Raw genomic sequence first — 72,089 nt, 5'->3', positions numbered from 1 at the left:
ATCCTGGGGACGGTTAAGAATGGCGCATTTTTGAATGTGCTTGATGCAAATCTAGCTGTGAAGTGTACAACTGGGGCACAACTGCTGCCACTGAAGGGGTGGGTGTGTGTGTGTGGCACAATTATTGGAAAAAAGGGAGACTCCGCTTGGAGTCACCTTGCGGTGTTTTACATGATTTTAGAAGGGCGTGCCATGCCTATATCTGTGTCTCCTCCTCTTTTTCCTTGTCCAGCTCTTTTGTTTTCGTATGAGTATATGTCCTTGTCACTTTCCCATGTGTTTGTGTTGTGTTGTGAGTTGTTTGTCACCTTTTGGACACCTTTGAGGGTGTTTTCTAGGTGTTTTTATGTGTTTGTGAATGCCTGCCATTGTTTCCTATGCGGTTCGAGTTCGGTTCGTCGAACGTTCGACGAACTGAACTCGAACGGCACCTCCGTTCGACGAACCGAACTCGAGCCGAACCACGACTGGTTCGCTCATCTCTAGTTGCAAGTGTTGGAGTTCAAATCCCTAATAAACAATAAAAAAAAACCGGGGGGCCCCTGCCAGATAAGGAAAATGTCGTCGATGTACCGAGTCCATAAAAGGACTCGGCCCATCGACGACTCCAAATCAGACAGGGGGAGGTCCCTCTCCCACAGCCCCAGGAACAAATTTGCATAGGCTTGCGCAAAAGAAGCGCCCATCGCTGTACCCTGGAGCTAGAGGTAGAAGGACCCCTTAAAAACAAAAAAATTATGTGGCAGGGAGAACTCCAACAATCGCAACACCAAATCAATAAATTTAGATGATAAATTACTCATACTTAGGTAAAATTTCACTGCTTCGATTCCATCAACATGTCGGATGCTGGTATATAGGGACTCCACATCACACGATACCAAAAGTGAGTCATCACCCACATATAGTCCGTCAATCCGCTTTAGAAACTCCCCAGTATCCTGAATAAATGATGGAAGACTTCTAAGAAGCGGCTGAAGTTGACTATCGAGCCATCTATTGATGTTCTCCAGGAAATTGCCATTGCCCGAGATAATAGGGCGACCAGGTGGGGAGGATGCGTTTTTGTGCAATTTGGGAAGTAAATAAAGCATTGCAATCCTAGGTTCTGATACAGTCAAAGCTGATGCCAACTCAGGGGAAATAACACAGTCATCTTTGGCCATTTGTATAATCCTTTTAAGTTCTTCTGTATATTTGATAAGAGGATTGCACGTCAATTTACGGTAACATACTGTATCCCGCAGCTGACGAAATGCCTCTTTCTCATATTTGGATATAGGCCAGATGACTATGTTACCCACCCTTGTCGGCAGGCTTTATTGTAACGTCTGGCATCCGCTGCAGCTCTTTTAGACGTCCGCGTTCAATCTTAGATAAATTATCCCTTCTCACATGACCATGCAGACTCTCAAATGCCTTAGACACTACCTGCACAAAAAGATCAATATTTGCGCATGACGATAATGGTAGGGACTTTTTAGAAGGGGGTTTAATACAAGATGGTACCTTACCTCCCTCCCCGGCTTTATGTTCCGATTCAAGTTCGGATAATATGGCTAATGCCGTTTGTTCTTTCTCTGCAGGACACAAAATTCGAGATGTATCATCATAGAAGTATCTTTTGAATAACAGGGATCTAGCAAAGATGTGTAGATCTTTGATTGCCGTACACATATGGAACCCTGCAACTGGGGAAAACGATAAACCCTTAGTCAATAGAGACAAATCAGCCTCACTAAGTGTATGCGTACTTAGATTAATTACCTTATTATCGGTAGTAGTATTGAATCCTTTTGACTTCTTAAACCACTGAGGTTGATAGCGGGAAGACCACCACCTCCATACGTTGTTCCAGATCTGGTACTTGAGTCAGAGGTTTCAGATATCTCACTAAGGGAGGACGCATTTGACTGAGCTGATGGGCGTCTCGTTTCCTCCTGCGTATTATACGGTTTACGCCAAAAATAAATTTTATTCTCGGAAAGATCTTTCTGATCACGTTTAAACTTCCGCAGATGAACATCTCGAATTTGTTTAACAAGGGAGTCAACCTTCTTAGCAGCCTCAGAGTCATATTTGTCAGCCTTATCAGGGGGACAAATAGACCGAAAGGAAGTCTGTTTCTGATCAATGGTAGAATCCATTCTCGCAATACTTGCGGTGTTCAGGTCTATCAAAAGCTGCATTAAATTAGCGGAGCACGCATTGCAAACGTCTTCCCATTTAGTAATGAAATCCTGGTCTTCAACCACAAACGTTGGCATCACCCTAACCCTGAGACCACGTGGAATAACTTTTTTATCAATATATTTCATAAGGAGTAACCTACTCCACCAAAGGCGTGTACGTTTAGAAATGAGTGTAACAATTTCTGAAAACATGAGATCCAAATCCGGTCCACTATTGATTTCAATGTCCGCTTGAGCCTCCCCAAACACCTGATCGGCTTGATTAAGCCATGAAGTTTCCATGGCTTAGTAGTCCATTTTAAGTACACCACAATCTGTGCAAAACACAGTAAAGAGAGACAGAATAAATAACGGCATAAACATCAGCATATTAAAAAGAGAAATAATACATATATATATATATATATATATATATACCATGTAATATGCAAAGAGGACTACAATATATGAACCAAATCGCTAAAAATGTATGTATCACACAGAAGAAAGGTAGGCGATCATATGGTTCAAAAAATGCTTTTTATTAATTAGTGCAGAGAGGTGAAAAAGGGTAAGGCAAAACGGATTACATCACCACAGTCATGGGGTAAGGAGCATATTTAGATGTACATACAGTAGCTGGCACAACAGTGCATTATAGATGTTAAAAATTACACATGCATTACTATATGAATTATTTAAAGCTGTGTAAAAAAATAACCACAGACACGGATATTTAATGGCACATATGATAACACTATAAACCTACCCATAGACTGCACATCATAGATATTCCATTCCCCTTTGGGCAAGAGGATTTTACATACAGAGTACTAAGACATGTGCCTATGTCGGTAAAGATCAGCATAATCGCAAAAAGAAGCACATTAATATAAACATAGATACGTAACAGTGGAGACTAGACCGTCACAAGAATTCCCACTGAAAGGATATATCAAATCCAATAAGTGCTCCAGCTAATTAATGCGATCAAAAAAACCAACAGAGGCACCTGTCCCCGCATATCCACCCAAAGGGATAAGGCACAATCAAAGTGCAACACATAGGATACCGATGTACCATAAATAAACCGCTTCCACAGAGAACTGTTTGGAAATAGTACAAATACAAAAAGGCCACTGTTGGACAAGATAGGCCAGCAACAATGGACATTACCTAGACAAATATCGCTGCGGTGGTAATGCGCCCGATGCGCATTTCGGAGTGTACCTTCGTCAGGGGACGTGACCGGAAGGGAAGGGGGGTGCCGTTAAAAGGCCTCAATCCCCAGCTGATTGGGCAGACATAACAACGCATCCGAAGCCGGCTGGGCGGAAGTCCCGCCTCACAGACGCGTCATGGCCACAGAGGACGCCGGGTCCTTTGATTGCATTAATTAGCCGGAGCACTTATTGGGTTTGATATATCCTTTCAGTGGGAATTCTTGTGACGGTCTAGTCTCCACTGTTACGTATCTATGTTTACATTAATGTGCTTCCTTTTGCGATTATGCTGATCTTTACCGACATAGGCACATGTCTTAGTACTCTGTATGTAAAATCCTCTTGCCCAAAGGGGAATGGATTATCTATGATGTGCAGTCTATGGGTAGGTTTATAGTGTTATCATATGTGCCATTAAATATCCGTGTCTGTGGTTATTTTTTTACACAGCTTTAAATAATTCATATAGTAATGCATGTGTAATTTTTAACATCTATAATGCACTGTTGTGCCAGCTACTGTATGTACATCTAAATATGCTCCTTAGCCCACGACTGTGGTGATGTAATCCGTTTTGCCTTACCCTTTTTCACCTCTCTGCACTAACTAATAAAAAGCATTTTTTGAACCATATGATCGCCTACCTTTCTTCTGTGTGATAGGATCCAGTTAAGGCAGGAGTGGGGAACCTTTTTACTGCCGGGGGCCATTTGGAATTTTCTACCAACCTTTGGGGGCCGCACCAAATTATCAACTTGAAAACTACCCGGCTATATTTGGTCAAACAATTAATTAACTCAACCCCTAATGTGGTGGCTGGAGCTGCTTCTATTTGGTGCGGCTGTGATGTTCGGTGACATTGATCATGGTGTTTCTCACAACTGCTTTTCCAGGTTTGTCTCGGTCTAGAGAGCCTGGGGGCAAACACATCACAGGAGACACTGGGGCATATACCTCACAGGAGACACTGGGGGTACACATCACAGGAGGGGCTGGGGCATATACATCCCAGGAGAGGCTGGGGCATATACAGTCATGGTCAAAAGTTTTGAGAATGACACCAAAATTATATTTTCACATGATCTATTGCCCTCTGGTTTTTAATTGTGTTTGTCTGATGTTTACATCACATACATAAATATAATTGCAATCATATTATGAGTTCCAAAAGGTTATATTGACAGTTAGAATGAGTTAATGCAGCAAGTCAATATTTGCAGTGTTGACCCTTCTTCTTCAGGACCTCTGCAATTCTCCCTGGCATGCTCTCAATCAACTTCTGGACGAAATCCTGACTGATAGCTGTCCACTCTTGCATAAGCAATGCTTGCATTTTGCTAGAATTTGTTGGTTTTTGTTTGTCCACCCGTCTCTTGATGATTGCCCACAAGTTCTCAATGGGATTAAGATCTGGGGAGTTTCCAGGCCATGGACCCAAAATCTCTATGTTTTGTTCCATGAGCCATTTAGTGATCACCTTTGCTTTATTGCAAGGTGCTCCATCATGCTGGAAAAGGCATTGTTGTGCGCCAAACTGCTCTTGGACAGTTGGGAGAAGTTGCTCTTGGAGGACATTCTGGTACCATTCTTTATTCATGGCTGTGTTTTTAGGCAAGACTGTGAGTGAGCTGATTCCCTTGGCTGAGAAGCAACCCCACACATGAATCGTTTCAGGATGCTTAACAGTTGGCATGAGACAAGACTGGTGGTAGCGCTCACCTCTTCTCCTAATAAGCTGTTTTCCAGATGTCCCAAACAATCGAAAAGGGGATTCATGTGAAAAAATTACTTTACCCCAGTCCTCAGCAGTCCACTCCCTGTACCTTTTGCAGAATATCAGTCGGTCCCTGATGTTTTTTCTGGAGAGAAGTGGCTTCTTTGCTGCCCTCCTTGAAACCAGGCCTTGCTCAAGCAGTCTCCGCCTCACAGTGCATGCAGAAGCACTCACACCAGCCTGCTGCCATTGCTGAGCTAGCTCGGCACTGCTGGTAGTCCGATCCCGCAGCTGAAACAGTTTTAAGATACGGTCCTGGCGTTTGCTGGTCCTTCTTTGACACCCTGGAGCCTTTTTGGCAACAATGGAAGCTCTCTCCTTGAAGTTCTTGATGATGCGATAGATTGTTGACTGACGTGCAATCTTTGTAGCTGCGATACTCTTCCCTGTTAGGCCATTTTTGTGCAGAGCAATGATGGCTGCACGTGTTTCTTTAGAGATAACCATGGTTAACTGAAGAGAAACAATGATACCAAGCACCAGCCTCCTTTTAAAGTGTCCAGTGGTGTAATTCTTACTTAATCATGACTGATTGATCGCCAGCCCTGTCCTCATCAACACCCACACCTGTGTTAATGGAACAATCACTAAAACAATGTTAGCTGCTCCTTTTAAGGCAGGAATGCAATGCTGTTGAAATGTGTTTTGGGGGTTAAAGTTCATTTTCTTAGCCAATATTGACTTTGCAAGTAATTGCTGTTAAGCTGATCACTCTTTATGACATTCTGGGGTATATGCAAATTGCCATTAGAAAAACTTAAGCAGCAGACTTTGTAAAAATTAATATTTGTAGCATTCTCAAAACATTTGGCCATGACTGTACAGTACAGACCAAAAGTTTGGACACACCTTCTCATTCAAAGATTTTTCTTTATTTTCAGGACTCTGAAAATTCTAGATTCACATTGAAGGCATCAAAACTATGAATTAAAACATGTGGAATAAAATACTTAAAAAAGTGTGAAACAACTGAAAATATGTCTTATATTCTAGGTTCTTCAAAATAGCCACCTTTTGCTTTCATTACTACTCTGCACACTTTTGTCATTCTCTTGATGAGCTTCAAGAGGTAGTCACCGGAAATGGTTTTCCAACAGTCTTGAATGAGTTCCCAGAGATGCTTAGCACTTGTTGGCCCTTTTGCCTTCACTCTGCGGTCCAGCTCACCCCCAAACCATCTCGATTGGGTTCAGGTCTGGTGACTGTGGAGACCAAGTCATCTGGCGTAACACCCCATCACTCTCCTTCTTAGTCAAATAGGCCTTATACAGCTTGGAGGTGTGTTTGGGGTCATTGTCCTGTTGAAAAATAAATGATGGTCCAACTGAACGCAAACCAGATGGAATAGCACGCCGCTGCAAGATGCTGTGGTAGGCTTGCTGGTTCTGTATGCTTTCAATTTTGAATAAATCCCCAACAGTGTCACCAGCAAAGCATACCCACACCACCACACCTCCTCCTTCATGCTTCACGGTGGGAACCAGCCATGTAGAGTCCATCCGTTTGCCTTTTCTACAAAGACACGGTGGTTGGATACAAAGATCTCAAATTTGGACTCATCAGACCAAAGCACAAATTTCCACTGGTCTAATGTCCTTTCCTTGTGTTCTTTAGCCCAAACAAGTCTCTTCTGCTTGTTGCCTGTCCTTAGCAGTGGTTTCCTAGCAGCTATTTTTCCATGAAGGCCTGCTGCACAAAGTCTCTTCTTAACAGTTGTTCTAGAGATGAGAAGGTGTGTCCAAACTTTTGGTTTGTACTGTACATCCCAGGAGACGCTGGGGCATACACATCACAAGAGGAACTGGGGCGTATACATCACAGGAGGGACTGGGGGCGTATACATCACAGGAGTGGCGTATACACTACAGGAGATGTTGGGGCATAGACAGCACTGGCGGCGGCACAGAAAGCGCTGGGGGCAGCACAGACAACATGGAGAGCACTAGGAGGCAGCACGGAGAGCACTAGGTAGCAGCACAGAGAGCACTAGGTGGCAGAACGGACAGCACTAGGAGGCAGCACGGAGAGCACTAGGTGGCAACACAGACAGCACTAGGTGGCAGCACGGACAGCACTAGGTGGCAGCCTGGAGTTCACTAGGTGGCAGCTTGGACAGCACTAGGTGGCAGCACGGACAGCACTAGGAGACAACACGGAGAGCACTAGGTAGCAGTGCGGAGAGCTCTAGGTGGCAGCACAGATAGCACTATGAGGCAGCATGGAGAGCACTAGGAGGCAGCACGGAGTGAATTAGATGGCAGCACAGACAGCACTATGAGGCAGCAGGGAGAGCACTACGTGGCAGCACTGACAGCACTAGGAGGCAGCACGGGATACACAACACTGAGGGGGTACACAGCACTTGGGGGTACACACAGCACTAGGGGGTACACAAAGTACTAGGGGGTACACAGCAATGGACCGGGGCAGCGATGGGTTGCAGACTCACAGTACTGGGGGGAGGAGGAGGAGTCACACAGCATAGGTCCGGGAGACATGTACAGCAAGGAGGCCGGTAAATCTGCTGCACCTCTACTTCTGTGACAGGAGTGCAGTGTGCTGCTTACCCCGCCCACAAGGTAAGTCCTGAGCATGCTAGTACAGGCCACGGTCAGGGTTGAGCCTAGAATGTACAGGCTGCAGTCAGGTCCCGGAAGGAGGTCGTACATTCTAGCGTCTTCAGTAGTAAGTCTGTTTCAATGTATGGGCTGCAATCAGAATCTGGAAGAAGCCTGTATATTCTAGCATCTACCCAGAGTGCGGGTGCTTCATCGCATCACGCACTGGGCTTTAAAGGGCTGGCAGCTGGCAAAAGCTCGGCTGTCGCTTGAGCACTGCAGTTCCTGGGAATATCCCCAGGGGCTGCAGAAAAAGTCATCACAGGCTGCAAATGGCCTGCAGGCCGGAGGTTCCCCACCCCTGATTTAAGGTTTCGGGTAAAAAAAAGTGGTACAGACACTCAACGTGTGGCACATTGCAGGGAAGACAATGGGGATGGTATAAAAGGAAGGCCTAGCAATAGATGAATTGGGACACATCGTTCAATTAGTCTGTACACGAAGCTCCCTAATGTCCCTATATGGGTCCTTCCAGCTGTCATGTGCCTAGGACCTCACTTGCCCTGAACTAACCTTGGAAATTGAGAAGGCCGGCAAGAGCACTAGTCTCACCACTGTAAAAATAGAACAAAAGGTAAGGGAGACAGACAGAGGGAAAAAGACACAAAAAGGAAAACACTCCAAGTTTCTTCAGTGCAACAAAACACCACCATTGCAATAGTCACAACACCTCAGCTTCTTACAGAGACTGGCTCCTTCCAAAGTGGACAGCATAAGAATGAGATTCTATAACTGGCATCAGATAGTAAGACGCGTAACGTTTTATAGCAAAGGGGAGTGGTCACAAAGAGCTGCCCCTGAGATTAAAGCTACAAAGGATAGGCAGATAGTAAAGAGTCCTTAAGCCATACAGTATCAAAAGAAAGTAAACTCATTCAAACACAAGCTGCAGACCTGCGCATAATAAGGCATTGTCACTTTTTAGTGCCAGACTTGCCAGAGGTCTCCACAGAATAGGACACACCCATGACAATGTCATCATAGAGGAGTAGAAGAGGATTCTAGTGGAAACCTGTAGCTCTAGTAAAGCTCTAGTGAATTCCATGCTTAAGAGACTTAAGGCAGCCACTTCCAAATAGCCCGGACATCTCCTACACAACAGCCAATACGCTGAAATCCCTGAGTGTCCCCTCTATGAAAAGAGAGTTGTTGGATAGGAATGGCCCCTTGTTCCCCATTTCAGGAAATCCTAAGTTTGGCTCGGGCTATACCTCATCGACTTTTCTAGGCTGCTCCAAATCCCGACCTCTACATTTATACCATGTGGCCCCGAACGGGGTACTATTGCCACTCAACACAATCCTGGGAGACACTCCCCCTACTTCACGTCATGAATATGAATACACTCAGCTCCAGCACTTTTTTGCGTCAATTCCTGAAAAAGGGACACTGATACGTCCCTTTTCAACCTTTGAGTCTCTATGCCTTACACAACCTATTATCCCACATGCGACCTCAGTTATCTACAAATTGCTCACTGAAAAAGACCTCCTCTCTCTTCCTCCATATTGTAAAGCTTGGTAGTCAGAACTACACAAAACCTTCACGAAAACCCAATGGGACAAATATTTCTCCCTCTCACATAGATCAGTTATAGCGTCTAAATCACAAGAGACAAGCTATAAGATAATATCGAGGCGGTATAGGGTTCCAGTCACACTTAATAAATGGTTTCCAGGGGTTCCGGACACGTGTTGATGTTGTGAAACAGAGTCAGTAACGATGTCACACATATGGTGGTCCTGCCCGACTTTGAACGCTTTTTGGAGGGGGGTCCTCAGGGTAGTTCTTAAGGTGACTGGGATCTCAGTCCCCCCATCCCCGGAAGCAATCTTGGTTTATATGTTTCCCATGTCCAAATATAAATATAAAAAAATCACTTCTCAGACACCTATTGATCCCCAGACACTGGAGGTCCCTGGATACCCCGTCCCTGGAGGAGTGGTTTGCGGAGGTTGCGTTGACACACCGTATAGAGTCTTTGAATGCTTGTTCCCAGCAGGAAAGGGATATTGTCGCCAAGACATGTTTTCACTGGGAGGCGTTCTTCTTTTCTCCCCTCTACCGTCATATCCTGACATAATGTGCAGTGTTTTGTCTTCCTTGTCTCTCTCCTCTTCTCTAACTTTATATTTTACTTTTTTTTCCCTCTTTCTCCATCTTTATCGTTCTTCTTTCCTTTCCCATAACTGAGAGACTCCCAAGATTGGGACTGGTGATTCGTTTGAATATATGTTTGCTAGCGTTATTGTTATCTGAATCAAATTTATACTGAATTGCTATGATAGACATCTGTTTGTAAGTGAATCAGTAATATATTCTTTTTAATGCTTTCCATTTTGTATATTGACGATTTAAAAATGAATACAAATTTATTGTTTAAAAGAGACTTAAGGCAGTGCTTGAAAATATTGGTGGCCAAACAAAATATCGATACTTTAAGCATAATTTGGCTATTTTCACTTAGTGGTATACTCACTTTTGTTGCCAGCATTTTTTACATTAAATGGCTGTGTGTTTACTTAGTTAGAGAGCACTTCAAATTTACACTGTTATACAATCTGTGCACTGACTACTTTTCACTTACAAGACACAAGGTCAGGTTAGATTACCAATGCACTAGCAGCATGCCGAAGGACCCCGTGATGAAAGTGGGGGCAGTACAAGTATAAAAAACTGATAAAACAGCCATTTACAACCTATTTATTCATGGAGGAGGTGGTTGCTAGTATTTTGCGCCAGTCACACAGGTACATGTGATGCACAGTGTCTGGCTTGCAGCCTATTGATGATGTCCATACTATTAGATCAGATGGGATTCTCAGCACTATTAAATTGCACCACACAGGACAGAAACCCCAATTCACCCAAGTAAAACTAAAGGGCCTGGCTGCTTTCTGCAGAAAAATGAAAAAATGTGCAAAAATAAATGAAAAATGTAAAAATTAATAAATATATGAGGTGTTATTCAATATTTTGGCCAAAATAGGCAAATTCGCAACCCAGTGTCAAAGGCTCCCTATACTAAATTCAAAAATGGCTAACAGAAAAAGGTCATAATTAGGGCTGAGCGGATCCGGACTGTAATAGTCCGGATCCGCGCGGTTTCAGCGCTATATCTGTGCCGGACCCGGGTGCGGGATTCAGGGTGCACGATCTGGAATCGGCAATTAATAAAAATAAACAAAACCAGAAATAAATGAGAGTTTTATACTTACCGAGACTCTGTGTCATGACGGCACACTGTTTCCGGGTCACGCATTCACTTCCTGTACTATCCATCGCAATCACACAGCTTTGCGTGTTTTCCACGCCCACCGGCCGTCCTCTCATCTGTGATTGGTTGCAGGCTGACGCGCCCCCCCAGCCTGTGACAGTCTCTGCTGTGGTCATCGCTTATCGTGGCTCAGTAATAGGCTGCACTCAGAGCTGGCAGTCGTGCTCTATGGCTGCTCACTCTGACATGTAGCAGAGGTGGATGTGTCACCGTGGGACATCGTGTGGATTACGCCAGAGCTGGAGGGGTGTGTTGGGGTAATAAAGTGGTGAAGGAGGGAGAGTTTTGTACTAAATTTCAAATAAAGGATTTTTCTCTGTGTCTGTGTTTATTTATATTCATTTACAGGTTTGTGTGATGCAGGTATCTGATAGACGCCTGTGCTATCACAAACCTAGGGTTTAGTAGCAGCTGTGCACTGTTATTAACCCCTGCTATTACCCCGATTGGCACCGCATCATACCACCGGGAAAAGCCGGTATCGCACCAGGATTGTCACATCTAATAGATGTGGCAATACCGGGCGGCTGCGGGCTGGAATACCAGCTCCCAGCTGGCATTATCTTGGCTGGGGATGAAGATTAGGGGGAACCGCACGTCCGTTTTTTTAAAATTATTTATTTAAATAAAAAAAAGAAAAGCCGCATGCGGTTTCACCGCAGTCACACATGCAGGGGACTCGTGTGAGTCTGCCATGGCATCACCCGGCAAAGCCTCGCACGTCTGACTGGATACACAGCACAGATACAGCCGAACAGCTGGGGCTGCAGCCGCGAGCTATGTCTGTGCTGCCGATTGTTTATATTTTACCACCGCGCTGACCGGCAGATACTTGCACTGCTTTCCCCGCCCACCAGCCATCCTGGCGCCTGTGATTGGTTGCAGTCAGCTGCCACGCTGCCACTCAGGGTGGGGGCGCGTTTAGCTGCAACCAATTACACACGCCGGTAGGCAGGGAAAACAATGATATGTACATATACAGGCATATACATACTAGAAGACATATTCACAAAAATACATATACACAGACAAATATATACACAGTCATATCCGCTGGTGTATATATATATATATATATATATATATAGTATATATAGATATACACAATATATAATATATTATACACATAATTACACATTATAATAATAATACACATAATTGTGTATGTCATTACGATTACAAGGACACCAAATATGCAAATATGTCCATGTTCTTTGCCGATTTGTGATATTTATTATTTTAAAAATGTGCAATAAAAATGACATTTGTAATTTATATTAATTTTAGTAATTTTATAGGATGAAAAAAACCTCTCTTTAATTCTCCATCTATAAAACAGGGACATAGAGATACACTGCGCTGCACAATAAAGGAGAGAAGGTTTTCAGCTCACCCGATCCACATGGAAACCATTGGGAGGACGGTGCACGGATGGAAGTCAGCCAGACTAATAATCAAGTAGAAGGAGAAATCCAGCATCCAAGTCTGAAGATATGTTAAAATTCCAGTTTATTGAAAATTCTTAAAAATTTAGCAGGTTCCAATTGGATTCGGACTAAGAGTGCTAGACACTCGAAACGCGTACCATGTTTCACTACCATATGGTTTTTATTCTGTCTGCAACAAACTATCCTACATTCATGATCTTTTCATCGCTAATAAACTCTCCTTCCTCGCCATCACTGAAACCTGGCTCACCCCCTCTGACACAGCCTCTCCTGCTGCACTTTCTTATGGCGGTCTCCAACTCTCTCACACTCCCCGCCCCAGCAACAAGCATGGTGGAGGAGTTGGTTTGCTCCTGTCCGACCAATGCTCCTTTACACCAATTCCATTACCACCCTCTGTTACTCTCCCATCTTTTGAGGTGCACTCCGTACGCATCTACGCCCCCTCCAACCTTCAACTGGCTGTCATTTACCGCCCTCCAGGGCCAGCCACTGCCTTTTTTGACCATTTCACCACCTGGCTACTACACTTCCTTTCCACCGACATCCCCACCATCATTATGGGTGATTTCAATATCCCCATTGACACTTCCCACTCATCTGTCTCCAAACTTCTAACACTCGCTTCCTCCTTCGGCCTCACCCAATGGTCTTCTGCAGCTACTCACAAAGATGGCCACATGCTGGACCTCATCTTCACTCACCTCTGTTCCCTATCTAACCTCTCTAACTCACCTCTCCCCCTATCTGACCACAACCTACTCACATTCTCTTCCCTCTCTTCGCCAAGTACGCAACCCCCACTCCACAAACTTTCACACCCTCGTAGAAATGTCAAACACATTGATTTACACGCCCTTTCTCAGTCCCTTCTCCCTCTCACAGACATTGCATTTCTACACGATGCAGATGCTGCTGCAACTTTATACAACACTACAATTTCTGCAGCTCTCGAATCAGCTGCCCCCCTCACACACACCAAAACCCGCACAATCAACAGGCAACCCTGGCACACGAGGCAGACTAAAGAACTAAAACGGGCTTCCAGAATTGCTGAGCGCAGATGGAAAAGGTCTCATTCCACTGAGCACTTCATTGCATATAAAGAGTCCCTGACCACTTTCAAGTCCACACTCACTGCTGCAAAACAAACCTACTTCTCATATCCTCTCTCTCTCACAACCCTAAAAAGCTATTCAACACTTTCAATTCTCTCCTCCGTCCTCCAGCACCACCTCCCTCTCCTCTCTTCTCAGCTGAAGACTTTGCCTCTTTCTTCAAGCAGAACATTGACAACATCAGAGCAAGCTTTGGCCCACAATCACTACAGCCACTTCTCACAACTACTTAGCCTTCTTCCTCCAAATCCAGCTTCTCCACCATGACAGAAAACAATCTTTCCACTCTACTCTCAAGATCACATCTAACAACCTGTGCACTGGACCCGCTCCCATCCCACATCATCCCTAACATCACCGCAGTCCTCACCCCAGCCCTAACCCATCTCTTGAACCTATCACTGCATGCAGCATAGTGGTGGATACCACTGCCTTTACTGCTACCCTGACAGTCTTAATAACAAGTTGTTTGATGAAGGCCAACCGGCCGAAACGTCACATGTTGCTTTAAGACTTATGGAATAAATTCTTCGTTTGTATCATCATTTGAGAGTGCCTTGTTTCTAATTCTCTGGACATATGGTGTGGAAACCTACAAGTGCACCTCAACATCTCCTACACTGTGGCTGTGCCTTATCTTGCTATTACTAATGACCTACTAACTGCCAAAGCCAAGCAACACTACTCTATCCTCCTCCTCCTGGACCTGTCCTCTGCCTTTGACACAGTAGACCACTCCCTCCTACTACAGATTCTCTCATCTCTGGGCATCACAGACTTGGCCCTATCTTGGATTTCTTCATACCTAACCGACCGAACTTTCAGCGTCTCCCATTCTCACACCACTTCCTCATCTCGCCCCCTATCTGTCGGTGTCCCCCAAGGCTCAGTTCTTGGACCCCTGCTGTTCTCCATCTACTCCTTCGGCCTGGGACAGCTCATAGAGTCCCACGTCTCACAAGCTCGTTGCCTTGGAGTAACCCTCGACTCTGCTCTATCCTTCAAGCCACACATCCAAGCCCTCTTCAACTCATGCAGACTACAACTCAAAAATATCTCCCGAATCCGTGCTTTCCTTAACCAAGAATCAGCAAAAACATTAGTGCATGCCCTCATCATCTCCCGCCTCGACTACTGCAACCTCCTGCTCTCTGGCCTCCCTTCCAACATTCTTGCACCCCTCCAATCTATCCTAAACTCTGCGGCCCGCCTAATCCACCTCTCCCCTCGCTACTCCCCAGCCTTGCCACTCTGCCAATCCCTTCACTGGCTTCCCATCACCCAACGACTCCAGTTCAAAACATTAACAATGACATACAAAGCCATGCACAACCTGTCTCCCCCCTACATCTGTGACCTAGTCTCCCGGTACCTACCTGCACGCAACCTCAGATCCTCACAAGATCTCCTTCTCTACTCCTCTCTTATCTCCTCTTCCCACAATCGCGTACAAGATTTCTCCCTTGCATCCCCCATACTCTGGAATGCTCTACCTCAGCACATCAGACTCTCACCTACCGTGGAAAGCTTCAAGAGGAACCTCAAGACCCACCTCTTCCACCAAGCCTACAACCTACAATAGCCCTCAGTCCACTAGACCACTGTGCAACCAGCTCTGTCCTCACCTAATGTACCATCACCCATTCCCTGTAGACTGTGAACCCTCGCGGGCAGGGTCCTCTCTCTTCCTATACCAGTCTAATTGTTGTACGTATACCCTCTTTCACTTGTAAAGCGCCATGGAATAAATGGCGCTATAATAATAAATAATATTAATAATAATAATAATAATGTGGAACCTGCTAAATTTTTAAGAATTTTCAATAAACGGGAATTTTAACATATCTTCGGACTTGGATGCTGGATTTCTCCTTTTACTGCGCTGCACAATGTATCTCTATCTGTATAAGCTGCTTCTGGAGTAAGTAGATTCACCAGAGTCTGTGGCTCAAAGGTTTGGCCTCCCACTAATATGTTTGAAGGTTGTTGGTTCAAGTTGGGGGGAGGGATGGGCTAAACAAAAAAATGACATATTTGGTAATTTGTCATTATTTTATAATAGTTTTATAGGAAGAAATTAAATTGACTTTTTCTTTTACTCTAGAGTGCAGGGACATAGAGATACACTGCTCTGTACAGATGTATACAGATGTATCTCTATATAGCTGAATAATCTGCTTCTGGGTTCACTGCAGGTCAAGATTGCCAAATTCTCCTATACCTGTGTTTCCGTGTTTCACGGACGTGTCAAAGGTGCGTTTTCCCCTCCGTGTGCCGTGTTTATGGCACTACGTGTGTTCTCCGTGTGTTATCACGGATGGGGGGAACAAGAACTTTCAACTCACCTGTCCCTGGCGTCGCTGTCCGTGGTGCTGATCTTCGGTCTCCAGCCCTGCTGACTCCCCGCTGCTGCTGCTTCCGCCGCAGTGAAGTGAATAGTAAATGAGCATAATGAGCGGCGGTCGGCAGCAAGTGACAGCAGCGGCAGAGACAGCAGGGCTGGAGAAGGTGAGTAAAGATTTATTTTTTTCTCTGACACGTGTGTTTCTCCGGCGCGTGTCACACGGGACCACATCCACACTACATCCGTGTGCAGGGCCGGCTCCAGGTTTTTCTGGGCCCCGGGCGGAAGAGTCCCAGTGGGCCCCATCCACACGCAGACACACACATACGTACACGTACATATAAATATTTAAAGACAAACTCACAAAAATACATACATAGATACACATCATACATGCATACAGACACACACAGCTCTGCTGCATAGACACAGACACACACACACAGCTCTGCTGCATACACACAGATACACACACACAGCTCTGCGGCATACAAACAGACACACACACAGCTCTGCTGCATACATACAGACACACACACACAGCTCTGCTGCATACATACAGACACACACAGCTCTGCTGCATACAGACACACACAGCTCTGCTGCATACACACAGACACACACACACACACAGCTCTGCTGCATACACACAGATACACACACACGGCTCTGCGGCATACAAACAGACACACACACAGATCTGCTGCATACATACAGACACACACAGCTCTGCTGCATACATACAGACACACACAGCTCTGCTGCATACATACAGACACACACAGCTCTGCTGCATACACACAGACACACACAGCTCTGCTGCATACACACAGACACACACAGATCTGCTGCATACAGAGACACACACAGCTCTGCTGCATACACATAGACACACACACAGCTCTCCTGCATACACACAGACACACACAGCTCTGCTGCATACACACAGACACACACACAGCACTACTGCACACACACACACACACACACAGCTCTGCTGTATACACACACACAGCTCTGCTGCATACATACAGACACACACAGCTCTGCTGCATACAGACAGACACACACAGCTCCGCTGAATACAGACAGACACAGCTCTGCTGCATACAGACAGACAAAGCTCTGCTGCATACACACAGACACACACACACAGCTCTGCTGCATACACACACACACACACACACAGCTCTGCTGCATACATACAGACACACACAGCTCTGCTGCATACAGACAGACACAGCTCTGCTGCATACAGACAGACAGACACAGCTCTGCTGCATACAGAGACACACACAGCTCTGCTGCATACAGACACACACAGCTCTGCTACATACATACAGACAGACACACACAGCTCTGCTACATACATACAGACAGACAGACACACTCGGCTCTGCTACAGACAGACACACTCGGCTCTGCTACAGACAGACACACATAGCTCTGCTACATACATACAGACAGACAGACACACTCGGCTCTGCTACAGACAGATACACTCGGCTCTGCTACAGACAGACACCCTTGGCTCTGCTACAGATAGACACACTCGGCTCTGCTACAGACAGACACACTCGGCTCTGCTACAGACACACACACTCGGCTCTGCTACAGACACACTCGGCTCTGCTACAGACAGACACACACAGCTCTGCTACAGACAGACACACGCGGTTCTGCTACAGACACACACACTCGGCTCTGCTACAGACACACACACTCGGCTCTGCTACAGACACACACACTCGGCTCTGCTACAGACACACACACTCGACTCTGCTACAGACACACACACTCGGCTCTGCTACAGACACACTCGGCTCTGCTACAGACAGACACACGCAGCTCTGCTACAGACAGACACACGCGGCTCTGCTACAGACAGACACACTCGGCTCTGCGGGGCCCACACACGTGGCTCTGCGTTGCCCACACACGCGGCTCTGCGGGGTCAGGGCATACATCTCGGGGGGGAAGCCCATACAGCTCATAGGGGCCCATAAATCAGGGAGCGGGGAGGGCATATACCGCTCGAGTCACGGAGGAGAGGGGGACCACAGTCACACAGCGCCGGAGAGAAACGCTGTGCTGGGGGTCGTTGGCTGGCAAAGCGCCTCCTGGCTTCTTTGTCTGTGGGACTGAGCAAGATGCTGGGCGGTAGCTCCGCTCACAGAAGAAGTTCAAACCAGGAGACCTGCGCGCCTTAAAGGGACGGCACTGCAGATTACTGCCGTGTACTGCGGTCCCCGGAACTCAGCCCGGGGGCAGCAGAACTGACAGAGAGTGGGCCCCGGCCAAGGGGAAGCAGAACTGACGAGGCTGAGTGGGCCCCCCCGGCTCTCCGGGGCCCCGGCATTTGCCCGGGTGTGCTGCGTGTTGACGCCGGCCCTGTCCGTGTGGTACAGGTGCGGCCGTGTGACACCCGTGCTGCCAGAGAAAAACGGACATGCATCCGTGTGAAGCACACGGGCTCACGTCTGCTCCACACGGAGGCACGGGCCAATGGCTGCACACATGCGTGCACATAAACCCATTGATTTTAATGGGTTTACGTGAGCCCGTTTCTCCGGTACATGCGGGCACGGACCTAGCACATACCAGAGACACGTACGTTTGAAGGGGGCCTCAGACTGTGCAGTGGATTAGTGGTAGAGCTGCTGCCTTCAGGCAAGAAGTTTACAAGTTTAAGTCTTGAACAACAAGTGGGAGGAGAGTAATGAATTTATGCACTGTAGAGGGATGCCAGCCCTGCCCCTGACGAAGGAACTGTGAGAAGAGGAAGCTAGGACAGTGGGACTCAACAACAGTCCCACAGATTTTCAGATGGTTGGGAGCTATGGCACCTATGGTAGTGGTTGTATCACTCCAAACATTAAGTTCCTTTTTTGAAAAATATGATATTACAGGTTATGGGCACTAGATTCTCTGATTGGGCCTTGATCCAGTATACTAGTCTAATTGCTGTATGCGCAATCGGGAAGGAATTTTCCTCCTAATATGGAGCTTAATGTCTGTCCCTTTGGATTTTTTCCTTCCTCTGGACCAACATGTTAGGCTATAGGTTGAACTCAATGGACTTACTGTAAGTCTACCTTCACTCTTAGGCTGGAGTCACACAAGCGTATGAAAAAATGGTCCCATTCTCGTGCAGGAGACTAAACGGTGCTTTACACGTTGCAACATCGCTAACGATATATCGTCGGGGTCACGGTGTTTGTGACGCACATCCAGCGTCGTTAGCGACATCGCAGCATGTGACAGCAAGGAGCGACCTTAAACGATCGCAAAAGAGGTAAAATTCGTTGGTATGTGAGACGTCGTTAATTTACCAAAAATCATTGTCTGGTCAGTAGCGATGTTGTTCGTCGTTCCTGTGGCACCACAGATTGCTGTGTGTGACACCGCAGGAACGACGAACATCTCCTTACCTGCATCCACCGGCAATGTGGAAGGAAGAAGGTGGGCGGGATCTTCCGCCCGCTCATCTCCGCCCCTCCGCTTCTATTGGACGGCTGCGGTGTGATGTCACTGGGACGCAGCATGAATCGCCCTCTTAGAAAGTAGGCGGTTTGCCGGCCAGAGCGACGTCGCAGGGAAGGTAAGTCTGTGTGACGGGTGTAAGCGATGTTGTGCGCCATAGGCAGCGATTTGTCCGTGTCGCACAACCGACGGGGGCAGGTACGCTCGCTAGCGAGATCGCAGCGTGTAAAGTACCCTTAAGACGAGTGGTATCCGTGTGGTTGTCCATGTGTACTGCTAGTGCTATGCGAGTGGGTGATTTTTCTCTCACTTGTCATCCGTGTGTTGTCAGTGTGCTGTCCGTGTGAAATCCTTTTTTTTCTCAGCAGCTATTAGTCATTTAAAGGACCATTTACAGTGTTCTGGGCTACATGATAGAAATATAAACTTAAAAACGGACGTCACTAAGATGGTCCATGTGACTTCCTTTTTTTCCTCGCACCGATTGACTTGTATTGGCGAGTCTCGCACGAACAAATCGCAGCATGTGCGACTTTTCTCTCATCCAGAATCTATATGAGATAAAAGCTGACCAACTGCTCTGCCTCATTGACTAACATTTGTCCGAGAGTAATGAGAGATTTCCTCGCATTGCACTTGTCCAATTCATACGCTTGTGTGAGCATACCCTTAGGCAGGCTTTGCAAGTTGCGACATCGCAAGCCGATGCTGCAATGTCGCACGCGATAGTCCCCGCCCCCGTCGCAGGTACGATATCTTGTGATAGCTGGCGTAACGAAAATTATCGCTACGGCAGCTTCACATGCACTCACCTGCCCTGCGACCGTCGCTCTGGCCGGTGACCCGCCTCCTTCCTAAGGGGGCGGGTCGTGTGGCGTCATAGCGACGTCACACGGCAGGCGGCCAATAGCAGCGGAGGGGCGGAGATGAGCAGGATGTAAACATCCCACCCACCTCCTTCCTTCCGCATAGCCGCCGGCGGCAGGTAAGCTGATGTTCCTCGCTCCTGCGGCGTTATACACAGCGATGTGTGCAGCCGCAGGAGCGAGGAACTACATCGTACTTGTCGCTGCAGCATAATTATCAAAAAGTCGGAGCCTGCAATGATGATACGATAACGACGCTTTTGCGCTCGTTAATCATATCATCTAGCATTTACACACTACGATCTCGAAAGTGATGCCGGAAGTGCGTCACTTTCGATTTGACCCCACCGACATCGCATGTGCAACGTGCAAAGCCGCCCTTAGGCTGGATTCTCACAATCCTATGGCATTCAATGTGAATGCTAATGACCTTCGGCTCAGGCTCTGCTGCGAGCGTGAGCCGAGTGTCATGCGAATGTGATTCGATCTTGTGATCGGATCACAGCTTTGGAGGAGAAGGATGGATTAATCTACCCATCTCCTCCATTGTCAGCTGCTGCAATTATCGCACTGTACTCGGATGTCATCCGACTGCAGTCTGATGTTTCACTCACACCCATAGACTTGTATTGGTGAGAGTGACACGTCTCTTGCTAACAATAGCAGCATGCTGTGACTTTTTTCTCATCCAGAATCTGGATGAGAAAAAGCTGACCATTTTCTCGCATTGCACTTGTCCGAATCATACGCTCGTGTGAGCGTACCCTTAAATACAGTTTAACTACTATGAAATTAAGATACTAGGTACTTTTCATGATATGTTTATAAATGCATCTTTATAGTACATCAAACAAGCATATGGTAAAGCAGCATATATTAATATTGTGCTGTGCTTTAAAATGCATTGGTATTGATGGATTTCCTGAAGTCACAGGTAATAAGAGTGGCCAGATTGCAAGTGTTAAATTCACAGTATGTTTTAATCCACTAAATCATTATTATTTAATGTACTTTTAAAACATGTGCTGCTATATTCAAATGAGCCTTACTTTATTTCCTTTGATAGAGCTGTGTGAGGACGTTTTTTTGTAGGAAAAGCATGTTTTTTGGGGGTACATACCATATGACTTAGATCTTTTTTTAACTAAATTTCTTGTAGGAGGGGAGGTGACTGATGAGCTAATACAAATACTAATAATGCTTATTCTACTGCATTTACAGAGTGGAATAAATAAAGTGATATTATACAAGTTTTGATATTTCTTTACTGAAATAGGTAAAACAAAGTGGCAAAGAGAATTTTTTAAAAAAAATTGAAATAAAACTTAATATTGTCTGCATTTTTCAAATTTGTAAAAATATACAGTAATTTTTTATCTTTTTACTTGATTGCTAGTACAATATACTTCCAAATTAAATTGAATTGATCTTCGTATCTGGATTAAAAGGAGCATATACATGGGTTACTTTGATTGGGTCACAGAGGAGCTATTCTATCTGATTGCTTAGAAACCAATAATCACTAATGATTATAGTATCTAAGAGCTTGAACCGCCATGATTGAATCTAACTCTGACACGACAGGTGTCAGCTGTAAAATACAGCCAGAACCTATTATGCGTGAAGTAGGCTCAGCTCTTGAGTTAGCTTAAAACTTCCTTGTGGCTACGTTCCCAGGAAGAGCAAATTACTGTAGGTTACTTGTGTTTTTCTATTGTATTTGGGCTCGATTCCACTTGCGATCAAATAATAGTTTCTTTCTTCATCCCGAAAAGGTGGTCGATTGTAATGAGTATGTCTCTACATGTGCTATGTAATTGTGCATATATTCTCTTGCGCAGCTGGTGTATGTCATGCGAGGCTCTGCGATTGTTTTCCGAGTGGCTTTGACTTTTTTCTCAGCTACCCAGTGTAGGATCAGCGTGTGCTATGCGTTTGTGAGTATTTTTATTCACTTTCCTTGTGCATGTCATGCGAGTGGTCTGCAAGTTATTTCCAACTTTTTTCCAACCTACCGTGCAATTTTCATGTGAGTGTCAGTCCACTGTTATGTATGTGTGCGTTTTGGTTGCGACTGATTTCCGTAGGACCTGCGTGTATTTTACATATGCTATGCGTTTTTGTAACAGATTTCTTATATTTGAATCTTGATTGACCACTGTTTTTTGTGATTGAAAACCCTATATAAATCCCTCCCAAAGGCCATTTTAGCTGTGAGAACATATCTATTTCATGGCCCTTCACCATCTCTCCAAATCCCACCTAAGAAGCCTTTTACATTTTTTGGAAAATGTCTGCTGACCATAATCAAATGACACGGTTGAGCTAGACTATATTAGTGGGTCCTGTCCCTAGAGTATAGTGGTACATAACCAACCGAACAGGGTCTGATGAGGATTCACTGTTTTTAGGTCCACCTATTACTATGCAAGTGCTAGGCAAGTCGTCGTTTTTCAAGGATATATGGTGAATTACGGATGCACCCAGAGAGGTTTTATGGCTACACTCGAATGTCCATTGAAACCTTTGACCTGCTTTTGGAGGAGCTTCATCCAGGCATCATCTTCTAAAACACACGTTTCAGAAAATGTATCTCTGCGGAGGAGCGACTCCTGCTAACCCTGCGGTGAGTTATCTTTAGGGCGTGGGTTGGGACCTGACATCCGAGCCTCACAATTCACTAACATAGGTAAGTCTGGAGTCTGCTGCATTTAATCCATCCCTGTAACGAACGGGCACATTTTGATTGGTTTCACTGTTTGAGTGCCATCTAGTGTCCGTTTGTGGAACAGCAGGGACTTTTCTATCTAGATTTTCAAATTATTGTGCATTTACTCCAGACACGATATTTTACGTGCATTTTTGCCCATAAATTGATTGGGTCAGGTGTAGGCTCTGATGTCTGTTTTCTCTCCCTCTTTTGGGCTTTTTACTGGTGTCCCCACTTCTATCCTGCCCCTCCTTTTTGGAATGATGTGCTTGATATGTTTTGGATTTACTGTATAATCTGCATTAATATTCAATTTTAATATAATAAACTGTTTTTTGTACTTTTTGTAGTAATAAAAATTAATTAAACATAAAACAGTTTCTGAATTTACTGGAATACAATGGTGATAATTATTTATGGGTCTTAAAACTCCCAGAAGGGTTGAGTTATGGTTTTCAGTGTCTTATGTGGGAGTGACCCGATGATTAAAGAATGAGGTCCCGTTTTTGCCCTATTTTTGTGGTTAGGTGAGTTATCTTTAGTTGTTTTGTTTTCTTAACACCCTTTTTGCTAAGCATTTTCATGAAAATTTCAGTGCTTTGGTCATTGTTAATGTAGTGATTCTTTTTAGCTAGACATGGCCACATCTGGAAAGGCGTTAGAGCTTACCATTTCATAGCTAAGTAGCGTGGTCAGCATATAACACATGGTTAATATTATTAAACATAGTGTGTTCAACAACAATGAAGGAAGAACATACAAGGTACAGGCAGCAAGCTGGGAACGTGTCTTTTCATGTGGGTTATGGCCAGCTTTATTAAGCCCTTCCAAGAGACCAAATATGAGGCATCAGCTATTGATCACGACAGCTCCTCCATCGTCATGTAACATCATTCACTGTTATTTTGATTTAAAAAAAGTAAAATAAAAAATGGAAAGGTGTACATTAGGAAACATTTAAACACACCACCCCCAAAGTTAACAAAATAAACATCAAAAGAAAGTAAATAAAAACTAAAACTTATTGAGCACATGTTTTGATGATGTAGCATGGAGAAAATCAACCAAAAATGTGCCTTTATACATAAAAAACAAGGATCAATTTGAAAATTGTCCCCGGGTGTGGTCAAGGCATGTAATATATTGTTGGCTCGGGGCAGTTACATAAACAACATACATATAGAAGGCTGAAACTACGAAATAGATGGGAAACGGGGTGAAATGTGTCATATGCCTATGGAAACAACATTCTTAATATGTCTTTGAAATTGTTTATCGTGTTTTGCTTTTACAAACAAAAGTGGAGTGTTGGAGGTGACATATCTTGGAGTTGCAGGTATGAGGAGTATTATGCCGACATCACACGGGACGATCTATTGTGCGATCGCACGAGCGATCGTACCCGCTCCCGTCATTTGTGCGTTACGGGCAATTAGTTGCCTGTGGCGCACAAAGTCGGTAACCTCCGTCACACGTACTTACCTCCTGGGCGACGTCGTTGTGGGCGGGTGAACATCCTCTTCCTGAAGGGGGAGGGACGTTCGGTGTCACAGCGATGTCACACAGCAGCCGGCCGATAGAAGTGGAGGGGCGGAGATGAGCGTGACGTAACATCCCGCCCACCTCCTTCCTTCCACATTGCCGGCGGGATGCAGGTAAGCTGTGTTTGTCATTCCCGAGGTGTCACACGTAGCGATGTGTGCTGCCTTGGTAACAATAAACAACTGGAGCACAGAAGGAGGACCGACATTTTGAAATTGAACGACGTGTCAACGAGCAACGATAAGGTGAGTATTTTTGCTCGTTCACAGTCGCTCGGAGGTGTCACACGGTACGATATCTCTGACGATGCTGGATGTGTGTTACTAACGACGTGACCCCGACGACATATCGCCCGATATATCGTACCGTGTGACGCCGGCATTAGTGTTCCAAATAGGATGTCATTACAATTCTTGGCAATAAATGAAAGAAAACAGGCTTTAAACAAAGAGGCATCCCTTACTAATATCCTTTTGGAGCTCTGTACTGCTTGATTCATATGTTGGATACAGACCGACATATGGTGAGCCATGACGCATCTCTCTTCGCCCTGTCAGTATATCTCCACATTCATAGAGCGTGACATAATGGCAAACTCCGTGGAGGTGTGAAAGAAACTTCCTTGCTATTATGGCTGTGATTAGATCAGTTTCAAGACTCAGCCCACAATGACAACTTCCTGCCCTTTGTTTTTCTTTTTTTCTTGTTTTAAAGAACACTGAATAGGCTGTAAAATTGTTTGCCGAAATGAGATATGCATAAGGCGTGCATAGACCACGCGTGTGACATCCGTGTGCTATGCGTATCCACGGGTGTGTGCTTAAAAAATCGCATGCATTGACTTGCATTGTCAAGTCAGAGGCGATATACGCAGCAAAATGCAGCTTGCTGCAAATTTTTCATCAGAACAATTTGAGCTGAGGAAAAAATAGCAGATGGACACGGCCTGATTGATCAACACTACTGCGAGTGCAATCCGATGTTTTATCAGATTGCACTCGTCCGTGAAAATTGCAAGTGGAACCAAGCCCTTTGAGTGATTTTTTTTACATGCGTTTTTATCATGTTTTTGTCGTCTCAGTATGCCATGGTCTCTATATAGCTGATTTTGTTTTTGATATTTCCTCATATTTGGTTTTGACAAAACTTTATTGATATAGTCATGTGCAGATTACACAAATTTGTGAGACACTTCCATTGAGATGAGCTTTCTATAAATCCCATCTGCTTTGCTGGCAGTGTAAGATACACCGTTTTTGACGCACCAAAAATTTCCAGTGTCAAAAAAATATGTGTGTATGATATGTATGGATGCATGCCTGTATATAGGGGCGATATGGTAGGAAATGCAGAAAACAATATAGGCTGAAGAGAGACACTAAGTGGTTAGGAATCAGGAGGGATATTTGGAATTAAAATTTAATATTGGGTAAAGTACTTTGCAATTTTGCTTTTCCTAACAATTGACACCTGACAAGACTAGGTTTATTGAAATGACAGTGACTATTTAAATGTTCTTAAAAGAAAAATAATCTAACATTGACTAAAGAGCTCCAGTCTTATTTAAAGTTTGTGCAAGCATTTGTTGTTTATGGTCTAGTGTTACATGGGTCACGCTGTCCTTCCTCCTTATAAAATAGAATATTTCTATTTCACAATAAAGATAATGGAAATTAGACGCTGTGCCATAAGTGCAGAAGACTCAACGTGCTGAAGAACTTCCATTTTAGTGCAATAACATCCTCAGCTTAGTCTTGGGAATAGAGAATCATGACAACACAGGGATGAATGATCACTAGGTCTGGAGAAAATTCTACGCCGTTGCCATTCCATAGTGTGCTGTGCTGAGACCACAATTTAGAAATTAAATAATAAGCACTTGTAATCAGGTCTTTAAAATGCTTGTAAAGAGTTTTACATTTAGAAACAGCACACGTGGGATTGTTAGGCATGCCATTTTTAAACAAGAGAAAGGAAAGTTAAATTTGACTAAAGGGCATGAAAGACATATTGCCCCATTCATCATTGCATTTCCACCACTTTTTTCTTGAATATTTCTCAATTTGAGACTTTTTGATTTGTGACAAATTCATCAAACAATTTACAACTTTTTTTTTTTACAAGTTGTTTTTTGTGGGTTAGCTATTTTTTATATGTACATCTTTTTGGCTTTTCCAGATGTGTTAGACAGATTCATGGAATGTGACTTTATTTAAAAAAAGTTACAAAATTTGTCTCAACTCGGCTCCATTCCCCCTTGCAGTAATCGTAAGTATATCATTAATTTTGCCATATTTTTTTAAAATATTTAGCAAAATGTGCGAAATTTTTCCTTTAAAAAGATGCAAAGCCGTTAAAAGAGAAAAAAAGAACATTTTTGACTGCACAAAATGCATTAAGTATGTGCACCATTTTGATGAATGTGAAACAAAAATGTCAGGAAAAACCACAAGATAAAAAAGAAAAGTGACTTAAAAAAAGTGCAAATGATGAATCGACCCTTATGGCCCAATTCAATATGTGGGGATTTTTTGTTGTTCTATTTTTCATTGTTTTGGTCTGTTTTCATTTGTGTCTTATTCTGAAAATTTGTGCCTTATTTACAGTCTATGTTATATAAGATTGCCTGCTTTTTTATGTTCAGTATTGTGGGTGGGGTTTGGGATTTCCACGTGTTTTCAGACAATTCTTTAATTGTGATATTTTAAACAGTCGCAATTTGCTATGCTCAAATGTACATCTTAGAAGAATGTGTGACTTTTTGCTCTAAATTTGAACAAGCACACAGATTGGGACAGTGAGAGCTGTGATTCTGGGTATTAGGGATTGTGATTCTACTGGATTTATAAGACCAGATTTGTCAGATCCTAAGCAGGAGGTGAGCAGTTAACTGCTCTACAGAAATCAGTGGGCTGGATAGAGCTAACAGGGATTGTTATGGATGGTGTTTCTGTTAGTTTGGCCATTGCCAGTTGTGAAGGAGTTAAGATTCTTACTGAGGATGTTTCTGGGCTCCCTTTAGTGGTCAGTGCTGAAAGTGAGTCAGGTTCTGTGATTATCAGTGAGACAGGTGCGGGGCTTGGCTCTAATCCCAGTGGGCCAATCATGCCCCCCAAGTATACATGTCTTGCACACTAGGTCCTCCTGTTATGTCAGCCGTGTGCCTGTGACCCACCGGACACTTCTCCAGTGTGCTCCAGCTAGTCTTTTTCTCTTGGAGATCTCCAGTGTTGTCTGCTACAGTTTGTCTGCTTCTGTGGATTCAATGTTTGCATTTTTTCCTAGTCTTCCTGATCTCACCTTTGGAGCCCTGGATAAGTACTTTGTATTTTTGCCTGTGACTGAATGGTTTTCATGCATTTTTCTCTTATCTGCAATGTTTATTTTGGTTTTGTTTCAATTAGTTTTGAAATGCTATGAAGACTCTTCGTTCACAGAGGAAAAAACGCATAGTGGAGTTTCTGTCTCTGTCTGAATATGGTCCTGCGTTTTTTGGTCATATATGCATTTTTGCCCCATTGTGTTCCCACTGATGATCTTTAACAAAGGAACATTGCTGACTATCCAGTGAAGACCTTTCTCCATCATTTTTGCATATTTATTTTTGTTGTACTTAGTATACTGCTAATTATTAGACCACATCAATGTACTGCTCTCTATTAGTTCTGTTGGACCTTGGATATTTTGCTGCCTATGGCAGTTGCTACTTAGCTGATTTTTTGAGACAACTTCTCTTGGATGCTAATCCTGTCTGGTGTCCTGCACAAGAGTTCCCTGATGTAGAGGGTGGAGGATCGTGTGGTCCTAAGGGAATTTTGATCATCAGGAATTGACATATGTTAGGGTTTTGCTGGCTACACCTGACTCGCTTCAGGGCTATGGGGTACTCTGTCCGGGGTGGTGTATTACTGGGACGTATCACTGGGTGGCCGTTGCCCGATTCCGTGACCCTGGGGGTTGCTTTAAAAGGGGTTATTTACAGGGGAAAAATAATAAAGTTTATGTCCTGATGCCACTTGCGGATTGCAGTTATGGAGATAGAACCGCCGCTGCACAGTCTCTCCACTGAGGCTGATATTGACGGCAGCCTGGATGTTGGGCCCTCCGCCAGTAGGGCCAGGGCCCCAGGGGGGTAGGTGACGGAGTTAGGTGCGGAAAGAAGGTAGGTCACACAAGGGATTGCAGTGTAACTGGTTCTCTTTACTCACAGCGGTTGGTAACTGGTACCCGGAGGAAGGCTGGTGTTCACCTCTGGTTCCCTTAGTTGGTGACCTGGTGGCTTCTTTCCCCTGCAATTTTCTCAACTTGGTGGGTCCCCGTGGCTTGGAGCATCTGGGGACCCCCTCCTGTTAGTGTCTCAGTCCCTGGTTCTGCAGAGGGGTTCCAGGTGTGTGGACGATGCTTAGTAACTTGTTCCCGTCGAGGAACCCGGAGGTATGCTCCGTGTTTCTGGAGCCTATAGGTCACCTCGGGACAGGCTTGATGTAGCTATCCGAGGCTGCGTTTTGACACGGGAGACAAGAATGGGGTCAGGTGGAGCCTTAGGCATGGCAGCTGGAAGGCTAATACCAAGAGAGCGGGCTAGGTAGAAGAACCCCACTGAACAGCAGCAGCAGAACTAGATAGGAATGGCCATATCTGTCAAAAAGGCTGAAGAACAAATAATCCGCTCCATGTTGTTTTGTAAAGAGAATCTCTGTGTGATGTGTTGGCCTGCCACATCTATGATGGTGAATGGCTATGGGGAGGTAGACGCTGCTCTGAAATACCAAAGTAAGTGTTGCACCCCCCATCCAGGGCAGATCACAAACACAGGTACAGTCTGGTGAAGTAGAGTGGAGCCCTGTCTGCCTGGCGTTTGTTCCCTTTTACCTGAGAATGCTGAAATCGGCAAGCATAGCTGAGTCCTGTCAGTGAGTATAGTGCACACTGTTAGGACTGGGCATGCTACAGTGCTTAATGTTATATTTAAAGGGGTTTTCCAGGTTTCTTATGTACATCTGCAGTCATTCTAGGAGATTGCAGACTTCTGAATTCTCCCAGTGCATGCACTTCACATCTTTATGTCCGTGCCTGTTGCTTCCTACTCACTGTCCAGTCCTCTGAACCGCTATTGCCACAGCCAGAGACAGGCACAGAGGATCGAATGGTGTGCAGGGCGCATCCAGAAGGAAAGCAGTGAGTGGGTTATGTTTTTTTTTCTTTTTGCAGACCATCTCATATTCAATAAAATTCTGAATTCATACACAGAAAATTTCAAAACAATTGTATTTTCCAGAATGCCCATTTTTGTAAAATTTTAGTAGTATTCAATCTCACTTGAATAAATTGCCCCATTACTAATAATAAGCAATAATTATACTGCTGAATCTGGTGTCTGCAGACTCTGAAGCACAGGCTTAGAATTAGTGGAGAAACAGCGCCATCTGGAGGCCAATACTTAAAGTGGCTGTTAATAAATAAAAAAGCATTATACAATATATGGACAAAAGTATTTGGGCAATTGAATTCAGGTATATCCTTTGGATCCACTGCTGCAGGTGTGTAAAATCCAGCACCCAGCCATGCAGTTTGTCTTTACAGACATTTGTAAAAAGCCTGGCTAGCTATTAAGAGCTCACTGAATACCACACCATTAATTTACCATTCAGTGCACTGGAAAACTGTCAAAAGTGCAGTGAAATCAAATTTGTAAAAAAATCAGAATTCTATATTTCTATAATTCTTTTTTGGGGTTTTGTGTTTAGAGCATTCATAGTACAGTCTGGGGTTTCTTTTAACCCCTTCACATCCCGACAATTTTCCATTTTTCGTTTTTTCCACCCCATCTTCCAAGAGCCATGACGTTTTTATTTTTACATCAATATAGCCATATGAGGGATTTTCTTGTACTTTTGAAAAACACCATTCATTCTGCCCCATATTAAACTGGAAAATGGAAAAAAAATTAGGTGAAATTGGAAAAAAAAGTGCACTTGCACAATTGGTTTCTTGGGTGTTTTATTTGTCATGTTCACTATATGGTAGATCTGATCTGCCAGCATAATTCCGTAGGTCAGTACGCATTCATAGATACCAAACATGTATAGTTTTACGTTTATCTGAGTGGGGAATAAAGAATCAGAAGTTTGTAAAAAAAAGAATTGCACTTTTGTCTCCATTTTCTCATTTTTCTCATTGGGAACTAGGGCTGTGCGAGGGATTATTTTTTGCGTCTTGAGCTGACATTTTTAATTATAGTATTTTTGGGTAGATGTGATGTTTTGATTGCCTATTATAGCATTTTAGTTTAATGTTGTACCAACCAAAAAAACGTAATTCTAGCGTTTTGATTTTTTTCTTGCTATGGCCTTTACCGATCAGATTAATTGATTTTATATTTTGATAGACCAGGCATTTCTGAACACAGCAATATCAAATATGTATTTGTATTTTTTTATTATTGCTTTATTTTTAATGGGGCAAATAAGGGGTGACTTAAACTTTTAATTTTTTTTAAAACTTTTTTTTACATTTTTATTGATTTTACTAGACACCCTTAGGCTTCTGCCACACTCACGTGAAATTCACGCACGTGCCGAGAGACACGTATTTTCCCTGCGTGTTGCGTGCAGGTAAGTACGTGTCTCTGGTACGTGCGTGACACGTGTGTTCTACGTGTGCTATCCGCGATAGCACACGTAGAACCGGTAATTATTATACTCACCTGGCCCTTCCTGATGTCCGCGCTGCTGTCTGTGGTGCTGATCCTCGGTCTCCAGCCCTCCCGTCTCCCCGCTGCTGCTGCTGCCAGGCAGTGAAGTGAATATTCTATGAGATTAATGAGCGGCGGTCGGCAGCAAGAGGCAGCAGCGGCGGAGACAGGAGGACAGGAGAAGGTGAGTTAATGTTTTTTTAATTTTTCACTGACACGTGTGTTTTCTCCGGCGCGTGTCACACGGGACCGCATCCACACTACACCCGTGTAGTACGGGTGCGGGCCGTGTGACACCCGTGCTGCCGGAGAAAACACTGACATGTCAGCGCTTTGAAAAACGCACACACGTACAAACGCACACGGACACACGTTCCGTGTGGTTTTACGTGTGTGTGCCTGCTACCATAGGGTAGCATTGCTGTACGTGTCTCCGTGCCGCCGGTACGTGTAAAAAATGCCAAACACGTACCGGAGGCACGGATGTGTGGCGCTAGCCTTAGGGGACTTTCTGACTGCATTGTCTGATCTCTTCTGCTGTTCAAAGCGACACTTTAGCATTGCTCTGATTAGCAGAAATGCTGATCTGTGAGTGCCGACACTATGCCGGCATTCAATGAAGTGAGTCATAAGAGTGACAGGCAAGCAAAGAAAATAGGAAAAAAGTGTGCAAAAATTTGGGATCACCAAAATTAACAATAAGGTACAAAATTGTATTAATGCTAAATAAACACAGCAAAAAGCACACATAAAAACAAGTAAAAACACACACTAAAAAGTGCACAAAGAACCGGCTAACTACATGCAATAAGGCCACTTATGTATGCCACTTCTGTTCCCTTCTCAAAAAATTATAATACAGGCTGTGTTTGGGCAATGACATGTAAAACACAGGCTAAACAATAAAAATACTACACTGCAAAGGAGAGGCATCAGAGGAAAGAATAACAAACCATATTAAGAATGGATTCACAGAAACATCTCACAATGAAAAAATGAAGCACAAAATATACCGTCCCCATGCAGGTTAAGGTGTAATCAAAGCCTGGAGCTAGACCCACGAGAAGCAATTAAACAGCCATGTAAGAGAAGGGAAGAGAAGAGCGTATCGCCACACACACACACTGGTGGCTTCCTCAGGGAAAAAGACCCCATTTACTAACCTGTAAAAAAAACAACACATGCAGGAAAAATAGTTTATTTAAATACCATAAAGACTCCACCACACAATCCCTTGTTCACCAATTTATTATTAAAAATGTTCCCATGGAGCTACTCCATCATAGTTCACAATCCCCAAATACAGTTCCAACGACTGTGAATAGCAGTATAGTACAGCTATTCACAGGTGCCGGTTAGTGATGACTTCAATCAGCGTCGCGTAGCCGGATTTCGCTGAGTGCCAAATTGAGCTGGTGGCTCTAATGAGAATTGACGTCACTACCTAGTGCCTTTGAATAAGTGTACTTTACTACTATTCATAGTCGACAGAGCTGCATGCCGGGATTGCGGACTACAACATTATAGAGAGTATACCCGTACGAAGGACTGTGGTGCTCTGCATCTTTAAGGAAACTTTTATGCTCTGTATCTTTAAGAGAACAGATATTCTCCTGTTGCACACTTTGGACTGGCCCGTGCTGCCCTTTCTATTGGTGTGCGGTTGGTCTGGCCTGTGTCCACTGGTGAGCAGTTGGCCTGGCCTGTGTTGCGAGACAGACGTTTTTTAGAGGGATGAAGGAAAAGGGAGCTGCATGAGAAGGCCAGTATATGAGCAGAAGGAAGAGCCCAGCTGCCTGGAGACCAGAAGGATGAGTCCAGCTGCCCAGAAGACCCGAAGGAAGAGCCCAGCTGCTCGGAAACCCGAAGGAAGAGCCCAGCTGCAAGGAGAGCCAAAGGGAGAGCCGAGGAAGGAAAACTCCGTCTCTGTCCATCAGGAGGAAAGTGTGCACCAACGTGAGGACTGGTCCTGCAAATTTTTCTGTGAGTGTGAACCCTGGTGCAGCAGTTAGAGAATAGTATACACCTCAGTAGGTAGAGTGTGGTATACACACGGTTCCCTCTAGCGGAGGTCACTCAGGCTAGAGGGCACAGTAGAGTAATTTGTTATTGAATACATATACAGTATATATATAGTACAGACCAAATGTTTGGACACACCTTCTCATTCAAAGAGTTTTCTTTATTTTCATGACTCTGAAAATTGTAGATTCACATTGAAGGCATCAAAACTATGAAATAACACATGTGGAATGAAATACTTAACAAAAAAGTGTGAAACAACTGAAAATATGTCTTACATTCTAGGTTTTTCAAAGTAGGCACCTTTTGCTTTGATTACTGCTTTGCACACTCTTGGCATTCTCTTGATGAGCTTCAAGAGGTAGTCATCGGAAATGGCCTTCCAACAGTCTTGAAGGAGTTCCTAGAGATGCTTAGCACTTGTTGGCCCTTTTGCCTTCACTCTGCGGTCCAGCTCACCCCAAACCATCTCGATTGGGTTCAGGTCTGGTGACTGTGGAGGCCAGATCATCTGGCGTAGCACCCCATCACGCTCCTTCTTAGTCAAATAGCCCTTATACAGCTTGGAGGTGTGTTTGGGGTCATTGTCCTGTTGAAAAATAAATAATGGTCCAACTAAATGCAAACCAGATGGAATAGCATGTCGCTGCAAGATGCTGTGGTAGCCATGCTGGTTCAGCATGCCTTCAATTTTGAATTAATCCCCAACAGTGTCACCAGCAAAGCATCCCCACACCATCACACCTCCTCCTCCATGCTTCACGGTGGGAACCAGGCATGTAGAGTCCATCCATTCACTTTTTCTGCATCGCACAAAGACACGGTGGTTGGATCCAAAGATCTCAAATTTGGACTCATCAGACCAAAGCACAGATTTCCACTGGTCTAATGTCCATTCCTTGTGTTCTTTAGCCCAAACAAGTCTCTTCTGCTTGTTGCCTGTCCTAAGCAGTGGTTTCCTAGCAACTATTTTACCATGAAGGCCTGCTGCACAAAGTCTCCTCTTAACAGTTGTTTTAGAGATGTGTCTGCTGCTAAAACTCTGTGTGGCATTGACCTGGTCTTTAATCTGAGCTGCTGTTAACCTGTGATTTCTGAGGCTGGTGACTCGGATAAACTTATCCGCAGCAGAGGTGACTCTTGGTCTTCCTTTCCTGGGGCGGTCCTCATGGGAGCCAGTTTCTTTGTAGCGTTTGATGGTTTTTGCCACTGCACTTGGTGACACTTTCAAAGTTTTCCCAATTTTTTCGGACTAACTGACCTTCATTTCTTAAAGTAATGATGGCCACTCTTTTTTTTTTTACTTAACTGCTTTTTTCTTGCCATAATACAAATTCTAACAGTCTATTCAGTAGGACTATCAGCTGTGTATCCACCAGACTTCTGCACAACACAACTGATGGTCCCAACCCCATTTATAAGGCAAGAAATCCCACTTATTAAACCTGAAAGGGCACACCTGTGAAGTAAAAACCATTTCCGGTGACTATCTCTTGAAGCTCAACAAGAGAATACCAAGAGTGTGTTTCTAACTGTGTTATCAATCTCTCGGATTATAAATCCAATAAAGTGGAACTTGCTGTGCTGTCTAGGGGACTCTCATTTTGTCCTACTAAAGCTCTAGACAAAACTGAACTCTGCAGCGACATGGAAGATTACTTCAGGAGACTACGCCTGAGGGAATATTTTAACGATGCAGATGATTCGAAATCCACCCAGACTGAAGGAAGACGGATCTTGACAAACAAGGAAAGGTCAGATTGGACACCTGCACCTGGACGCAACCCTTATTTGGATAACTATATAGACACTTTCAGACATTTGGTAAAATCCACTATCCTAGATACAAACAGGAGGCAACCATCCAACACAAGTGCCCAGGAGAGAAAGGCCATAAAATCTTTGAAAACCAACAAAAAATCATCATTAAACCTGCAGACAAGGGGGGGTGCAATAGTCATGATGAACAAATCAGACTACATGAAGGAAGCACACAGACAACTGATGGACACACGCTACTATAAAAATTTAGAGTCTGACCCTACACAGGACTATTACAAGGAACTTAACAAGTTGGCCTCTTGTCTGCCTGACATGTCCTTAAGAACTGATGAACTGATACCGGTGAGTCCAAGAATAGGCACATTCTACATGCTTCCCAAAATTTACAAATCTAGAAATCTAGGAAGACCCATCATTTCATGTGTGGGCACCCTCACTGAACAAGTCTCTGGATGGGTAGAGGGCATCCTTAAACCCTTGGTAAGGGATACAACCAGCTACATCCAGGACACTACTCACTTATTGAAAAGACTCTCATCAAGTAGGTCCTCTACCAGAGGGAACCATCCTTACTACCATGGATGTGGAATCTTTGTACTCTAATATTCCACACCAGGGTGGATTAAATGCTTGCAAAGTTTTCCTGGAAAATACAGGAATTGATGCCGATTCTGTGGTGAAACTTACAAAATTCATCCTAATTCATAATTACTTTGCATTTGACAATAACAAATACGAGGGATCCAAAAGTAATGATAATCATTTATTTCTATTGCACACATAAATGAAAATAAAATGTTTTCTTCTCTCTTAGGTACCCACTAGTCCAGGAAAAAAAAATCACTTAAATGGGCCACGATTCCCGGGAACTACATTCATTTGAATATGAACTGCCGAGGAGTGAACATCAAAATGGAAAAAAACGAGCTCAGAGCTGTCATCAAATACCTCTGCTTGAAAAAAATGACTACCAAAGACATACACAGCGACTTGGTGGAAACATTGGGGGACTCTTCTCCTCCATATTCCACAGTTGCACGCTGAGCCAAGGAATTTAAGCTGGCAAGAACATCGACGGAAGATGAACATCGTGAATGACGCCCATCCACGTCCCTCAATGAAGAAAACGTGAAAAAAGTTGAAAAAGTTGTATTGGCAGATCGAAGCGTGACTATCAGGCATGTAGCTGAGGTCACAGGGATCTCATATGGCAGTATTCAAAGAATCCTTGCAAAAGAATTGCATATGAGAAAGGTCTCCGCGCGTTGGGTGCCAAAAATGTTAACCGACGAGCAAAAGAAGAAACGAGTTGACATTTCAATAGCAAATCTCGAAAAGTTCCAAGCAGACAAGGAGAATTTTTTGTCACGTTTTTTGACCATGGACGAGACCTGGATCCACCACTTTGATCCCGAAACTAAAGAACAATCGATGACATGGAAACGAGCCGACGAAACGCCGCCGAAGAAATTCAAAGTGTCAAGCTCAGCAGGAAAGGTTATGGCGTCCGTTTTTTGGGACGCTGAAGGAATTATTATGGTGGACTATTTGGAGAAGGGAGCCACTATTACGGGCTCCTACTACGCAGCACAAATAAGAAGATTGCGGGAGGCTATCAAGGAGAAAAAGCGCAGCAAACTGCGGGCTGGAGTGCTGTTTCACCAAGATAACGCAGTGGCTCACAAAGCTGCAGTTGCCATGGCAACCATTCAAGAAGCGGGCTTTGAACTGGTGGAACACCCCCCCTATTCTCCAGATCTAGCCCCCAGTGACTTCTTTCTCTTTCCTCACCTCAAGGAACACCTCCGGGGCAAGAAATTTGATGACAATAGCGACATGATAACCGCTGTTGGGGATTTTTTTGAGGGTCAAGATCAAGAATTTTTTTCGAAGGGAATTCTAAGTTTAGAAAAGAGATGGACTAAATGTATAGACTTGATAAGAGACTATGTAGAAAAATATATATATTTTTTTAATATATTCATTGTGTTTATTATTGATTATCATTACTTTTGGATCGCCCCTCATATCTACAGGAGACTGGGACTGCAATGGGAAGCAAAATGGCACCACAATATGCAAATCTTTTCATGGCCAAGCTTGAGAGTGACTTTTTATCCTCTTGTCCTATCAGGCCTCTGGCCTACTACCGTTACATTGATGATATTTTAATCATCTGGACAGAGTCTGAGGAACAGCTGGAGACCTTCCATGAACACATTAATCAGTTTCATCCTATCATCAACCTAACACTCAACTACTCCTGCACTGAAATCAACTTTTTGGACACCATCATTAAACTACGAAACAATGAAATAGAGACATCCCTGTACATGAAGCCAATTGACCGTCCAACATACCTGAAATGGGACAGTTTTCATGCAAAACACATAAAAAACTCTATTGTATACAGCCAGGTTATCAGGTACAATCGGATATTTTCCAACAGTACAGATAGAGACAATCACCTTGAGGACCTCAGAAAGACCTTTTTGAACCCCAAAAAAATTGAAAACAGATTAGATTTCAAGAGCCACCAGAATATCAATAAACCATCTCCTATATTATAAACCTAAAGAAGAAAACAACCGGATACCTCTTGTAATCACCTACAATCCAAATCTGGAGTTGTTAAGAGGAGCTGCACAGAAGCTACAACCATTACTGCAAAAAAATGCCCGATTAAAATCTATTTTTCCAGACCCCCCACTTCTGTGTTTTAGGCAGCCCCCGAATCTAAGGAGCATCTTTGTCAGAAGCTCCCTATCCTCTCCAACAACAACAGGAACATTTCCCTGCAATCACAAAAAATGTAAGACTTGTCCATTTATTTTGACAATGGACAAGATAAAAATTCCCAGATCACATCAGGACTACAAGATCCCAGGTACCTTCAGCTGCACCACAACTAATGTGCTGTACTTGATTATATGTACCAAATGTCCAACTTGGGGTCTGTATGTAGGGGAGACAGGACAACAGCCCAGGACAAGGATGAATTCTCAGCGCCACACAATTAGAGAAAAAAGGATGGATCTACCTGTGGCCAAACATTTTTGTAACCCAGACCACAGCATCATGGACATGAAATTGCTGGTATTGAAAGGAAATTTCAAGTCCCAAAGAGACAGGAGAGTCTGGGAATACAAACTTATGATGACCTTTGACACATTCAGAGTAGGAATGAATGTGTCACATGGATTTATGTCTTTTTACATCAATTAAGAAATGTGTTCCTCAGAGCATCTGGGGGCATCACAGCCCGGACCAGACCCCAATCAGAGGACAATAAAACTTTCACACTGCTTATCTATGAACCACAGCAATATTTATTGCCACAACAGTTTGTCCTCTTCCATAAAAAATTGTTTAAAAGAACTGAAGTCCTCAGTGGTTGATACCTTTTAATGGTTAACTGAAAAGATGGTAATAATAGCAAGCTTTCGAGACTACTCAGGTCTCTTCATCTGGCATGGTATAACACAAAATCTGAAGAGTCACATATTTATACACAACAGGACACATCCTCTTCCATAGTGATAGGTCTGCTTCACATAACTTGTCTTCTTTACTGCTCCATTCTATGTCCTGTTGTGTATAAATATGTGACTCTACAGATTTTGTGTTATACTGAGCCTGATGAAGAGACCTGCGTAGTCTCGAAAATTTGCTATTATTACCATCTTTTCAGTGAGCCATTAAAAGGTATCAACCACTGAGGACTCTCAGTTCTTTTAAACAATGAGTGTGCAAAGCAGTAATCAAAGCAAAAGGTGGCTACTTTGAAGAACCTAAAATATAAGACATATTTTCAGTTATTTCACACTTTTTTGTTAAGTATTTTATTCCACATGTGTTATTTCATAGTTTTGATGCTTTCAATGTGAATCTACAATTTTCAGAGTCATGAAAATAAAGAAAACTCTTTGAATGAGAAGGTGTGTCCAAACATTTGGTCTGTACTATATATATACTGTATATGTATTCAATAACAAATTACTCTACTGTGCCCTCTAGCCTGAGTGACCTCCGCTAGAGGGAACCGTGTGTATACCACACTCTACCTACTGAGGTGCATACTATTCTCTAACTGCTGCACCAGGGTTCACACTCACAGAAAAATTTGCAGGACCAGTCCTCACGTTGGTGCACACTTTCCTCCTGATGGACAGAGACGGAGTTTTCCTTCCTCGGCTCTCCCTTTGGCTCTCCTTGCAGCTGGGCTCTTCCTTTGGGTTTCTAGGCAGCTGGGCTCTTCCTTCGAGTCTCTGGGCAGCTGGGCGCACCCTTCTGGTCTCCAGGCAGCTGGGCTCTTCCTTCTGCTCAGATACCGGCCTTCTCACGCAGCTCCCTTTTCCTTCACCCCTCTAGAAAACTTCTGTCTATATATATACAAATATATACATATATATAATATATATATATATATATGCTTTTTATATATATATATATATATATATATATATATATATATACTGTATACACAGTATATCTAATATATAAAGCTGAGTGTATGTGTGTATGTGTGTGTGTGTGTGTGTGTGTGTGTGTGTGTGTGTGTGTGTGTGTGTGTATGTGAAGCGACCGATGGGAGGGCCGCGGGTGTGTGTGTATGCTCTATTCCAACAAAATCCCCATACTCAGATTTTACCGGTAGTAACATTTCTTTACTAGGAAACATGTTTATAATACAATCAACTGAGCTATCTGCACACATGGGTATAGGAAGCCCCTGGACTTTCACTCCTTCCGGGTATGCAGCAAGAAAAAAACAACAACAAAAAAATGGCGGCAACTTTCCCTAACTTTCCCTACAAACACGTACCAGTCTATCCCGAAAGAAGATGTCGCTCCCACGTCGCAGGCCTGGGGTCTCGCGGTGATGGGTCCCGGTGCAGCGCTGGAGAGATGAAGCTCCTCGGTCTTTTCTTTTCTTTTATCTTCCCCAGCTGGTGACGGATTATAAGTAGTCTTTTGGTCCCGGAGCACGCCGGGCAGAAGAAGGCAGGTCACAGTCCCTGCAATTACACTCAGATGGCGGTGCTCGGTAGTCCGGTTAACTCCCTGAGGAAAACAAAGTTCTGCAGACTGGGAGTGACAGAAACTGCTTTCACCGGGTGATTTCTTCCTGACTTTTGCGGCAAAACGAGCCCTCTCTTCAGGGAGACCACACGCAGGACTCTCCTCACTGAGCTCCGGAGCTGAACACCACTTTCCCACGTCTTCTCTTCTGGTTTTTCACACACCAGCTCCTGTGGGGAATTTCCCAGCTCTGTGTTTGTCGTTGTACAGTACGACGCTGCCCCCTTGTGGGCAATTGCTGGAACAGTATTCAAAGCCATTTCTACAGAAGGGATACAGTCGGACTTGTTGACCCCATTACATACCCCCCCACTTAAAGGTTGGCAGTCCCTGTCAACTACCGTCGGTTCCCAGGCAGCGATGACTGCAGACGTTACAGGGGTTGGTTGAGAAGTGGGCCATACGTACTGGTCCCTGTAAGACCGCCCGGGCGGGATCCCAGCAGTGGTGCGGTCAGTGCGCCTCAAGGGTCGGTTGTTCCCCTCCCTGTCACTGTCTCTACGCCCCACTCCAGTCAGCACCCCGGGGAAAGAACTGGGTTGTGTAGGGAGGTCACTGATCTCAGAGTCAAGGTGATCACTGTGCCGGGAAACGTCCGTGTCGTCAGTCGTGTTGGTAGTGTCATCCCCTCCGGGTACTGTGGTAGGGGAGTCAGGCTGGGATCGGCAGGGCCGCAACATATTTCGGTGCACAGTGCGGATGCTGTGATTGTCTTCACCCCGCACTCGGTATACATGCCCGTTGGGGTAGGGGCGTTCGATTACCCGGTAAACCTCAGTCTCCCACTTGGCTCGAAGTTTCCCTTGGGGCTTCTTGATACGGAGCAGGACTGGCTGTCCCAACTTCAAGGGTTGCTCTTGCACGGGGAGTGGATCAGCATGTATCTGGCCCCGGATTTGTTTGCTCACCAGTCGGTGTACCGTCTCCATCTTCTGTCGGTGAGCATTTAGCCAGGAGGGGTAGTTATGGCAGACGTCAACTCCAGGGCGAAATAGGTTCAGGTCATGGACCCCTTTTCCGGGGCGACCAAAGAGAAGGGTGTGTGGAGTGTAGCCAGTCACAGAGTGGACCTGGTTGTTATAGGCCCATACTAAATCAGGAAGGAATTGAGGCCATTGGTCTTTCTTATCATCGGCCAAGGTGCGGATCAGCTGGAGTAGGGTCCGGTTGAAGCGTTCACATGCACCGTTCCCTTGTGGGTGATAAGGAGTGGTCCTCGACTTCTGGATCCCATACATCTGGTGCAGCTCTTCGATGACTCGGCCCTCGAAACAAGCCCCCTGGTCGGAGTGCAACCTCTCCGGGCACCCGTAGACATGGATGAACTGTCGACAGATGGCCCGAGCAGCCGATTCAGCCGTCTGGTCTTTGGTAGCGACAGCGACAGCGAATTTTGTGAAGTGATCCACCATGACTAAACAATACTGATAGCCACTGCTCGCCGTCCCAACCAGCAGATAATCCACCATCAACAGCTCAAGGGGTCTGGATGTTTTAATTGTCTGAACAGGTGCACGCTGCTCAGAGGACTTGTGTAGTTCACAGGTGCGACAGGTCTGGCAGACGTCTTCAACCAGCTTGCGGAGCCCCGGACAATAGATGGACTGTTGAACCCACCGAAAAGTCTTGTCCATTCCGAAGTGTCCATTCCTTTTGTGGGCCTGGACCACCATCTCACGGGCCAATTGTTCAGGCACTACAACTTGTGCGCATTCTTCCAGCATGTGTGACAAGAGAACCTTCCGGTATAGCACTCCTTCTCTCAGAATCAGCCGGTCCCACTGGCTGAGCAGGGTCAAGGTCCCGGTAGACAGTCGCGCCCGTATATCGGCGGGAGGCTTCTGCTGCCGTTTCACCCATTGTTTGAGTAGAGCCCAATCGGGGTTCTGGTCCTGAATCCTGCACCACTCCTGAGGTGGCAAGGCGACTCCCACCGGAGTTCCAGCTTCGCCCACAACGAGCTGGCGGTGATCCACCATCTGTTGGGCGAGCTTTGCAAAGTCAGGTGTCTCGTCCCCTTCTAATTCTTCATCCCGGTCTCGGTTGAGTAAGGGGTATGACACTCTAGACAGGCTGTCCGCATTTTGGTTCTCAGCGCCAGCCCGATACTTGATCTTGTAATTGAACTTGGAGAGCCGAGCCATCCAACGCTGCTCCATGACTCCGAGCTTCGCATTTTCTAGATGGGCCAACGGGTTGTTATCGGTCAGGACTAGTACTTCGGTCCCCGTGAGATACCCTGCAAATTTCTCCGCCATAGCCCACGTTAGGGCCAACAGCTCCAGCCGGAACGAGCTATAATTGGTGGGGTTCTTCTCGCCCTCATGTAGGGACCGACTGGCATAGGCTATGACCCGTTCCTTGCCGTCTTGGACCTGTGAAAGTACTGCCCCTAGACCCTGTAAACTGGCATCGGTGTGTAGTTGGAAGGGCAGGTTGTAGTCCGCATATGCCAGGATGGGGGGAGACGTTAAGGAACCCTTTAGGGCTTGGAAGGAGTCTTCCTGGCTGGGTCCCCAGCGGATGAGTCGTCCTCTGGGGCTGTTGGTGGTCCCTCGAAGCAGATCCTGCAAGGGTGCAGCAAGCCGGGCGAAGTTTTTGACGAACCGGCGGTAGTAGCCGGCCAACCCCAGGAAAGCCCTGACCTCCTTGACGTTTGTGGGCTGCGGCCAATCCCGTACGGCGGCTATCTTCTCTGAAGATGGCTGGACGCCTTCGGCTGAGATCCGGTGACCCAGGTAATTGATCTCGGGCTGCAGAAGACGGCACTTGTTGGGTTTCAACTTCAGGCCATGTTCCCTCAACCTACTGAACACACGGCCCAGCTGCTGCAGGTGTTCTTCAAATGTGGCCGAATAGACTACAATGTCGTCCAGATAGATGAGGGTGAAGTCGAAGTTGAAGTCTCCCAAGCAGCGCTCCATCAGCCGCTGGAAAGTCCCCGGCGCGTTGTTCAGACCAAAGGGCATCCGGTCAAACTCGTACAGGCCCATGGGTAAGATGAAAGCAGTCTTCTCTCTATCTTTCTCATGCATAGGTACCTGCCAATATCCGCTGGCCAGATCCAACGAGGAGAAGTATTTGGCTTTCTTCAGGGCTGTCAGGGATTCTTCGATCCTTGGCAGAGGGTACGAGTCCCGGATGGTGCAAGCATTCAAACGGCGGTAGTCCACACAGAATCTCAGGGATCCGTCCTTCTTCTTGACTAACACTACCGGCGCCGCCCAGGGGCTCTGGCTTTCCCGTACCACTCCCGCGTGTAGCATGGAATTCAGGAGATTTTTCACTTCTTGGTATTGCTGGGGAGGAATTTGGCGGTACCTTTCACGGATAGGAGCAGTGTCACCGGTGGGGATCTCGTGTTTGATACTGGTGGTGCACCCAAAATCGGTGTCGTGCCGGGCAAAGGACGCCTGATGCTCTTGGAGTAGCTCTTCCACCTGAGACACCTCCCGTTTGGAGTATTGGGATACGTCCAACTGACACTTCTCTCGGAGTTCTCGCCCCACGTTGGTGTCACCCGCGACAGCGGCCATGGTAGAGACCGTCACTGTCCAATCTCCCTCTGTAGACGGTACAAACTGGAGGGGGCTCATAGGGGTCACCTCTTCGGTTAGAGCGTAGACTCGGCCGAGCTGTGTCCCGGCTTCTAGGTCAACGCTCACATTAGCCGTGTTGCCCAGCCTGACAGGAATTCTTCCCTTTCTCACTACTGCTAGAGTTCGAGCGACTAGTGGGTTCAGCTTCCCCTCCCTCGGGGAGCGCGGCTCAATCAGCACCTCCACGCCTTCAAACTGTCTCATGGTGCCAAGGGGTAGTGAGATAACTGTCTCTTTTCCAGCTGGTAAGGTGATCCTAGTATGGCGGGGTACGGTGACCGTGGCCAGCGGCAGCTGTTCTTCGGTCATTCGCTGGAGGTTGCAGGTCCGGACCACTTGTTGAAAGGCACGGCGGGTGGCCTTATGTGCGGTCACTCCTTGCCAGTACTTGGGCCCCTTCTTGGTAAACAGCACCAGATTCAGGTCCTTCAAGATGTTCATCCCAATAATCATGGGCGTTTCTGGTTCAAAGCCTTCCCTGACCACAATTATCCCTCTCTTCCCGAGATCTTGGCCACAGATTTCGGTGTTCATCCAGGCAACTCCCGACACCGGAATGGGTAGATTATTGGCTGCTTTGATCTTGATGGCGGTATCAGGGTCATAGGCAACTCGCGGTTTTAGACATTCTTCGTAGAACTGCTCGGAGATAGTGGATACCTGAGACCCAGTATCCATTAACCCTTGTACGGCGATCCCTTCCAGTAATACTTCTAGGGTGGGGCTATTTGATGCAAGTTTGTTCCGTGGCTGGCTCTGTTTTCCTACACCCCTCTCTTTGGCATCCCCTGTCGAGTGAGCCTCTTTGACAGGGGCGTCTAGTTTAAAGGCGGCCTCTGTTGTGGGACCTGACTTGCTGGTTCTGGTAGATCGGACTGTGGAGGAGCTTGAAAGTTCTGAGGGCAACGGTTGGCTCTATGGCGGGGATCGCCGCATGTCCAGCATCTTCCCATCGGCCGGCTGGGTTGTTGTCTCGCTTGCCGGCCCGCCTGTTGATCTAAGGTGAGCTGTAACACCTGTTTCTGCAACTCTGCCACCATCTGTTTCAGTTCCTCCGTGTTGCTGTTCGGCGTCCCGATATCAGATATGGACCTGCAAGCCGCGGTATATGTCTGTGTCTCCACGACAGGCCCCCTTGAACGTTCTATAGCTTCTTGTTTGACCTCTGCGAACGTAAAGGCCGGATTTATCCGGAGTAGATCTTGCAATGAGCGGTTAAGGTACGGGTCTCTCAATCCGGTCACAAACTGATCTCTCAACACCAGGTCACGGGTACCCGTACTAGCTATCTGTTCTTCTTTTCTACAGGCTTGTTCTAGTAGCACTTGAAGGGCATTGGCATATTGAGGGATGTCCTCCGACTCGAGTTGCGTCCGCCGGAAAAACATATAGCGCAATGTTCCCGCATATGTGGTCGGTCCATAGGTGTTCTCCAGCACCCGCACTAAGTCATCCAACGTACGCTGGCCCCTAACCGTCTCCAGCCTGACTGTCGTCCACGCTTCCCCTTCTAGTGTTAGCATGGCCATTTCTGCTAAGGTCTTAGGGTCAGTGTTATACATTTCCCCCACTATCTTAAGTTGTTCAGTCCATTCCGTTACAGGATAGTTCCGTCCGTCAAACTTCCTCACCTGATTGACAATAGACGGCGGGGGAGCTGTCTGGTTATAAGTTACTACCGGGGGATGATTTTGTTGGTCACACATCCTGCCGACTACGCCACATGAAGCGACCGATGGGAGGGCCGCGGGTGTGTGTGTATGCTCTATTCCAACAAAATCCCCATACTCAGATTTTACCGGTAGTAACATTTCTTTACTAGGAAACATGTTTATAATACAATCAACTGAGCTATCTGCACACATGGGTATAGGAAGCCCCTGGACTTTCACTCCTTCCGGGTATGCAGCAAGAAAAAAACAACAACAAAAAAATGGCGGCAACTTTCCCTAACTTTCCCTACAAACACGTACCAGTCTATCCCGAAAGAAGATGTCGCTCCCACGTCGCAGGCCTGGGGTCTCGCGGTGATGGGTCCCGGTGCAGCGCTGGAGAGATGAAGCTCCTCGGTCTTTTCTTTTCTTTTATCTTCCCCAGCTGGTGACGGATTATAAGTAGTCTTTTGGTCCCGGAGCACGCCGGGCAGAAGAAGGCAGGTCACAGTCCCTGCAATTACACTCAGATGGCGGTGCTCGGTAGTCCGGTTAACTCCCTGAGGAAAACAAAGTTCTGCAGACTGGGAGTGACAGAAACTGCTTTCACCGGGTGATTTCTTCCTGACTTTTGCGGCAAAACGAGCCCTCTCTTCAGGGAGACCACACGCAGGACTCTCCTCACTGAGCTCCGGAGCTGAACACCACTTTCCCGCGTCTTCTCTTCTGGTTTTTCACACACCAGCTCCTGTGGGGAATTTCCCAGCTCTGTGTTTGTCGTTGTACAGTACGACGCTGCCCCCTTGTGGGCAATTGCTGGAACAGTATTCAAAGCCATTTCTACAGAAGGGATACAGTCGGACTTGTTGACCCCATTACATATGTCCACTAAAGGAATCCGCACCATCGTATTTACAATCATGAAATGTTGTACAGACATGCCATGTGACTCAAGGAACATCATAGACTATGTTTGGATGAGAAAATGTAATCCCGCACTTTACAATCACTCTCCAAAAATCCTGCCTCCATTAAAGTCAATGGAGCTGCGAGCTATTAGGTTATTGTGGCGCCCCTGAGTATATCAGGGTGCCACAGGGTACTGCAATCCTTACCCAGGGTGCAGGGCCTACCCCCATGGTTCCAGATTCCTAAGAAACCGGTGTCACTACCATCAGCACCACAAATCCCAACCACACCTCACATCATGACCTGTCAGACACACCAGTGGGTTGGTTAAGCTGGAATAGGGCCACCCACCTAGGGGTCAGGCAGACTGGTGGGAGGGAGGAAGTGGGAGAGTAGTGAGAGCCCTCAAGGAGTGAGGAGCTGGAGTAGTAGCTCCTGGGGAGCTAGATCGAGGTTGAGTCGCAGACGGTGGTCCGGGACCAGAGGAGTTGGGGACCAGTGGCAGTGACATAGTCTAGGAGGACTGTCGGCATCAGAAACCCAAAAGACCTGACCAGTACCGAGCACGACGGGGTACAGGACCCTAGGTGAGTAACCGATTCAACGTCCTGATAATTAACCTGGGAGGGAGAGTATCTTCATGAAGTTCCCTAGGAGCTCAGAGATTGAAGGCGACAGCACACCACGGGGGATAGGGCTTTCCAGTAAAGTGGCCCACTAAAATCTCAAGTGCCAGCCATCAAGAGCACAGCTACACTAAATAGAGTGACCGGAACCCTAACAGCTTCAAGCCAAGGGGCCACAACAGAGAACTAAATTGTGCACGGAGGCGGCTCCGGATTACCAAGTGACTGTGATGCACAGAGACTTTGGTTTATCTTCAGTGTGAGTGTCTACTTTATAATCCTCACACAGCACCAAGACTACCCACAGTGAATACTCTGGTCCCCTGCACCCTGCGCTACCAAATAGCCACCAAAACCCCAGAGGCCGGGGCCTTCCCTACCTGCAGAGGGACTGACACCTTGCTGCTTCACACCATCTGCCCCGGTACGCCTTCCAGCAGCGGCGGTACTCCCAATACCGCAACCCGCAGGTGTCGTTACGAACTTCTCTCCTGTAAATAATCCCCTTTCAAGGATCGGAGTGTTTGCCGAGCCCGGGTCCGGACCCCTCGAGTCACGACCACCCCGGGTTCGAGCACTCCGGTCTGCGCCGGGGCGGCACATTATTAATAGAAGCTGTCAGTGGTTGCTATAGGAACAAAATTAATTGTTAGTATAAGAAGCTTATGTGTGAGGTAATAAGATATCGGTGGGGAGATGGATAGAGAGAGACAGAAAGAGACAGTCAAAGAGACAGATAGAGGTAGACAGACAGTCAAAGAGACAGACAGAGGCAGACAGGGACAGAGACAGACAGAGACAGACAGGGAAAGAGACAGACAGAGACACAGATACAGACAGAGAGGGAAAGGCACAGGCAGACAGGGAAAGAGACAGACAGAGAGAAAGACACAGACAGACAGGGAAAGACACAGGCAGACAGGGAAAGAGACAGACAGAGACAGACTGGGAAAGAGACAGAGACAAGGATAGAGACAGAGACAAGGAAAGAGACAGAGACAAGGAAAGAGACAGAGAAAGATACAGACTGGGAAAGAGACAGACGGGAAAGAGACAGACAAGGAAAGAGACAAGGAAAGAGACAGAGACAAGTAACTGGACAGGGAACGAAACAGAAACAAGTAAAGAGACAAACAAGCAAAGAGACAGGGAAAGAGACACAGACAATTAAAGAGTCAGGGAAAGAGACAGAGACATACGGGGAAAGAGACAGACCTGGAAAGAGACAGACGGGGAAAGAGACAGACGGGGAACGAAACAGACAGGAAACGAGACAGACGGGGAAAGAGACAGACCTGGAATGAGACAGACCTGGAATGAGACAGACGGGGAAAGAGATAGACCTGGAAAGAGACAGACCTGGAACGAGACAGATGGGGAAAGAGACAGATCTGGAACGAGACAGACCAGGAACGAGACAGACCAGGAACGAGACAGACCAGGAACGAGACAGACCAGGAACGAGACAGACAGGGAAAGAGACTTACAGATAGAAAGAGACAGACAGACACAGAGAAAGAGAGAGCCACAGAGGTAGAGAGCCGCAGAGCTAGAGAGACACAGAGATAGAGAGAGACAGAGAGACTGATACAGAGACAGACAGAGAAACTGATACAGACAGACAGAGACAGACACACATAGACAGACAGACAGAGACAGACAGAAACTGGAAGAGAGACAGAGAGACAGTTACTATCCCGGGCAACGCCGGGTACTACAGCTAGTATATATATATATATATATATATATATATATATATAAAGCTGAACGTGTGTATGTATGTGTGTGTGTATGTATGTATGTATGTCCGGAATTGGCATCTGCACCGTCGCACCTACAGCCACAAAATTTTGCACACTCACACTTCTGGACCCCGAGAGCGTCATAGGCTATGTTTTGAGGGGAAATTTTAACCCCGCGCTTTACAGTTATTCACCAAAACACCTGCCTCCATTAAAGCGAATGGAGCTGGGAGCCGAAGTGCAGCCAGAACTTCAGAAGAATGTGCAGCCACACCCCTAAATGGAATGTTGGCGTGTCACAATGCAGCCAGGGAAAGAGACAGCCACAGACAGGGAAAGAGGCAGACACAGACAGGGTAAGAAACATACATAGACAGGATAAGAGACAGACACAAAGAGACAGACACAGACAAAGAGACAGACTGACAGGGAAAGAGACAGACAGGGAAAGAGAGGGAAAGAGAGAGACAGGTTAAGAGACAGACACAGACAGGTAAAGAGACAGACACAGACAAAGAGACAGAGACAGACACAAGGAAACAGACAGAGAAAGAGAGGGAAAGAGACATACAGGGTAAGAGACAGACAAAGACAGGTAAAGAGACAGACAAAGAGACAGACACAGGGAAAGGGAAAGAGGGAAAGAGACAGATGGGGAAAGAGACAGACGGGGAAAGAGACAGATGGGGAAAGAGACAGACAGGGAAAGAGAGGGAAAGAGACAGACAGGGAAAGTGACTGAGATAGATAGGCAGACAAGGAAAGAGATAGATAGACAGACAGGGAAAGAGATTGAGACAGACGGAGAAAGAGACAGAGACAGTCAGAGACAGACAGGGAAAGAGACAGACAGACAAAGAGATAGAGAGAGAGACAGAAAGATATATACAGAGGGGGAGACAGACATTATAATTACATCTGTTTGTTTTGTGGTTTTTGTGTGCAGAATACATTTTTGTTAATACATTCTATTTTGTTAACAGCAGTTATTAACCCGGACGAAGCCGGGTACTACAGCTAGTATATATATATATATATATATATATATATATATATACATATATATATCTAATATATAAAGCTGAGTGTATGTATGTATGTGTGTGTGTGTGTGTGTGTGTGTGTATGTCCGCTAAATTGTTAGTATAAGAAGCTTTTGTGTGAGGTAATAAGATGTCTGTGGGGAGACGGAGAGAGAGAGACAGAAAGAGACAGAGAGAGAGAGAGAGACAGTCAAAGAGACAGACAGGGAAAGAGACAGACAGACAGAGACAGACAGAGACAGATAGGAAAAGAGACAGGCACACAGGGAAACATACAGACAGACAGACAGAGTCAGACAGGGAAAGAGACAGACAGACACGGAAAGAGACAGAAACAAATATAGAGACAGGGAAAGAGACAGAGATAGACGGGAAAAGAGACAGACTGGGAAAGAGACAGAGACAAGTAAAGAGACAGGGAAAGAGACAGAGACAAGAAAAGAGACAGGCAAAGAGACAGAGACAGACCTTGAAAGAGACAGACCTTGAAAGAGACAGACCTGGAAAGAGACAGATGGGGAAAGAGACAGATGGGGAAAGAGACAGATGGGGAAAGAGACAGACGGGGAAAGAGACAGACAGGGAAAGAGACAGACGGGGAAAGAGACAGACGTGGAATGAGATAGACCTGGAATGAGACAGACGGGGAAAGAGACAGACGGGGAAAGAGACAGATGGGGAAAGAGACAGACGGGGAAAGAGACAGACGGGGAAAGAGACAGACGGGGAAAGAGACAGACGTGGAATGAGATAGACCTGGAATGAGACAGACGGGGAAAGAGACAGACCTGGAATGAGACAGACCTTGAAAGAGACAGACCTGGAAAGAGACAGATAGGGAAAGAGACAGATGGGGAAAGAGACAGATGAGGAAAGAGACAGACCTGAGAAAGAGACAGACCTGGAAAGAGACAGACGGGGAAAGAAACAGATGGGGAAAGAGACAGACCTGGAACAAGAGAGGCCTGGAACAAGACAAACAGGGAAAGAGACAGATGGGGAAAGAGACAGATTGGGAAAGAGACAGACGGGGAAAGAGACAGATGGGGAAAGACATAGACCTGGAATGAGACAGACCTAAAATGAAACAGACCTGGAATGAAACAGACCTGAAACAAGTCAGACGGGGAAAGAGACATACAGGGAAAGAGACAGACGTGGAAAGAAACAGATGGGGAAAGAGACAGACAGAGAACGAGACAGACCTGGAACGAGACAGACCCAGAACGAGACAGATGGGGAAAGAGACAGATGGGGAAAGAGACAGACGGGGAAAGAGACAGACGGGGAAAGAGAGATGGGGAAAGAGAGAGACGGGGAAAGAGACAGACCTGGAACGAGACAGCCCTGAAACGAGACAAGAATGCCGCGGAGACACCATCACATGTTTCTCAACGTTGGCAGGAAACTAGCCAGGTCTTTCACCGGGAAGGAACAACCACAGGAAGGGCAGTCTCCAGTCAAGGAGACCACCTATGCCAAACATGGTATCCATCCACAGACAGCTGTTTTGGGGTATTTGCCCTTCATCAGTGTGGAGTAGGAAACTGGCTAGTGGGAGCAATGCCTAGTAGAAGACTACATAGGTAAGGATGGTTGACCTCGGGGAGATCAACATCAAACACCGCGGAGACACCATCACGTGTTTCTCAACGCAGTGACAATAGTGTAGGGCTCCTTTTGCATGAATTAGTGCATCAATGCAGCGTGGCATGAAGGCGATCAGACTGTGGCAATGCTGAGGTGTTATGGAAGCCCAGGTTGCTTTGATAGCAGCCTTCAGCTCCTCTGCATTGTTGGGTCTGGTGTCTCTCATCTTCCTCTTGACAATACCCCATAGATTGTCTATGAGATTTAGGTCAGGCGAGTTTGCTGGCCAATCAAGCATAGTGATATTGTGGTTATTAAACCAGATATATATACTTTTGACAGTGTGGACAGGTGCCAAGTCTTGCTGGGAAATGAAATTTCTATCTCCAAAAAGCTTGTCGGTAGAGGGAAGCATGAAGTGCTTTAAAATGTCCTGGTAGATGGCTGCGCTGACTGTGGTCTTGATAAAACACAGTGGACCTACACCAGCAGATGACAGGGCTCCCCAAACAATCACTGATTGTGGAAACTTCACACTAGACCTCAAGCAGCTAGGATTGTGTGCCTCTCCACTCTTCCTCCAGACTCTGGGACCTTGATTTCCAAATGAAGTGTAAAATTGAATTTCATTTGAAAACAAAACCTTGGACCCCCGAGCAACAGTCCAGTGCTTTTTCTCCTTGGCCCAGGTAAGACGCTTCTGGTGTTGTCTATTGGTCATGAGTGGTTTGACACATGGAATGCGACACTTCTAGCCCATGTCCCGGATACGTGTGTGTGTGTGTGTGTGTGTGTGTGTGTGTGTGTGTGGTGGCTCTTGAAGCACTAACTCCAGCAGCAGTTCACTCCTTGTGAATCTCCCCCAAATTTTTGAATGGTCTTTTCTTAACAATCCTATCAAGGCTGCGGTTATCTCAGTTGTTTGTGCACCTTTTTCTACCACCCTTTTTCCTTCCACTCAACTTTCCATTAATACAGCACTCTGTGAACAGCAAGCTTCTTTAGCAATGACCTTTCGTGGCTTACCCTCCTTTTGGAGTGTGTCAGTGACTGCCTTCTGGACATCTGTCAAGTCAGCAGTCTTCTCCATGATTGTGTAGCCTACTGAACCAGAATAAGGGACCATTTTAAACACTTAGAATGTCTTTGCAGGTGTTTTGTGGTAATGATTCTAATTTTCTGAGATGATGACTTTTGGGTTTTCATTGACTGTAAGCCATAATCATCAATATTAACAGAAATAAACACTTGAAATAGATCACTCTGTTTGTAATGACTCTATATAATTTATGTGTTTACTTTTTGTATTGAATTACTGAAATAAATTAACTTTTTGATGATATTCTAATTTATTGAAGATGCACTTGTATATATAAAGCTGGTTTATAGTAATGTAACGTTTGTTGGCTGTTAAATATAGATATTTCTTCTGACACGTTAATAGTTGTGGCGATCTGAAGTCACTTCAGCTAAAATAGTACATCTGTGTACATTGGGGTGATCCCTGGCTTTAACCACCATTTCCCAGTTGCCCAGTGGCCTGTGTTTTGTAACCCTTTTTTAAATAAATATTTCTCATGGTTTATCTGTCGACTCGTCTGACTCCGTGACCTGCTCTGCATTGTGGTCAGTACTCGGTCATCGCTTCAAGTTGCACTGCGAACAGGGTCACGGTTATCAAGATGAAGGCTGCGGATAGCCCTGGGGGAAATGTTGTGGGTGACACTGGCGCTAATATTGGCGGAGACGCCGCAGGCAATGGTGCAACCCCTGCAAGGACGCTTCCAACTGGCACTATATTTAGCATCCTACCTAAAGTCGATGGAAAAAACATGCTGCTGTCAGATTGAATTTCACATCTACCAAGCGTATTGAAGGTCTATGGTATTGCTCCCGAACTAGAAGCGGAAATTGTGTTAATTGCTTTGGAAGGGGAAGCATGCAGAGGGGTCAGCCTTCGGCTGGAAAATACATGAAGTACGTTGAAAGAGTTAGTGGCCTTACTAGAAGAGATCTATGAGGAAACCACAAGTGCAAGCTTCCTATGGGCAAAATTCTTCTGTAGACTGAAGCAGGAAGGGGAAAATATTTCTCAGTATGTAACGGCGTTATAGGAAGTGATGGCAAAAATACAGAGGAAGGAAGGCGACTAGGTGGTTGGTTCAGAAGCCGTCAACCGGATATTCCGAGAACAGTTCATCTTGGAGATCTATTAATATACCTCTTTATGAAGAGCCCTAATGGAGCGTGTCCAAGTAGACCCGACTCTCTCGTTTCGGAAGATCTTGGCAGAAGCGGTGTATGTGAGAAACCTACGCCTCCGGGGTGGTGTACTACCACTCCGCAGGTCCAAGTGAGGGTGCAGCACCAGAGGTGGTTCTCACTCAAGCGGTAGAAAATCTGCAGGACTTTATTACCAGCATGCAAGAGATGTGACAGAAATTACCTACTTATTAAAAACTTTCTTTATTCATATGCATTAAAAAAACAAAACAAAAACATAAACCAAATGTGGACTAAAAATTCCTAAGGTAGCATAGAAAATACCATGAGCCCAATTTGAAAATACTGAGGCCCTTAAGTGCCAAAACAGATACCTCGTCAGATTAGGAGGCAAGAAAGAAGGGGGGACGGGGGGGGGAGAAATTCCCTTTCCTCTCACCCTAATTCAATATATCACTGCCTGTCAATGGAGTACATTCTAATGTAAACGATGCCCCCATTCCTCGGCGGCTCTCCCTTATCTGACCCTCAATCTTTACGTGTTAGGTCACTAGGGTCTCACGTGAAAAATATTTATCACTTAGGGCTCATAGACAATACAAAAACACTACCACTTATAAATTCAGTGCACTTAAAAGATCCTAACCTAGATAGCAGACACTTCTATAGAAACATTAACCATATCTCATAAATAGGGGACTGTATACAATGATAAATGTCCCTAAAGTGCTTACCCCTACCTGGCAATGGAGTACACCCTCAATTACTTGGTGCCCCCATTCCTCGGCGGCTCTCCCTTGTACACCCTCGAGTTCCTCTCAATTTATTGGGGTTGGAGTTTTAAGATATGGAACGAATAATTCCAGGTTACTTCTCTGCTATTCTAGGAAGTGCTCTGCAACTATATTATGTCAAAAATCATGTCAATAAAATTTTCACCCAACCTAGATAACAGATACTCCAATAGTGAAATTAGACCATATCTCGTATAAAACAGGGGGTTGTTATACTAAAAGTCCCTTATCAGCTTTCCTCTACCTAGCAATGGAGTACACCCTCAGTTATTTGGTGCCCCCATTCCTCGGCGGCTCTCCCTTCTATACCCTAAAACTCCCTCTCAATTTATTTGGGATTAGGGTTTCAAGATATGGAGTAATTAGTTCCAAATCACTTATCTGTCATTCTAGGAAGTGTTCTGGGAACATATCATTTTCATGTCAGCAAATATTCCTATCTCATCTCGACGCGTTTCTCTCCGCCCTGATTGTGGATGGAGTTCATCAGGAGATTTTTGTCAAACAGCACAATGGCTTCCTATAAAAAAGTATGTTAAAGTCAAGATTTTTTTTAATTTGCAATGAAATAATCAAAAAAGGAACTGGCTCCTAATCACGGGCCAGTTCTCCCCATCTTAGTGCATCATGTTAGTTGCCCACCCACAGTCCAAGAGACTACACAACACAGATGAAGCTGCCCTTACCTTCGATGTATCACCTTCAAGAATCAAAGTGGTATAATACAAGGAGGACAAGCAGCAGGGGTTTAAATAGGGATAAACCCTCCCCTTAAGGTCATATGACATTTTACTGTCTTTCTATTGGTGGGCAGCTTATTTACAACTATAGGTTACTATCCGCTTCCAGAATGCATATAAAGCATCCCTTTATGTTTTTAGGGCTGGCGCTAGTCCAGGGATCACATCCTGATCCGGGGGTATAGTATACAGGGCAGAATAGCGTATATCGCTATCCGGAAATGTTGGTGGAACGCACAATGCGTTCCACGCCTCTGAACCGGGTTCTGGTCCATCTGACAGCGCAGGCGTGCGACGCTCAACACATCCCACATTCCATGCCTGCGCTCTGTTCCCCTTACATCGGCTGACTACATGGGGCGTTTCTCAAGGCCACGAATGCGCAGTTACGCCAAATAGGGACTTAGATTACATTGCCTTGCTGTGCTCTTATTCAATCGCAGCAGCGTCCTTTTTCCTACACGTCCATAGAATAAATTTATGCGTTTTTAGAGCATGTAGACTCCAGCCAGAATAACACAGAATTAGTCGTTTTATTATATTTGGCCGGAGATGTCCATTAGACAGATACCAAGCCCGCATTTCTTTAGAAGGAATTTACATGTAATACCATTAGTTTTATTATATTGTTTAGGACATTCAATCTTATGTAAAGTATCCTGGACTATGTGCAGGGCACTCCCACAATGCACACTTATAGCTGGGGTCAAAACAGCCCATTCAGGGCAAAAAATTATTTTATTATTAAAGAACGGGGTGACCAATTTTTGATCAATACGTCCCATGCAGGCAAATAAAGAACCAATGACATTAGCTATACCAAAAAGCAAAGCGTCTTTCTCCTACTCTGTTCATAAAAAGCAATTGAAGGTCAATTGTTCATTCAGCCCATCAGGGCAAACTGATTTGAACCGATAGATCCACTTACATTCTTTTTGAAGTAGAATCTTATTCCAATCTCCCTTTCTAGGTGACGGGGACACCTGCTCGATTACTCTAAAGTTTATACTATGCAGATCTCCACCATGGACCATACGTACATGTCTGGATACTGGGGTATCCCTGATGTTCCGGATATCTCCCAGATGTTCACCTAATTGTTTGCATAGTTCTCTTTTCGTCTTCCCTATATAATTCTTAGGGCAGTTACATGTGATTAGGTAGATTACTCCTTCGGAGTTGCAATTAGCAAATTCCCGTATCTGGTAAGTTTTTCCAGTGCTTGCACTTGTCACTTCTTTACTCTGTATGATCCATTTGCAAAATTTGCAATGGCCACATTTATACGTCCCCGTCACTTTCCTTTCTAGCCATGTTCCTGTGGCTTTCGGGGCTTGATAAAAACTATGGATTAATCGATCCTTCAATGCTCTCCCTTTTTTAAAAGTCACTGATGGTCTAGGTGCAATGTATTTTTCTAAACTAGGGTCAGCCCTCAAGATACCCCAGTGTTTCTCAAAAATAGATAGAACTTCCCTACTACAGTTGTCAAAGGTGCCAATAAGTCGTACCATTGAGTCGGACGTTTAATTTCCCCTAGGTATCAACAAATCTTGTCTATCCCTCTCAGCCGCTTCCTTATACGCCTTGGTCAGGATAAAAGGGGGCAAACGAACATCTGGGAGATATCCAGAACATCAGGGATACCCCAGTATCCAGACATGTACGTATGGTCCATGGTGGAGATCTGCATAGTATAAACTTTAGAGTAATCGAGCAGGTGTCCCCGTAACCTAGAAAGGGAGATTGGAATAAGATTCTACTTCAAAAAGAATGTAAGTGGATCTATCGGTTCAAATCAGTTTGCCCTGATGGGCTGAATGAACAATTGACCTTCAATTGCTTTTTATGAACAGAGTAGGAGAAAGACGCTTTGCTTTTTGGTATAGCTAATGTCATTGGTTCTTTATTTGCCTGCACGGGATGTATTGATCAAAAATTGGTCACCCCGTTCTTTAATAATAAAATAATTTTTTGCCCTGAATGGGCTGTTTTGACCCCAGCTATAAGTGTGCATTGTGGGAGTGCCCTGCACATAGTCCAGGATACTTTACATAAGATTGAATGTCCTAAACAATATAATAAAACTAATGGTATTACATGTAAAATCCTTCTAAAGAAATGCGGGCTTGGTATCTGTCTAATGGACATCTCCGGCCAAATATAATAAAACGACTAATTCTGTGTTATTCTGGCTGGAGTCTACATGCTCTAAAAACGCATAAATTTATTCTATGGATGTGTAGGAAAAAGGACGCTGCTGCGATTGAATAAGAGCACAGCAAGGCAATGTAATCTAAGTCCCTATTTGGCGTAACTGCGCATGTGTGGCCTTGAGAAACGCCCCATGTAGTCAGCCGATGTAAGGGGAACAGAGCGCAGGCGTGGAATGTGGGATGTGTTGAGCGTCGCACGCCTGCGCTGTCAGACGGACCAGAACCCGGTTCAGAGGCGTGGAACGCATTGTGCGTTCCACCAACATTTCCGGATAGCGATATACGCTATTCTGCCCTGTATACTATACCCCCGGATCAGGATGTGATCCCTGGACTAGCGCCAGCCCTAAAAACATAAAGGGATGCTTTATATGCATTCTGGAAGCGGATGGTAACCTATAGTTGTAAATAAGCTGCCCACCAATAGAAAGACAGTAAAATGTCATATGACCTTAAGGGGAGGGTTTATCCCTATTTAAACCCCTGCTGCTTGTCCTCCTTATATTATACCACTTTGATTCTTGAAGGTGATACATCGAAGGTAAGGGCAGCTTCATCTGTGTTGTGTAGTCTCTTGGACTGTGGGTGGGCAACTAACATGATGCACTAAGATGGGGTGAACTGGCCCGTGATTAGGAGCCAGTTCCTTTTTTGATTATTTCATTGCAAAATAAAAAAAATCTTGACTTTAACATACTTTTTTATAGGAAGCCATTGTGCTGTTTGACAAAAATCTGCTGATGAACTCCATCCACAATCAGGGCGGAGAGAAACGCGTCGAGATGAGATAGGAATATTTGCTGACATGAAAATGATATGTTCCAGAACACTTCCTAGAATGACAGATAAGTGATTTGGAACTAATTATTCCATATCTTGAAACCCAAATAAATTGAGAGGGAGTTTTAGGGTATAGAAGGGAGAGCCGCCGAGGAATGGGGGCACCAAATAACTGAGGGTGTACTCCATTGCTAGGTAGAGGAAAGCTGATAAGGGACTTTTAGTATAACAACCCCCTGTTTTATACGAGATATGGTCTAATTTCACTATTGGAGTATCTGTTATCTAGGTTGGGTGAAAATTTTATTGACATGATTTTTGACATAATATAGTTGCAGAGCACTTCCTAGAATAGCAGAGAAGTAACCTGGAATTATTCGTTCCATATCTTAAAACTCCAACCCCAATAAATTGAGAGGAACTCGAGGGTGTACAAGGGAGAGCCGCCGAGGAATGGGGGCACCAAGTAATTGAGGGTGTACTCCATTGCCAGGTAGGGGTAAGCACTTTAGGGACATTTATCATTGTATACAGTCCCCTATTTATGAGATATGGTTAATGTTTCTATAGAAGTGTCTGCTATCTAGGTTAGGATCTTTTAAGTGCACTGAATTTATAAGTGGTAGTGTTTTTGTATTGTCTATGAGCCCTAAGTGATAAATATTTTTCACGTGAGACCCTAGTGACCTAACACGTAAAGAGTGAGGGTCAGATAAGGAAGAGCCGCCGAGGAAAGGGGGCATCGTTTACATTAGGATGTACTCCATTGACAGGCAGTGATATATTGAATTAGGGTGAGAGGAAAGGGAATTTCTCCCCCCCCCTTCCCCTCTTCTTTTTTGCCTCCTAATCTGACGAGGTATCTGTTTTGGCACTTAAGGGCCTCAGTATTTTCAAATTGGGCTCATGGTATTTTCTATGCTACCTTAGGAATTTTTAGTCCACATTTGGTTTATGTTTTTGTTTTGTTTTTTAATGCATATGAATAAAGAAAGTTTTTAATAAGTAGGTAATTTCTGTCACAACACTTGTTAATCTCTTACCTATTACTTATACAAATTCTCTGAATAACAGCATGCAAGACAACTTGGCCTAGATAGAACTGGAAATTAAGAATCATCTCACCCCCAAAGTCCCGTACTTGACTCCACACTATCCCTATCAGACCTACCCACCACTTCCGACTATGGGGCCATACCAACCAAGCACACCATGGTCGTATGGCCCTTACTGACTACCCACGGGGACCGTACCCCACCACCAAAACAGTACCTGGATGACTGAAGGTGATGTTTGTCGGCGATGTGGAGGGCGGGGGGATTGGGCCCGTAATTACCGGAAAAGACCTTCAGCTGAGCAGGAGTCGCCATTAAACTGCCAACCTCCCACAGGAGTGCGGCGCTCTGTGGAGGAGGCTGGAAAAGAGACCACCCACACCCATTATCAGAACAAACATCTTGTAGCAGATAGTACCATCCTGTCTGCCAATTTTGAAGGTGTCCCCATAGACTGCTTAATTGCCACTGGTTCACAAGTGATGACTATGGCAGAAGCTTTCTTTAACCAGCACTTCCAGGCTCTGGCCAGGCCTGAACGAGAAACTATGATTCGTGTGACTGCTGCTAATCACCAGCCTATATCAGTTAGGGGGTTGCATGGATAAGAGTAGGCATCTGCAGCCAAGAAGTGGAAACCAAGGGATATTCATGGTCCCACAGTCTATCAAGGAAGATGTGCTTGTGGTCTTGGGCATGAATGTCCTGCGGGAACTGGAACAAATATTGTTTATCAAAAGAGGCTTGTAGCACCCCATCCTGGTCCCAGCGCGGCACCTCACATGCCCCCGCTCCCAGGCTCCGACGAGGTTGCCGCTCTCCTCACCTGCCTGCCACCAAAACATGCTCTTCTCCTGCCCTGAGATCTACCATGGCCTCCTCCTGCTTCCAGGCCACGCACAGGCCTTCTATGAGTGCCCGTAGGTTGCGTGTGACCACGCCCCCTTTCTTAAAGGGCCGATGTTTCATTACTCAGAGCTGTTTCCTGAGGTTACCCATTACCCTAAAGGTATTTAAGTATGCCTCCCCTTAGGGGAGGCACCTGAACAACATTGCCTACTAGTAAGTGCATTTCTAGTTCAGGACCCGCATGAGGCACAGAGACGCATGTCCGAGTATATACCATCCGTGGACTCCTGTCTGTATGCTGTGAGGTAGCGGCGTTGCTTGGGCAAAAACATGAGGCAGCAGCGTGTTCACACCAACAATCTATTTATTGTTGCAGCATAAATAGATCCAATTTCCTACAATCAAAGTCTCTTCCGGATCACAGCCGATGCATATAGACAAATCCTTGGTATAAAAAGTCTTGTTATCTTAGGACCCTGTTAACCGCAGGGGTCTTGTTAAGGTTCTCCTAGGCTCACACTCTTGGCCTGTGTTCACTCCACACAGAGCCAGCTCAGCTCACATAGCATGTGGTAGCTTCATCAAGCCTGGCTCTCAACTGAGACACACCCTGATGTGCTTTGCCAGATTTAAACGAAAATGCTGGACATGAGGATTGATACAAAACCTGGACTGGGATGAGGGATCTGTCTCCCTGTTACCCTTTGTGCTATACTCCCCCTAATAGCTATAGCAAACTCAGAGGGTTTCCAGACACATTCTGGGGGACACATAGCGGTCTTCAAATATTACCCCTGTCACTGCCTCACATATCCCCCCCTCAGTTCAAATGGGCGGTTTTGAACTTTTGCCAACATACAGGGACCTCTGGACAGGGCATCTGCATTGCCCTGCAACCTACCAGCCCGGTGTTATACAGAAAAGTGAAAGTTCTGCAAGGAGAGAAACCACCTGGTGACTCTAGCATTTCTCTCCTTAGCATTCCTCATCCAGACCAAAGGGGAGTGGTCTGTCACCAGGCAAAAGTGTCGCCCCAGCAGGTAGTAGCGTAGGGATTCCAGAGCCCATTTTATGGCCAGGCACTCCTTCTCCACTATGCTATAGTTCTTCTCTGCCGGGGTGAGTTTTCTACTCAAATAGGTGATCGGGTGCTCCTCTCCATCTACCTCCTGGGACAGAACTGCACCCAAACCCACCTCAGAGGCATCTGCCTGTACTATAAACTCCTTTTGAAAGTCAGGGTTGACAAGGACAGGCTGACCACATAGGACAACCTTTAGCGCCTGAAAGGCTTCCTCTGCTTGTGTATTCCAGTGGACCATAACCGACTTCTTCCCCTTTAAGAGATCGGTCAAAGGCGCCGACCTTCCAGCAAAATTGGGTATGAATCGTCGGTAATATCCCATTATACCCAGAAAGGCTCTTACCTGTTTTGTGGTAAGGGGATGAGGCCAGTTTTGAATGGCTTCAATTTTGTTTACTTGTGGCTTGATAACCCCTTGGCCTATCACATACCCCAAGTAACGGGCTTCTTTGAGACCCATAGCACATTTGTTTGGATTCGCTGTCAGACCAGCAGCTCTGAGCGAATCCACTACTGCTTGTACCTGAGATAGGTGGGTGCTCCAGTCACTGCTATAGATGAAGATGTCATCCAAATATGCGGAGGCATACAGTTGATGGGGTTCTAACACTATGTCCATTAATCTCTGAAACGTGGCCGGAGCCCCATGTAAACCAAATGGCAAAACGACATAGTGATAGAGCCCCCCTAGCGTGACAAAAGCGGTCTTTTCTTTTGCCGCCTCTGTCAGCGGCACCTGCCAGTAACCTTTAGTGAGATCGAGAGTCGTGAAGTACTGGGCCCGTCCCAGTCTCTCTATCAGCTCATCGACCCTGGGCATGGGATACATATCAAATTTCGAAACTTCATTTAACTTTCGGAAGTCATTACAGAATCTTAAAGAACCGTCTGCTTTCGGGATCAGCACAATGGGACTGGCCCATTCGCTCGTGGATTTTTCAATAACCCCCAGTTGGAGCATCTTTTTTACCTCCTCCGCAATGGCTTGCCTACGAGCCTTTGGTACCCGGTATGGCCTCAGGCGTACCCTTACTTGAGGCTCGGTGACAATATCATGGTGGATTACGGTTGTTCGGCCGGGTAGGCTTGAGAACACATCTGTATTCCGCTGCACTAACCTTCGAGACTCCCGTCTCTGCTGTTTTGAGAGACAATTCCCTATCCTTACTCCCGATTCATCATCAGGGGACTCCTCCTTGGTTGTTGTTAAGGCACCTGAAGAGGTTAGGTCCAACGTTACATCAGTCACCATACATTCTCTGTCTTTCCACGCCTTTAGCAGGTTAACATGGTATATTTGCTCTGGTTTTCTTCTCCCTGGTTGATACACCTTATAGTTCACTTCCCCTACTTTCTCCCGGATCTCATAGGGACCTTGCCATTTGGCTAAGAACTTACTTTCTGCGGTAGGTATTAGAACTAAGACACGATCCCCCGGTTTAAAAGACCTGACGGAGGCCTTTCTATTATACTGAGTACTTTGGGCCACCTGAGCATCCAGCAAATGCTCTTTAACAATGGGCATTACTGCCGTGATACGATCCTGCATACCCATAACGTATTCCACCGTGCTTTTGTGAGGGGTGGGCTCCTGTTCCCAAGTTTCTTTAACAATATCCATCAGTCCCCGCGGATGCCTGCCATACAGTAACTCAAATGGCGAAAACCAGGTGGAAGATTGTGGGACCTCGCGGATGGCGAACATTAAATAGGGCAATAACATGTCCCAATCTTTCCCCTCTTTGGAGACCACCTTTTTCAACATAGCCTTCAGAGTTTTATTAAAACGTTCCACTAGACCATCGGTCTGGGGATGGTACACTGACGTGCGCAGCTGCTTGATCTGGAGGAGTTTGCACAGTTCCTTCGTAATTTTAAACATAAAGGGATTACCCTGATCGGTCAGGATTTCTTTGGGTAACCCCACGCGACAGAATATAGCAAACAACTCTCGAGCAATAAGCTTCGCCAAAGTGTGACGCAGTGGAACGGCCTCCGGATAACGCGTTGCGTAATCCATCACTACCAGGATGTGCTGGTGACCACGGGCTAATTTTACAATGGGTCCGATCAGATCCATAGCAATCCGCTCAAAAGGTACCTCTATCATGGGTAAAGGTATCAGAGGACTACGGAAACGGTGCGTGGGTGCGGTCAACTGACAAACGGGGCAGGACTCACAGAACCTCTTAATTTCTGCGCCGACCCCTGGCCAGTAAAACCGCTGAAACATGCGTTCCCGCATTTTCTCTTCACCTAGGTGCCCACTCATTAGGTGGTTATGAGCCAATTCCAAGGCCTGACGGCGGTACAGCTGAGGGACCACCAACTGTTCCACTATTTCCCCCCGGATTTTATCAAACCAATAGAGCAACTCTCGCTTTAGGGCCATGTAGGGAGTTTCCAGCTTGGCACCAGGCCGCTGGGGTACCCCATTAATTACCTGTACATTTCCACGTCCAGGAGCCAATGTGGTGTCCCGGAGCTGAGTTGTTCCAAAATTATCTGGAGACACGTTTAACTCCGGGATTGCCTCGGGTGGCTCAACCTCTCCTACCATTACCTCTAGGGGGAACCTGGCAGGGTTACACTCTGTCCCTATACTGGTGACCCCTACGGCAGGTATCCCTGAGTCGGGATCGTCCGGCTCAGGGCCTGGATCAATCATACACCTCGGAGGGCTAGGTCGCCTCCCACATAATGTCCAGAACAGGGGCAAGTCTCTTCCCAAAATAACATCATATGGAAGTCTTTTCATCACCCCCACGTCATGTTGAACCTCTCCACATGAGGTAGCAATGGTGACCCTTTCCATAGGGTATTCACATAGGTCTCCATGAATACAAAGTACCCCTACTTTATGTCCCGTGGGGTTTTCCCCAGAGACCAAGGAGGCATGTACAAGAGTCACTACACTTCCTGAGTCCAACAAAGCCTCTGCTGTATAGCCATTAAAACGTACTTTGCAGAGATGGAGCTCCTCCCCCATAGTAATAGTGCTTACGGCACCATCAGAATGGCCACACATTGATTCCTGGCGAGCGTACCGGCAGTCCATGGGTTCTGATGTGAGTGGGCACTGTGCCATCACATGCCCGAGCTGATGGCACCGCCAGCACATAACAGCAGAGGTGTCCCTGTTTCGGGTGTCTGACTTTGGGGAACCGGGACTCCGGCTGACCTTAGTCTGGGGTTTACTCTCTGCCAGGGCTAAAGACGGGGCAGCATCCGAGGAGGGATGGGAGTCTTTCACCAACTGTGAAGGGGGCGTATCCCTACGGAGTGCCCGCCGTGAAGCAGAGTCCCGGACCAACTCCTGGGTAGCTGTGTAGCGTTCCACCAAATTCACTAGTTGGTCCAGGGTACCGGGATCCCCCTGTCCCACCCACCGTTGAATGGTGGCTGGCAAAGTCCGCACAAACCGTTCAATCACCACCCGCTCGATCATCTGTCCGGGGTTCAAGGTCTCCGGCTGGAGCCATTTTTTCACAAGGTCCAGTAAAACATGGGCCTGTGAACGTGCAGGTCTTCCCTCCACAAAGGACCACTGATTCACTCGCTGGGCCCGGAGATAAGTGTTAACCCCCATTCGTGCAAGGATCTCACCTTTCAGGGTGCCATAGTCCTTGGCATCCTCCGTGATGAGATCCAGGTAGGCTTTTTGGGGTTCACCTATCAAGGACAGGGCCACGACATCAGTCCAATGGTCGATAGTCAATTTCTCTCGCTCAGCGGTCCTCTCAAACACGGAGAGAAAGGCTTCTGGGTCGTCCTCTGCACTCATCTTTGTAAGTGCTGCCCTTACTCTGTCCTGGGCTGCAGGAAGGACTGGATGACCTGGCGTTACCGCTGGGAGCGCGTCTCGCAGAGCCGCAAGCTGCTGAGTCAACAAGATGTTTGTCTCCTGTTGCTGAACTAACGCCCGCTGGAGCTGGTCATTTGTTTGTTGCTGCTGAGCATTAGCTTGTTGCTGCTGAGCATTAGCCTGTTGCTGCTGTGCACTGGTTTGTGCAAAAGCCTGCTGTAGTTGAGCACTAGACTGGGCCAGCTGCTTTACAAGATCCTCCATGGTGGCTGCTGAGTTAAACTGTAACTTTGCAGGCTTGATCATAAACATGTGGAAACTGGGTTGCCCCTAGCAACCAGGCTGCAATGCCTGCAAGCTTCATGGACCCGCCGATCCACCGCAGTCAGTAAAAAAAAAATATTCTTTTTTTTTTTTCTTTTCCAGGGAAGTGCAGCAGCGTGTTCACACCAACAGTCTATTTATTGTTGCAGCATAAATAGATCCAATTTCCCACAATCAAAGTCTCTTCCGGATCACAGCCGATGCATATAGACAAATCCTTGGTATAAAAAGTCTTGTTACCTTAGGACCCTGTTAACCGCAGGGGTCTTCTTAAGGTTCTCCTAGGCTCACACTCTTGGCCTGTGTTCACTCCACACAGAGCCAGCTCAGCTCACATAGCATGTGGTAGCTTCATCAAGCCTGGCTCTCAACTGAGACACACCCTGATGTGCTTTGCCAGATTTAAACGAAAATGCTGGACATGAGGATTGCTACAAAACCTGGACTGGGATGAGGGATCTGTCTCCCTGTTACCCTTTGTGCTATACTCCCCGTAATAGCTATAGCAAACTCAGAGGGCTTCCAGACACATTCTGGGGGACACATAGCGGTCTTCAAATATTACCCCTGTCACTGCCTCACAATGCCCTGCAGAACCTGGCTCCCTCAGCTACTCCGGACGCTGTGGGGTCCCTAGCATTCCTATTCAGATCTCGCCTGGCATTTTCACCTATGTTTGCAGGTGACCCAAGACTCTGACGAGGTTTTTTTAAATCAGTGTTTCTTGCATTTCGAGCTCTCTCCTTTACAGCTGGCGACCAATCGCTCCAAAGTGGCGTTCGTCATGTCGCATCTAACAGGACAGACCCTGGCAAGGATGAATCCCCTATGGAGAAAGATGACCCCATCATCCAATATCTGCCCTCCTTCCTAACAACTTTTCACAAGGTATTCGACGACCCGAGATGCCTAGCCTCCACCGTTTCGTCACTCATGAGAATCCGCCAGGGGAATCTCAAGATTGGGCAGTACGCCATGAAGTTCCACACCCTTTTTTATGAACTCGGATGGAACAACGAGGTGCTAGTGGCCACTTTCTGGGAAGGTCTGACTGGAAAAATAAAGGATGAATTGGCTGGCCGAGACATACCTTCCACCTTGGAGGACTTGATTCCTTTGGCAACCCGTGTTGACTTATGCTTCAAGGAGCATGCTAGAGAGGTCACCTGTGAGAGGGAGAGGAGAACCACCTGTACGACTCCCACTTTTCAGCGCCTCATGTTGCCTCATCAAACCAGGACCGCTACTTCGCATGAGCCTATGGAGGTGGATCGTGTCGCAGAGTCCAGGCTATGGCAGAAGACTCTACGAGTGGCAGGAGAGTGCTTGTACTGCAGAAGTGCCAAGCACTTGATTCAGGAGTGTCCTGCGAAGCTGGGAAACTACCAAGCCTTGGGTCCATGGGAGAGGACACCCTAGGTCAACTAAAGTCCTCTTCATTTCTCTGCGTCCCAGTATTGCTATCCTGCGGTTCCACCCAGTTCCTGGTGCATACATTCCTGAACTTCATGCAGCAGTCAGTAGTGGATTTATGTCAGATTCCTGTCCGGTGCCTTTCCAATCCCATCCCTATCTCCTCCTTGGATGGGAGACCCCTTTCCAAACCTATCCAGTTTGTCAATGAGATTCTGGAGATGCAAGTGGGTTCATTGCACTCTGAGAAGATTGCTTTTCATGTGCTGTCAGGGATGGCTCATGCTCTGCTGCTGGGGTTACCATGGATCCAGTTGCATAATCCGGTATTGGACTGGGATTCAGGAGATATACTCCATTGGGGAGCGCACTGCCACAATAAGTGTCTGATCCCGGTGCATCCCTCTCACCCACCAGCTGCTCCGACTAATCTACCGGATCTGTCATCTGCCTACTGGGCCTATGCTAATATCTTTGATAAAAAGGAGACTGAGATGTTGCCACCACATCAGTCCTATGACTGCCCCATCGACTTTCTCCCTGGGTCGAACCCTCCTCATGGGCGAATCTACCCCCTGTCGCAGGCAAAGACCCAAACCATGTCCCGTGTCTGAGTTTACAGACCTGCATCTCCTGACAGAAAACCATACATTTTTTTTGCCAGGAGGTGTAGATTGGGTGCAGGAATATGCTGTAAAAATTTCAGTAGCAAATCTGCATGTCTTGGCAAAAAAACACGGTTTTCTGCCAGGAGATGCAGGTCTGTGAACTCAGTGACCATCTGTCAGCTTTATTATGGCTGGGTATCAATATTGGGAAGGACCACACAATGTTTTTTATTTCATGTTTTTTTCACCATGATAGAGCACCAGACAAGGTCTGTTATTCCAAGCAGTCAGACATGCTGTCACACAGGCTGGGGGCGTGTCTGACTGCAACCAATCAGAGACGCCAGGACTGCCGGTGGGCGGGGAAAGCAGTGAATATGGATGAGTAATAATGAGCAGCTCCGGAAGTAGAATGAGCAGCCCCGGGAGCACTTACAGCCACGCCGAAGACTCGGTAAGTATAATGTGCTTGCTTTATTCTCTTATTTTCTTTCTTTTGGAGGAGGAAAAGGAGCCACAGCAGGTAGGTGGGCTTGAAGGGGGACAGTTAGTTATCCCTGGTATAGTAAAGGGCAAAAGATGATAGCAAGAGTGAAAATGACAACAATGAGCTGTTTTTTACATCATACAGATTTGCCTGGGCACTTGTATATAGCATTCTAGAATGTAGTATATAAGAGCTTATTGGTGGTGTCCGCAGCTTATAGGGGAAAATCCTGGTGACAGGATCCTTTTAATATCAATGTCTACTGTATTCTTTAAATGTGCCCCTTTTATTCCCAATAATGTCACATAGGGCTAACAATATTGGTACTATATTACATTTATGGCACAAACAGGATTGTTACTGCACCCTTAGGCGGCCTTTGCACGTTGCGACATCGCAAGCCGATGCTGCGATGTCGAACACGATAGTCCCCGCCCCCGTCGCAGCAGTGATATCTTGTGATTGCTGCCGTAGCGAACATTATCGCTACGGCAGCTTCACATGCACTTACCTGCCCTGCGACGTCGCTCTGGCCGGCGAACCGCCTCCTTCCTAAGGGGGTGGGTCGTGCGGCGTCACAGCGACATCACACGGCAGCCGGCCAATAGAATCGGAGGGGCGGAGATGAGCGGGACGTAAACATCCCGCCAACCTCGTTCCTTCCTCATTGCAGCCGGGACGCAGGTAAGGTGATGTTCCTCGCTCCTGCGACTTCACACACAGCGATGTGTGCTGCCGCAGGAACGAGGAACAACATCGTACCTGTCGCTGCTGCAAAATTATAGAAATGTCGGACCCTACACCGATCATACGATAACGACGCTTTTACGCTCATTAATCTATGTTAAGGGATTCACATACTACGATGTCGAGAGCGACGCCGGATGTGCGTCACTTTCGATATGACTCCACCGATATTGCACCTGCGATGTCGCAACGTGCAAAGCCCGCCTTAGTATTGTCCTAATAAGGCTTAAATTGTGCTGTTATAATTAGGCAGCATGGCCTGTATGGTGCCTCACAGTGGGACTAGTGTCTCACATCTACAATGTTTGTAATATAATATCTAATTGTCAGTATTATGTTTGTCTATCACACCTTTAGTGTTACAGTTTTATAATTGCACTGTTAGGCTATTACTAAGGTTTAGATATTAGTATTGTTCTATTAGGACTGTTGCAAGCACCTTTCTAAGGCCTCTGTCACACGTCCCTGAAAATCATGCACGTGTTTCACGGACGTGTCAGAGGTGCGGATTGCCCTCGGTGTGCTGTGGGTATGGCACACGTGTGTTCTCCGTGTGTTACGGAACGGGAACTTTCTACTCACCTGTCCCTGGCGTCGCTGTCCATGGTGCTGAACTTCGGTCTCCAGCCCTGCCGACTCCCCGCTGCTGCAGCTTCCAGCCGCAGTGAAGTGAATATGCAATGAGCATAATGAGCGGCAGTCAGCAGCAAGTGACAGCAGCGGCAGAGACAGGAGGGCAGGAGAAGGTGAGTAATGTTTTGTTTTTTTTCTCACAGACACATTTCTTTTCTCCAGCGCATGTCACACGGAACACATCCGTGTGGTCCGTGTGTGTTACGTGTGACACGTTTGCGTCCCGTGTGATACCTGTGATGCCGGAGAAAAACGGACATGTCGGCGTGTGGAGCACACGGACACACGTAAGTACGGAGCGGACACAAGTTCCATTCCAAAATACTTACGTGTGTCCAAACCATTAGAATCACCTAGGTCCACGTGTGTACGTGACTCCGTTATGTTAGAAAACTGTCAAACACATACTGGATGCACGAACGTGTGACAGAGGCCTAACACAGTATCAATTATTGTACCACCGCCCTGACCAAGTACTACCACTACTTTATTGCACTGTTTTAGTAGCACCAATATTAAATATTATTGCACCATTACCCTGACCATGTATTATATAAAAGATCTGGATATATCATCAGATTATCTGTTATGCACTACTTGATATATTGAATAAATGGGTATTCCATGAAATGATGGGCAACAATTTTTTTTTCATTTTCTGTTGCATGAGATTTTACAACTTTTTCTATATATTTCTGCATCGCTGATTCCAAATCTGCCATCCATTTTTTAGTGCATGCTCTAATTTTTTGGCAATTTTAATTTATGTTTTGTTACAGTTTATGGCATGCATTGGTTTTTAAATTGGATTTATAGGGCAACGACTCTTGGACTGAACATAACCACAAGGCAATTAAAGAGGACCTGTTGTCACGTTTTGGTGTGTAACCTGCATATAGGATCATATAGCGTAGCTTTAGGAGCATTATTTATTAGTAACATTAGTAGCAATTAGTAGCATTAGCATATACATAGGTACAATCTGCTGACAGAGCCTTTTTAATATTTTACAAACATCACTTTTACATAATCGTAGTTGTTTTGCAATGTAAAAAATTATCTGCTAAAAATATTATGTTTTTAGATTGAATCGTGGCTTTCTCGAGTAGACATAAATGTTAGAATAGTCCTGACACCTTCTGTTATATACTCATATGTGGCTGTTATACACTTCAACGTCAAAGGCGCAATATTTCATCATTTGTAGAAACTGCATATATTGCCTATTTTCAAGTTCCCCTTGGCGATCAAGACAAGAATTGGGCTCCTCATATTGCGTGTCATAATTGTAAAGAAATGCCTTGTGACTATACAAAAGGAAAATGCAAAGGAATGCGAGAAGATAAAAGCAAGTGTATTCGATGGACCTTAAATTCGAACCCTCATGCGTGACGAAGAATTTGCCAAGAAGATGAATAAGGAGGAGAAAGCAGCATGGCAGTCTTTTGTGGCAGTTACAACTTATTTGGCAACAAAAAAGCAGAAAACCATGAACTTCTGGTTTAAAGGATGTTGTTGGCTTTCCGCGACATTGGATGTAACATGAGCGTTAAAGAAGTCCAGTTACCAAAACTGATTTTTTTTTTTCTGATAAATCTTGCTAATATGTGCCTCTCCACCCATCTATTATGTTTTTTCAGCAATATTACCTTTTATTGTGCTCTAGCAGCACATTCTCATTGCTGGCTCCAGCTCTGATGGAGTTAATCTCTCTTCTGACTTCCTGGGTTCAGTTCCTACAACTCACATAATTCTTTGTGGCTCTAGGGCTGTATCTAACACACCCCCTGTGTCTAACACACCCACTCTCCTCTCCACCCAAAGTCTCCTCCCTGCCTCTTCCCTGTGGATGCACTGAGAGCAATCACAGCAGAGACAGCCAAAGCTCCCAGCTCTGCACAATCAGGGAATTACTCCCTCTCACCCCTCCACAATCGAGAGATTTCTGTACTGACCATGCCAGGAGAGGGAGGGAAAAGAGAGAAGGAGAGAAAAGAGAGAGGGAGGGAAAAGAGAGTGGGAGGGAAAAGAGAGGGGGAGAGAAGAGGGGAGGGGGAAAGAAGAGGGGAGGGGGAGAAAAGAGGGTAGGGGGATAAAAGAGGGGTGGGAGAGGAGGGGGGAGAAGAGGGGGGGAGGTGCTCTGTCACCAACTTGCTCCACTCTGGGACTTGTTGTGCAGGTGAGAGTGGAGACAGATGGTACTATGCAGCAGAGGTCAGAGTGGAGACAGTTAGTGACATGTATCATCCGGTCACCTACACAACAAGTCGCAGAGTGGAGCAAGATAGTGACATATAGCACACTATGTGTCAGAGCAGAGCATGTCACTAACTGTCTCCACTCTGGGACTTTTTGTGCAGGTGAGAGTGGAGAAACTTCCTACTATGCAGCAGAAGTCACAGAGTGAAGACAGTTAATGACATATAGCAGCCGGTCACCTGAACAACAAGTCCCAGAGTGGAGACAGTTAATGACATATAGCATCCGGTCACCTGAACAACAAGTCCCAGAGACATGCTCTGCTCTGACACATAGTGTGCTATATGTCACTAACTGTCTCCACTCTGGGACTTGTTATGCAGGTGACCGGGTGCTACATGTCACCAACTGTCTCCACTCTGGGACTTGTTGTGCAGGTGACAGAGTGGAGCAGATTGGTCCCATGCAGCATCCGGTCCCCTGTGTTGCTCGTAGGAGCACATGATCACACTGCCGACACCGCAGGCTCTCATGACAGCTGAGCAGTGCACAGCGGTCGGATAGTGTGATCACATACTTACATGACAGGGGGGATTTCAGCTGAAGAAACCCCACCTGCACTCCACACTGGTGCCCCATACCTCCCACAGCTGACCGATGGTAAGCGGCGCGCTCTGTCTTCACCGCTCCCACAATAAAGCTCTCCGGATCCTCCCCTCGATGCTGGGCTGTGACCTGCGGTAGTCCCCGCCCACAGCCCAGTCAATCAGTGTGACTGGAGCAGGCATCCTCTGACGTACCCGTCAACTTTGAGAGC

This window comes from Anomaloglossus baeobatrachus, chromosome 2 (genome assembly GCF_048569485.1).
Source record: "Anomaloglossus baeobatrachus isolate aAnoBae1 chromosome 2, aAnoBae1.hap1, whole genome shotgun sequence".
Lineage (NCBI taxonomy): Eukaryota > Metazoa > Chordata > Amphibia > Anura > Aromobatidae > Anomaloglossus > Anomaloglossus baeobatrachus.
Note: the sequence above shows the minus strand (reverse complement) of the source record.